This window comes from Lycium barbarum, chromosome 12, assembly GCF_019175385.1.
Source record: "Lycium barbarum isolate Lr01 chromosome 12, ASM1917538v2, whole genome shotgun sequence".
In the NCBI taxonomy this organism is placed as follows: Eukaryota; Viridiplantae; Streptophyta; class Magnoliopsida; order Solanales; family Solanaceae; genus Lycium; species Lycium barbarum.
The window spans coordinates 97,905,282-97,977,370 of NC_083348.1; the positions used below are offsets into that span (position 1 = coordinate 97,905,282).

The 72,089-nt window shown below is 35.2% G+C and overlaps 6 protein-coding genes and 1 pseudogene across 8 annotated transcripts in view; 3 read left to right on the plus strand and 4 right to left on the minus strand.

Annotated features, from left to right (window-relative positions):
- The first annotated feature begins 4,504 nt into the window (after nucleotides 1-4,504).
- On the plus strand, nucleotides 4,505-9,652 carry LOC132621912 (uncharacterized). Its single transcript, XM_060336388.1, has 3 exons — nucleotides 4,505-5,003; nucleotides 6,517-6,623; nucleotides 8,564-9,652. The coding sequence occupies exons 1-3, from the start codon at nucleotides 4,647-4,649 to the stop codon at nucleotides 9,285-9,287; spliced, it is 1,188 nt and encodes a 395-aa protein (XP_060192371.1). The 5' UTR covers nucleotides 4,505-4,646; the 3' UTR covers nucleotides 9,288-9,652.
- On the minus strand, nucleotides 9,626-17,336 carry LOC132624712 (probable 2-oxoglutarate-dependent dioxygenase At3g50210; annotated as a pseudogene).
- A 10,533-nt stretch (nucleotides 17,337-27,869) lies between these two features.
- On the minus strand, nucleotides 27,870-31,650 carry LOC132622719 (probable 2-oxoglutarate-dependent dioxygenase At3g50210). Its single transcript, XM_060337373.1, has 12 exons — nucleotides 31,444-31,650; nucleotides 31,163-31,278; nucleotides 30,792-30,910; nucleotides 30,639-30,702; nucleotides 29,433-29,500; nucleotides 29,262-29,320; nucleotides 28,985-29,150; nucleotides 28,806-28,825; nucleotides 28,677-28,723; nucleotides 28,373-28,453; nucleotides 28,204-28,293; nucleotides 27,870-28,115 (listed from the first exon to the last, which is right to left on the minus strand). Exons 1-12 carry the CDS (start codon nucleotides 31,475-31,477, stop codon nucleotides 27,987-27,989), a joined length of 993 nt encoding a protein of 330 aa, XP_060193356.1. The 5' UTR covers nucleotides 31,478-31,650; the 3' UTR covers nucleotides 27,870-27,986.
- Nucleotides 31,651-34,899: 3,249 nt separating this feature from the next.
- On the minus strand, nucleotides 34,900-36,107 carry LOC132623863 (protein IRX15-LIKE-like). The gene has a single exon (XM_060338671.1). The coding sequence runs from the start codon at nucleotides 35,991-35,993 to the stop codon at nucleotides 35,067-35,069; it is 927 nt and encodes a 308-aa protein (XP_060194654.1). The 5' UTR covers nucleotides 35,994-36,107; the 3' UTR covers nucleotides 34,900-35,066.
- An 11,313-nt stretch (nucleotides 36,108-47,420) lies between these two features.
- Nucleotides 47,421-51,847, plus strand: LOC132622094 (probable inactive receptor kinase At5g67200). Its single transcript, XM_060336623.1, has 2 exons — nucleotides 47,421-49,017; nucleotides 50,888-51,847. The coding sequence occupies exons 1-2, from the start codon at nucleotides 47,613-47,615 to the stop codon at nucleotides 51,454-51,456; spliced, it is 1,974 nt and encodes a 657-aa protein (XP_060192606.1). The 5' UTR covers nucleotides 47,421-47,612; the 3' UTR covers nucleotides 51,457-51,847.
- Nucleotides 51,848-56,459: 4,612 nt separating this feature from the next.
- On the minus strand, nucleotides 56,460-60,609 carry LOC132621726 (SUMO-conjugating enzyme SCE1-like). The gene is made up of 5 exons (XM_060336096.1): nucleotides 60,316-60,609; nucleotides 60,124-60,207; nucleotides 57,930-58,082; nucleotides 57,725-57,838; nucleotides 56,460-56,749 (listed from the first exon to the last, which is right to left on the minus strand). The coding sequence occupies exons 1-5, from the start codon at nucleotides 60,382-60,384 to the stop codon at nucleotides 56,687-56,689; spliced, it is 483 nt and encodes a 160-aa protein (XP_060192079.1). The 5' UTR covers nucleotides 60,385-60,609; the 3' UTR covers nucleotides 56,460-56,686.
- A 2,358-nt stretch (nucleotides 60,610-62,967) lies between these two features.
- Nucleotides 62,968-72,089, plus strand: part of LOC132621828 (uncharacterized) — a 13,781-nt gene continuing 4,659 nt past the window's right edge. The window contains exons 1-2 of one of the 3 annotated variants that reach the window (XM_060336275.1): nucleotides 62,971-63,460; nucleotides 64,973-65,035. In XM_060336275.1, coding sequence (XP_060192258.1) covers nucleotides 63,122-63,460; nucleotides 64,973-65,035 — 402 coding nt within the window. In that variant the 5' untranslated portion in view covers nucleotides 62,971-63,121. Of the gene's footprint in view, nucleotides 63,461-64,972; nucleotides 65,036-72,089 lie in introns of all 3 variants that reach the window. The other 2 variants (XM_060336276.1, XM_060336277.1) reach the window with 2 other exon arrangements.

Sequence of the window (72,089 nt, forward strand, 5' to 3'; positions counted from 1 at the left end):
GGGTAGCGTATAATTATTGGTGCAGAATCGTATAACAGTGTGTGGTGGCCTAAATTCAGCGTGGAAAAGTGGAGATTAAGCAATATTAAAGGGAGAAAGGTATGAATCTCTTCCTATTTATGTTAATACCAGTTTATTTACGAAGAAGACGCGATTAAATAATTGTATACTGAGTTAATTAGTTATAAAAGTTGGAAAACAGCGTGTGGGCTGTTTTATGAGATATTTTGGAGTTGGAAACATTATAATTTATGTTGGTATTGTTGTTGTTGTTGTTGGTTGCTGAATTAAGAATTCGGGCTAGGCATATAAACAGGGGAGGTGCTGCCCGATTTTCGGTAGAATATAAAATAGCTTAAATTGAAACTTGGGATAAATGTGTGGTAAAAGGCTAACATTAGTGTGAATCCTTTCAAATGTAGATTTACGAGCTTGGACGAATAAGCGTAGCCAGTAGGAGATTGAACAGGTATGTGAGGCTAGTCCTTTCTTTCCAATGGCATGAATCCCATAGTGTAAGTTCTTTTACTCTTCATGAGTTCATGTATTACAACAAGCTAAAAGCCTATATTCATACATGTCAATATAAGATAAGAGACATGATATGATGATGCCATATTGATAACGATGTCATTTATTGCTTACACTCACCTTATGTACTAATTCCTTCGAGGTGAGGTGGAATGTCAATAATTGCTCCATAATGAAATCGGGGGATCACGACCTTACGTCACCCCGATAGAGTATAGATGATCTTGAGCCTTATGCATGTATTATGTTAAGATAAGCATATTATGATAAGCACATGATTATAAGTTATTTCATATGATATGATATGTATATGTATATGTATATGGGGAAGGGGAAAGGTAAGGCGCTATAGACGCACAACCACCTGATCAGTTGGAGTATGATATATGATATCGTCCCGGACGCGGGATGCCCGGACGCGGGATATGTGGTTAAATGGATCGGAGCCGACGCCTCGGCAATATGATATGTCTATTTTCTACATATATGCAAAAGAGAAGTTTTCAAAGAAAGTAAAAGTATAATATATATATATATATATATATGGATCGGGCTGCACGTTCTGCAGCAAAGTATATGGATCGGGCTGCACGTTCCGCAGAAATATGATAGACGTATGGATCGGGCTGCACGTTCCGCAGCACTAAGCATGCATGGTACCCGCCAAAAAGGCACTCATATGTACAGGTTGCTTTTCTACCTCATGATATGCTCTATATTTCCTTTATGTTATTATTCATGCTATGTATCCCTCATATGTTACTATTCATGCCTTACATACTCAGTACATTACTCGTACTGACCCCTCTTTCTTCGGGGGCTGCGTTTCATGCCGCGCAAGTACACCCAGATGAGTAGAAGCTATTATAGAAGATGTTCCAGCGGAGTTGGCAAGCTCCATTTGCTTTGGAGTGTCGCCGGGTCAGAGTACTATGCTATGATGTCTTGTTCGAAGTTAGAGACTTTGCAGACAGAGTCGTGGGTATAGAGTGTCAACTTTGTAAGCGGCTTCATCAGCCGATGTGTTATTATGTTTTATGTTACGAGTTTTATATGTTGATAAATTTTATATGAATCGGGTACGAAGAAAAGAAAGATTTTGAAAGCTTACTATCTATTTCGTTATATTCGATTTAAGAGTTCCAAAGAGATTAAGTACATAACAAGAGTCAGCGGGTTCGCTCGGCTCCGGATATGGGGTCGGGTGCCCATCACACCCTAGTAAGGTCCGGGTGTGACAGATATTATGATCAGAAAATAAACTTATGCTCTCGAAAAAGTTGTTTGCATTGAGGATAAAAAATTAAAGACCACCACAGAATAGGGATAAAAGTGCAAATGAACACAGTTTCAACTCTAATTCTCATAATAATTGCACGGTTTTCCCTTCAAATGGACTGGTCTTTAATTTTTGCCCTTCAAAATCGAACTTATGCCTATAGGGACATAAGTCCTTTAAGGGCGGTGGCATAACTTGTGAATATTATGATGCGTAACTTATGCCCGTATAGGCATAAATTCAATTATGAAGGGCAAAAATTAAAGATAAGTGGCCATTTGAAGGGCAAAATTAACATTTTTTTGCACGGATATCCATTCAAAGGCGCTAGTCTTTAATTTTTGTCTTTAGCTTAAACGTATAGTCAAAATTACCCCGAGGTTCGGGGTTCAAACCTGTCACGACCCAACCGGAGGGCCATGACGGGCACTCGGAGCTAGCCTACCGAGTACATCTGAAAATACGTCTCATAGTCTTATTTGAGTGGGCCATAAAGCTAACTCATAAATATTATATCTGAAAGGGGGCACATGCCCAAAGGATAAATAGAGAAATGTACATCATCAATTGTACTTGTATATACGAGCTGAAATGGCTGACCAAAAGATATATCAACAGTATAGACCGAGAAGGTCATAAACATCTAGCTATACATATCTGTCTACGAGCCTCTACATAAAATACATAACGTAGTAAGGACGGGACAGGACCCCGCAAAAGAATCATACCACTCTGAACCGCAACTCCGGAACAATGGAGTGCTCCTGAACCAACGCTGAAGGGGCAGCCTAAGGATTTGTGTTGTCTCTTTGTCTACCTACGGGCATGAACACAACGTCCACAACAAAAGGATGTCAGTACGAACAAAGTACTGAGTATGTAAAGCGTAAGAGTAACACAAGAGAGACATAAGAAAATTATAATGTAAGTGAAAGCAACCTGTATGTCTGAACTGTCCGTAAGAGTAAAATCACGTATATGATTTCTATACATCTGAACTGCTCTGAGGGCTGATAATATGCATAGATACTGTGCATGCATGCATGAGGTCATACATATACATATATGCGTATATAACGCCTGTCAAGCCTCTGTGGACATCCCATCATATCGTATCGGCCGGCATCATCATCGTCACTATTATCATCATCATATTATCATATGACCAGCTGATCAGGTGGTACTGAGTATACAACGTTGTCACCTTCCCCATACCCCCATACATATATACATAATACATAATATACGCGTATATAGCGCCTGAGGGGTCTCGGGTCTGTATGCATATGTATATATATAAATGCAATGCATAAACATGATAGGAGTATATGTGACTCTAGAGACCTCACTGGATCTAAGAAATACTTTCTGAAGATAACATTATGGAACGTGAAGAAAAAGGATCATCCTTAATTCTAAGAGTATAGTATTATGAATTTATGCTACATATACGTTTAGCTTACAAGGATCATGCCAAAAAAAAAAAAGGAATATCCTTACATACCTCGTCATCTCCTTAATTATCAACGCCTATCTTCCCGAGTTTGCAATTCTACATTCAAGAGGATTCACACTAAGGTCAAGTCCTTGAAACTCTCATAAGGTCAACTAAACTAATACTTGAGCTAATGAAAATCGGACAACATTTTCTTTATATCCTCTACTTCCACCAATTCTCTAAACAACACCCAAATATCAACAACTCCATAATGAAGAGATTATATACCATTTACACTTAAATCAATCCAAACCTTCCTTCCAAATTCTATTCATAATCAACAACTACAACACAATACCTTATAACCTTCCCTACTACAATTTCCTTCACCTTTATGACTTACTAACCTCCAAATCAACTCAATATAAAAAATAAAAGGAAAAGCATACCTTATTCTTGAAGACTTCAACTCACACAAACTTATTTTTAAACCAAAACCACCACAACTTTAACTAAAAACAAGGACCATCATCATTCATGAGCTAGCTTAGGGTTTCAAAGATTGATTTTCACTTGAATTTGCTTAGGAGGTTTATGAATGGGTAGAGATGGTAGAGAGAGCTTGATGAATCTAGAGAATTTTGTTTTTTTTGGGTGTAAATAATGACCCAAGGTCGTGGTCCCTCTTAATTTATAACAGAAAGAAACTTTCCACCGCCTGTAATTCGACGGCAAGGTCGACGGTCCGTCGACCATTCGAAGGTCCGTCGACTTGCAACCGTCGAGTTGCCCAGTTGTCAGACTCAATTTCTTTTGGTTCATTCAGCCTCCAATCTTCCCGATACTTGTTGAACATAACTTAAACTCCCATATACGTGGAATAATCATGTAGAATCTCTTATGACCTTGACAACAACTTCACTTCCTACCTCCACATCGGCTATCTTACGACGAAACTCAACATATAAAATACGGGGTGTAACAAAAGGCCACTCAATTAAAAAAAAAAATTCACAAGGCAAGGCTTCTAGAAGATTCTGCCTTAGGACAAAAATTACAGACAAGCAATTTGAGGGACAAAAATTAAAGACCAACCTGAATAAGAACAATCGTGCAAATTTTCCCAAAACAAAAGACCAGCACAAAATAGGGCCAAAAGTGCAAATGACCCCAATTTCATGTCTAAAACTCGTCCATCGTCAATTGGGCCTATGACCCGAGAAAATTAGACCCAGGCCTTAACCCAATCAAGGTTGTCTAGTCTACTCTTTATTCCTTCAGCGCGCCCTCTTCTAACCGTATCTCAACGGCGACGGATTGCGTTACCGTTCCCGTTGCCTGTTCATAGTATTCGCCGTTTCTATATCGCACCAAGTCAGCCAACTATTTTCCACTTTAATGGCGACCAAAACCATAAACGCCAACAACAAAGTCATTGACGACGACGACAGTCTCTGCTCCGAGACCACTACAACTTGCACTATTCCTTTGGATCTAGAAGAGACAGAGTCATTGGTTTTGAATCGTCCAAATGGGTACTTGAAAGGAGAGTCACGGATAGAGAGAGCGTGGTCTCATTGGATGAAGATAGGCGAGCCCAAACTTATAGTAGCACCAATGGTTGACAATTCGGAACTGCCTTTCCGTCTTCTGTGTAGAAAATATGGTGCAGAAGCTGCTTATACTCCTATGCTTCACTCCCGTTTATTCTCCGAAGATGAAAAGTATCGCGCTATGGAATTTACAACTTGCAAGGTATCTACTTTTGCTTCTAATATGCAAAGTCAGATACATTTATCAGTATCATGTTAACATTTACTCCGTCCATGTTTTACTTGCCACACCATTGACAAGCAATAAATAAAATGATAATTTTTCTATATCACCTCTAATTATTACTCTAATGTTGGGGAAATGAATTGGAAACAATAATAATAAGGGTAAAATAGGTATAACATGATAAATTTATCTCTTTGTTTTTCAAACTGAACTAGTTAAATGCACGGACAGAATACGTAATTTTACTTCAAATCCATCTTTTATTTGAGCCCGTTGAAAATATTTTTTTGATAAGTGAGAAATTCGGGAAGGCAAGTTGTTTAAACGGAAAATCGTTACAGTTGAATTTGTGTACGTCGTCAAGGACACGTGGATCAATATGACTGAATAATGAGATAATATGTAAAATTAAGCAAGATAATTATAAAGAAAGCTAAAAAAATTTAAAGCAATAGCATGAGCCTTGGAGAAGCTTTTGAGATATAGTCTCGGGGCAAACAAACAATCAGATCTTCGCTTAGTTGAACAAAAGCAATTAGGAACTAAGAGCAAAATAAGAGCAAGATACTTCTTGTATATATTTTCAGATGATCCTTACAATGAGATGAGCACATTTATTTATACTAGAGCTATGGGGTGCATGATTCACAAATCATGCCCTCTTCATTACCAATATTAATGCCAAAGGTAATAAAAGGTACTCTCTCCGGATAAAAAAAAGTGTCCACTTAGCCTTTTTTTTCTTGGGTAAAAAAAGTGTCTACTTATTAAATCAGTAAACAGTTAATCTTATCTTTCCAGATTTGCCCATATTAAGTGTTATGTGACCAATCCCAATGCTTATTTAATTAGGGGTAGTTTAGTCAATGTACATATTTTTTTCTTGGAGTGAGGAGTTTCTTAAGGGGTATGTAAATGGCTAAATAGACTCTTTTTTTTATCCGGAGGGAGTAATAAAGAGATTTAGTGCTATGACAATGAAGGGTAATAATGCACATTTAAGACCGGAGGAAGACTTGGGGTTTCTTGTAACGGTTGCACATTGAATGAAGTTTGACCTGTGAGTTAGCATGCTTCTCCGGACCCTTTGTAGTTTCTGTATCCGGTAGCAGCTGCCAAGTTACTCCTCTTAAGCGTCGTTATGCTTTTCCGGAGCCTCTCGCTTGCTGATTCAAATCTGACATGTCGCCATTGCCACGTGTCATCCTTTGATACGTCCACTTGGTGTCGACGAATTTTACCATATACATTAGTGTCACATGATTCAAAAATGATAATGCACCTGTTGAACATATTGGTTTTGATTTGATTTATCCAGTTCTTTGGTTGGTAATGTAAATGTTTAACAAGAGAAGTGTTCGCTATGTTCTACCTAAATCATGGTAAAGAATTACATTTGAATTGGTGAAATTTCTATGCAATTTATCAAGTTTGGCTCATGTTCTTCCACAATATAGTATTTCAGCTGATTCTGCTTTACTTTATATAGGAGGACCGTCCACTTTTTGTCCAATTCTGTGCAAACAATCCAGATACTTTGCTGGAAGCAGCTCGAAAAGTCGAGCCTTATTGTGACTATGTGGACATCAACTTTGGGTACCCTTCTTTTTCCATTGTTTCGTAATCAAGATGCATACATTTTTCTCATATACTATGTTCATCGAGCTTGTCTAAACTTGCGTCATGTTATTGGTTCCAGTGATAATTTCGTGTCCTCAACCCTGTAGCTTTACCCTACCAGCTTGATCATATAAAGTAACACAGTAATATTGCCATACCTCTCATTCTGTGGAAATATAGATTGCGCCACATTTGAACATTGAATAAGTTTTCATAGCATGTTAAATTCAATGTAGTTTTTTTCTCTGGATTTGGGATAATTGTTACTATTATACAACTCAGTGTAACTGGAACATCATTCCAATTGCGAAATCTATTTCTTCATTGTATACTTTATTTTGTTCATGAATTTCGTTGGGGGAAAGGATAGTCGTTTGTCTAAAAACATATTGAGTAGTCAATGATGATTGAAGTTGCACTAACATGAATGTAGTCACACACCTTCTGATTCCACTCTTGGGGGAAATAAGGTAACAAAAGGAGCAATTAGGTTCCATTCGTTCGTAGAGTTATTTAGAGCCTGTTTGGATGGGCTTAAAAAAAGCAAGCTTATAAACTGAAAACAACTTATAAGCCAAAAAAAATAAGTTGGGGTAGGGTTCCATTCGTTCGTAGAGTTATTTAGAGCCTGTTTGGATGGGCTTAAAAAAAGCAGCTTATAAGCTGAAAACAGCTTACAAGCCAAACAGGTCCAATTATTTTTTTGGGCTTATTTTAAGCACAAAATGGCTTTAAGCTGGCCAGCCAAATACTCAAAAAAGCTGAAAACAGCTTATAAGCTGTTTTCAGCAACTTATAAGCCAATCCAAACGGGCTTACTCGATCATGGACATTTCTAGAGCACCTTATCTTCACCTTTGAATGAAATATGATATTACTAGATGGGTCTGATTTGGGGGTTATGGTTTGAAAAAATCCATTTTGACCCATTTAAATATTGGTAGTTAGGCTAATTACGCTCTGATTTATGCTATTATCTGTTATTTCCTGTACTTTGATTATCCTATTTATCCGTGTCGCTTTCGCTATTTGCATTTCCATGTTGCTTTGAATCTCTTAGCCTTATCTGACCTCTTTTTATGCTTTTTATTGAGCCGAGGGTCTTTCGGGAACAGTCGTCCTACCTTGGTAGGAGTAAGGTCTGCGTACACTCTACCCTCCCCAGACCCCACATTGTGGGATTTCACTGGGTTGTTGTTGTTGTTGTAGTAGTTAGGCTAATTACTGTGTTCTCTAAACCTGCCCATACCCAAATCTAACTGCCAATTGCCATGTCCCATAGAAGGCGGTGGAAGCAAAAGAATATAAGGAATTAAAATAGTTAGGCATTCCCCCAGATTTGTCAAAGAATAAGAAGCAAGACAAGCTTCACCTAATTATGGAAGTCAGTTGGTAAATTCCAATTCTTACATTGATGGATTTTGGTAAGTTTTCCAGTTGTGTGGTTCGAATGGGATTAGAAAGTGAACTAAGAAATTAGGAAAGCTTTAGTACCTTGAATTATAAGACGAAAGCATTTAAACATCATTTTGCTGACTCTGAAGACTTACTTAATATACTAGCATAAATCTGATTTGCAACTTGTATAAACCAAATGAAGTCTAACTTAGAGTCTGAAAACAATGAACAAGCTCCAATACACGAGTAATAGACCGTACTGGCTTTCCACTTGCCTTTTGAATTCATGTGCTTTCTTACATTGTGTAGAAGGAGATCCTTTAGTAAGGGGTAGGAATAAAGCAGCTTTGCATCCAGATCAAGATTTGTGGTTTTTTTCTTCCTGCATTTCCTTCTAAACTGTTCTATGCACGAGACTGCAGATTTTGTTGCTATAGTTACTGTATTATCTATGCAGATCATTTCTCCATTCATTTTTTCTATAAGTTCAGTCTGCTAAGGAACTACTTGCTGTGCAGGTGTCCACAGCGGATTGCAAAACGGGGGAATTATGGAGCTTTCCTCATGGATAATCTCTCTCTTGTCAAGTCTCTGGTAGAAAAGTTAGCGAACAATCTTAGTGTTCCAGTATCATGCAAAATCCGAATTTTCCCTAATTTGCAAGATACACTCAGTTATGCGAAGATGTTGGAGGATGCAGGTTGTTCTCTTCTAGCAGTGCATGGACGAACAAGGGATGAAAAAGATGGGAAGAAATTCAGAGCCAATTGGGAGGCCATCAAGGCTGTCAGAAATGTCGTTAGAATTCCTGTCCTGGCAAATGGTAATATAAGGCACATTGATGATGTACACAGCTGTTTGGAAGAAACTGGTACCGATGGGGTACTTTCAGCCGATCCTCTTCTCGAGAATCCAGCCCTCTTTGCTGGATATCGAACTGCTGAATGGGGATTGGGCAGTGAAGGATTCAAGGAAGACGATAAGCTAGATCAGGCTGAGTTACTGATAGAATATTTGAGGTTTTGTGAGAGATACCCAGTGCCTTGGAGAATCATCCGTTCTCATGTGCACAAGTTGCTGGGAGAGTGGTTTAGGATCCAGCCAAGTGTGCGAGAGGATTTTAACAAACAATACAAACTTACCTTTGAATTTCTTTATGATTTAGTGAATCGATTAAGAGAACTTGGGGTGAGAATACCGCTTTATGTGAAGGATACTCAGGAGGCAATATCTTCAAATTGACTTGTTCAAGTTTTGTTATTAATCTGAAAGATGGAGCTTTGCTGTGGTAAACCCTCCAGCTTTTGCTGGTCATTCTTTTCACTCCAGCTTGTGCTTGAAAAGGATTCTGCACTCACTAATGTTGGTAAAGAGTATGTGCAGGGTTAAACGTATCTCAGCCTTTTACCTCATTTTTTGTATGATTATGTACCGACATTTTTCTTGTATCATTGAGATAAATTGCACAGGGGTATTAGCACATCTCGAATTGTATTCAGACTAATTATTTGTAAGGTGACTAATTGTGATGCAATTGGACTTGATGCTCCAGATAGCACCTACAACAGAAACTTGATGCGTTTAGTAAAATTCTGTATTCTGTCAAATTATTGTTCACTCTTTCAGATATACAACCTTCATCTTGTTTCTTCTTTCCCTCTGGATCTTTTTTTTTCCCCTCTTTTTTTTTTTGAGAGGCAAGCTGCCACAAATACACGACAGAGTCCGTTCTAATCTAGTCACTAGAAAAACAGTTGAAGATACTAACAATAAAGGAGATAAATTCAGACTTGTCTCAATCTCTACATCACAAAATTGGTCGTGACTTTGCTGACCAAATGCTTTCCGTAAACAGCTCCTTCAAAATACTTAGTGGCACCAGTCTTCTGTAAACACACATCCAGCGGCTCTATTGCACCATCAAAGTTGGGCTATGCGAAAAATAAAGGAAACACACATAATCAGAAACTTATGTTACGCCGTATCAATCCATCATTCTTTTACTTTAATTGTCACAAAATAAAAAAAAATAAAAAAAAGAAAAGACTTTAACCTCATAAAAGTAGGCAACACAAACACGATATTTGGGAGAGTTATTGATGACCCGGTGCAACGTTGATTCATAAATTCCGTTTGATAAGATCTATCAATAGCCAGCAGACAAGAACAGCTTAAGTAGAGGGGGTAAAAATGATGCAAAAGTGCCAGGGATTGGTGGTGCTGATATCCACTCGCCCGATTTTCTCTCTCACCTTAAAAAAACCCAAAATGATTAGTAGTCAAACAAAATCAGAAACTTATCTCATGAAAGATTCAGCATGCGTTAAGTACTACAATTGTACCTGAAGGGCAACAATGTCATCATCCTGGTGGAGTAATGTCAATAGTCCTGTAAGACAACAAAACAAGTTTTTACATGATCACCAATCAATGAGGATAAGGTGGTATCCATGTACAGATAACAAGTTTTACCATAGTCTGTATGCACTCCACTGAGAATTATTTGATTCCAAGAAAATAGATGGACAACGCAGAAAGCAAAAAATATCACTCATCAGAAAAGAGATAGACCAATAACAGTTAGAAAAAAAAAAAAGGAACTTGATGAACAACACCACGACTTACCATCCAATATTAACTTTTTTTTTAACTAACTTACCATCCAACAACATTTTCAGCTTTATCATGTCCATCCGAGATGGATGCATCAGGGTAACCAATTGTCCGCAAGACCCAAAATGGATCTCCAGCTATTTACCCCTCCATTTCAATCGCTGATCCACCCAACGCTAGAGCAATTCCCCTCATTATCTTACGTGATAGATCTGCCAAAAGTATTGTACAAAAATTCACCAGTGGAGAAATATTTTGCAAGTATAGACACTGGAATATATCAAAAGATTATCTTATTTAAAGAGCAAGACACCTGTGCAAAGGTCAACATAGTGCTCCATCAACTGTTTGAAGGGTTACTTGGCCTGCATATGAAAAACAATGTACGGAGGCCAAATGAAACAAAGAAGCACCAAATGCCGAATCCGTGACTTAAGTAGTATAAAAAAAGAAAAGTTGAACCAAAGTAGTACAAAAAAAAAAAAAAATACATAAATAGTATTCACGCACGAATTTCGTGCGTGAAAGGACCAAACTGCAAAAAATAACAGTTTGGCCTTAGTGCGTGAATGAGCAAACAAAAAGTCATCCTCTTTTCACCTTTTCAGCCAATGACATTTGTTGTCATTAGCGCCCACTTGCCTTCTCCTCTTCTTCTTAAGTTCTCATTGCACTGCATCGCATGGAGTCCGGAATCAAAATGCCCCCAAAAAAATTACTTTGAACCAAAATCTATATATAATATAAAGCTAGGCAAAGACAAGTTGATGTAGCACCTCTCTATGACCACCATTCCTATTTATCTGTTTTCTCCTTTTTTTGAGTTTTTCCTCTTATTTTTCTATTAAAAAATTGTTTGTTTCCTTCTTTTAAAAATGTAAAGATGTAATGGTTGTAATAATTGTGACAATTAAACCGGCCCTAAATAATTTTCATAAATCTTAACTAAAGAAACAGTTACAATAGTAATAAGGTTAGCATTTAAGGTTACAATTGATGGAAACAATTCATCATTCACATAATTTTGCCATACGTTGTGAATTTCAACAGGCAAAACCGTAGATATCTATAGATGTTTGGTCTTTCAATTTCACAGTAAACATTGTTAACAGCAACCAGGAAAAAAAGGAGGATAAAAACATGGGTTGGAACTTGAAAGTGAACGGCTTTGACTCGAGTTTGCCAGTGAGTATACATATTATTTTTACATCTTTTGTAATTAGTGTACAGTGGTATCCAGAATGGATGTGTTGTATTCGGCGTAAATATGAATAGCATGCTTGGTATTTTTTTTTTATTCGAATATTTACAGCATCATAAACAGTGTTAACTTTATAGAAGGGCAGTAATACTTATTTCATATTTGAATTATGCTTGATAATATCTTCATATTGACGCTATATTCGTTATTGTTTCTTATTTACTACTCCAACTTTCTAATCCTTAACAATGCGGAGAAGAATTACTCGAATCTCAAATATTACAAACTCCAATTTTTTCTATTCTTAAATATCTTTATTTTGTACTTAAAAGATTATAAATTTGTAACTTTTGGGGATTTTGATCTCTTATATTTTTTATTTTTGGTCTATGCTCTCAGCGAGAGATTTGAGGCTATAACTGCGTGATTTAATTTGTTTCTCTTTTCCTTTTTTACTTCTTAATTTATCCTATAAATTTATGGCTTTAACTTATCAATAATAGAAATTATGTTTTTGATTTCAGATCTATGCTCTCAGTGAAATGTTCGGGGCTATAACTACATCTACATGATTAATTTGCTCTTATTTCCCTCTAATTTTTCTTTTTCTTTTTACTTCTTAATTTCTATTTTCATCCTGTGAATTTATGGCTTTAACTTATCAACAATACAAATTATGTTATTTTCATTTAATATTTATATGCGGTAAAAGTTATATTTTTTAGTAGTGACAAATGCCTAAAGCTAAATGTATGATTAACTTAGGAGAAGAGGTTCCGACACTAATGAATAGATAATTTATGTAAGATTAATCTTGAAGGCAAATATTTAAACAACATTCCTAAAAATTGTCTGCAAACAACGTTCCTAAAACTAATAAATAAGCCGCAAACAAATGTTTATACATCCTTTCTATTGACATAAAATGTTACTACTGTGAAAAGAGATGCAATATAAAAATTACTACTACAACATGAAAATAATAGTGATTGGTGCTAATTTAAGGGGAAAAAAATCTTTTTTGATTGATATAATTCATAGGAACCAAGTCATTGAGTAATGAAAATAAAATTTTGTATTAATAATATAAATTGAGATCTATTTTGAATCTTTAATTTATTTATAGTTTTGAATGATTATATAAATGATATGTTTTATAAGTTTAATTAGGTTTTTCAGGACCGTGAGAAGCACGGACAAATTTACTAGTATCCCAATAAAAAAAAAGTTACAAAACTACCTTTAGCGCAGTAAAATACTGCGTTATAGAAACAGTATCAAAAAACAAAAAAAATTGGCCAAACTTTATTTTTTGCAACACTTAGTGTTTTTTTCCATACTTTGACCAACGATTAGTCGTGTGTCAAGACTCTGAAACGTCAATATTTTATATAGAACCTGATATTTTTTTCTGCGTACAATAATGTAGGCCCAATACATCAAGGATACGTAGACGTTCGGATCGTCATTTTAGGGGTTGAAAAGGTGCCTGAAGTAAGTTTTGTTTGAAAAAACTTAGTGTTTTTTCCATACTTTGACCAACGATTAGTCGTGGGTCAAGACTCTGAAACGTCAATATTTTATATAGAACCTGATATTTTTTCTGCGTACAATAATGTAGGCCCAATACATCAAGGATACGTAGACGTTCGGATCGTCATTTTAAGGGTTGAAAAGGTGCCCGAAGTAAGTTTTGTTTGAAAAAACTTAGTGTTTTTTCCATACTTTGACCAACGATTAGTCGTGGGTCAAGACTCCGAAACGTCAATATTTTATATAGAACCTGATATTTTTTCTGCGTACGATAATGTAGGCCCAATACATCAAGGATACGTAGACGTTCGGATCGTCATTTTAGGGGTTGAAAAGGTGCCCGAAGTAAGTTTTGTTTGAAAAAACTTAGTGTTTTTTCCATACTTTGACCAATGATTAGTCGTGGGTCAAGACTCCGAAACGTCAATATTTTATATAGAACCTGATAGTTTTTTCTGCGTACAATAATGTAGGCCCAATACATCAAGGATACGTAGACGTTCGGATCGTCATTTTAGGGGTTGAAAAGGTGTCTCAAGTAAGTTTTGTTTGAAAAAACTTAGTGTTTTTTCCATACTTTGACCAATGATTAGTCGTGGGTCAAGACTCCGAAACGTTAATATTTTATATAGAACCTGATATTTTTTTCTGCGTACAATAATGTAGGCCCAATACATCAAGAATACGTAGACGTTCGGATCGTCATTTTAGGGGTTGAAAAGGTGCCCGAAGTAAGTTTTGTTTGAAAAAACTTAGTGTTTTTCCATACTTTGACCAACGATTAGTCGTGGGTCAAGACTCCGAAACGTCAATATTTTATATAGAACCTGATATTTTTTTCTGCGTACAATAATCTAGGCCCAATACATCAAGGATACGTAGACGTTCGGATAGTCATTTTAGGGGTTGAAAAGGTACCAGAAGTAAGTTTTGTGTGAAAACTTTAGGGTGTTTTATTTTTTAAGATTTTGATTTAAGCGTGTTATTTTTTAATCAAGACATAACTTTATTTTGAATATAAATATAATTCTAAAAAATATAGGGAGAAAAACTAGTTGTAAAGTCATCAAACTTTAGATGGTCATAACTTAGGGAGAATTTTTTTTTGCTTCTATAACGCAGTAAAATACTGCGCTAAAGCAGTTAACGGCTCCAATTGTTTTTGCTTTTTGGTACTGTTTCTATAACGCAGTATTTTATTGCGCTAAAGGTAGTTTTGTAACTTTTTTTTTATTGGGATATTTTGGTTCAAAGTAATTTTTTTGGGGGCATTTTGATTCCGGACTCCATGCGATGCAGTGCAATGAGAACTTAAGAAGAAGAGGAGAAGGCAAGTGGGCCGCTAATGACAACAAATGTCATTGGCTGAAAAGGTGAAAAGAGGATGACTTTTTGTTTGCTCATTCACGCACTAATTTAGTGCGTGAAAGGCCAAACTGTCATTTTTTGCAATTCGTGCGTGAATCCTATTTATGTGTTTTTTTTTTCTGTACTACTTTGGTTCAACTTTTTTTTTTTTTATACTACTTAAGTCGCGGATTCCCAAATGCATAACAACTTATAACTTGTTTAAAGAAACACCAAATGCATAACAAGTTATAACTTGTTTACCTACCATATGTTGGAACCTTGCAGAACTTCTCCAAGATCTCCATACATCCCATGTTTTACTTCTCTATAGAACTGCAATCCACAAATGAGATTGAGACAAAATACATCAAACATGATTTACTAACAGAAAAGGCACCAATTACTAATAATTACTATTAAGCAAATCATCCCTATAAAAGCTTTGTCAAGATACCTGTGCAAATAGAAATAGAAGTTCACATTATATAACATTGCAAACAGCAGAAATGTTGGCCATAGTTGGAGAATGGTCTTTAACAGCAAAAGCAAAATTTTCTCATTTTTCAGTAGAGCGCAATCAATTTGTGAATGAATTTATGATAAAGTTCAAAGCTGAACCAGAAACAATCTTTCTAACGCACACGCTCGCGCGCACGTACTCATCTCGTATTTAGACACTCAAATTGTGACAACAGGCTTATGGGGTGAGAATTAAAATCTTAGGTAGTGGTGAAGAAACCCAAGAAAGCTCGAAAACCCTTATACAACAAGTGGGACACTTATTTTCTCTAATATATAGACCATAAGTAATTAATATAACCTACATCAATAGCTTCTTGCATATCAGGTATGCCTTTAGTTATATTCTCTCGAATTCTTTGATATCCTCTGCATTCAAGATATATAAGCAATCATTAGTTAAGATAAAATATCGAAGTAATACCAAATTAAGAGTACTAGGAAACAACAGGAATAAACCTGTATCCAGTTGATGCAGAAAGTTTGATCTTGAGTTTCTCCTCCTATGGTTGATGAAAATATTCACATGTAATGCTTCTAATCTCTTCCATAAAGGATACAGGGATACCATGCCCCTTTTGGGAAAAAAAAAATGAAAAACAGAAAACAGAAAGAGGTCAAATGTACAAACCTTTACTAACAATCTAGTTTGTCTAATGCAGAGAATAACGGTATAAATCGCAAAATGTGCAAAAATAACTTAAAATGCACAAGAAAAGAGTAGTTCTCTCACCGTGACATCATATTAATTTCTCAGATATTGCAAACTTGAACAGCATGAAGTAAAGCCCATAGAAGTAATGTGGATGTAGAAATAGATGATAAGCTTATCTTCGCTAAAAAGAAAAACTGGAATTTGATTTAAGACATCTAGAGAACTTCACTGGTCTTTGTGTAGGCATAAAAGCGATCACATTTGTGTATTTGTCACATTTAATACAAGAAAAACTAAAAGAAAAATTATATATGCTGCAATCAAGAGTCAAGACCACCAATAACATCAATACAGAGAAAAAAATTGGAGGAGAAGAATAATTACCACATAAAAGAATCCAGCTTCTCTACTAGCCTGATCTAATTGTCTAACAACTTGAGCTACACCTTCATCTTGAGCCACATTTGGATGATTCCATTTCTCCAACAAAGGACTTACATCTATCATATGAAACACTAAAATAAATTTTCACAGAACCAATGGGAAAATTAAGAAAAGTATCAATAACCGTGTCCAAGAAGCGAAGATAACTTGACAGTATGCAACAAAAATAGACCTTAATACTAAAGGCCAAGACAGTGGAGGGAAATGCATTGGTGTTAAAAACAAAAGCAAAATCATGAGAACTTCAAAACAGGGCTTCAATTTGGTTTGAAAATGCAGACCTATTAGAGGGATAGACTTGAAATCTGTAGCCATGGTGTCTCGAGCTCTCTTTTTCTGGCTCCAGATACTGACTGTTTGTAACACTCAAGCAGCAATATAACAGAGAAAAGAAACAGAAGAAGTAAGGAAATTATATTTCACACAATAGTAGTACATAGTACAGCATATATGGACAAAAGAATGTACATGAATTCTAAAATACACCGGGGGCGGAGCTAGAGGCGCAAGGGGATTCGTTAGTAGGAAATTATACCATATATGCAAGGTCAAAATTATTTTTTATGTTTATATAGTAAATGTTAATCACCTCGACTTATTCATTAATTTACTTTTTTTATATTTTGAATCCCTTTGTTAAAATTTTTGGCTTCGCCACTATCGAGTAGCAATCCACATTGCTAATAACACCTCAGCATGTTCCTCATCATTACTAACTTTCTGCTCCTGATATGGTCCAATTGTTAGGTGGTCACAGGGGAAGCTTGTACAGTTGTATTGCTTAGCTCATTTTAGCGCTCTACCAGAAATCAGTTGTAGCTAAAATCCACAAAGTAGGTGTAGATTTGCGTATACTCTACACTTTCCAGACCCACTTGTAGTATTACATTGGGTATTTTGTTATAAGGGAAAAGGGGCAACTATACATATATTCCTCATTAAAACAGTGGTGCTATATACCTTTGTATTTACCCATATTTACCCTTTTGTTAAGTGTTAACAGACTTTTATTTTCGAAGTAAACATTATTTTCCTTGTTTTTTAATTTAAATATTATCACATGACTTAAAAAAATCAAAAAATTATTCATCATCTTCATGTTAACCCAATCAATCTCCAAAAAATCACCAAATTATTACAAATTTCAGATATGAACTCCTCAATCGCTTTTGATAATTGTTCTTGGATTACATTGGGCGAAATTTCGGGTGCTGAGTTTGAGTGGAAGGAACATTTGTAACTTTAGAGCAGGTTCGTTGCTTGGAGCTGTCTGCCTATATAGATAGTCAAAAAGGTGATTATTTTTTGCCTCAACCCTGTTTTTGAGTTTTAGTAGGATAGAGGCTATGAATTGGGATTGTTACTTTGTTTTGATTATGATACAAATGAGGGTCGATCAAAGTGCTGCATTGTACTCAATTAAAATTTTGGCTAGTTTTTTTGCTGAATCTGTGTATCCATTAAGTAATCTTTAGGTCAATTTTCATTCCCTATCCGAAAAGAAAAGTTACATTATTTTACTGAGAATTGCGGCCATGAAAGTTCAGCTAATGCAGTGCATAGACTGAGAAGTTCAAAGAGCCATTGAAGCTCAAGTTCAAAATTTCGGATTTCGCAAGCTGGCTATATGAATGCGTGTTATTTCAAAAGATCATGGAATGTCTCGAGAAGTTCATATCTGAAATTTAGAACAATTTGGTGAATGATTTGGGTGATTTTGTTGGAGATTTAAAATTGGGTTAATATGAAGATGATGAACATTTTTTTTAAAGTCATGTGGTAATTTTTAAATTTAAAAACAAGGAAAATAATTTTTTTAATCCGAAAAAATCAAAGTCTGTTAACCAAAGGTAAATATGCACCATTTGTGTAACGCCGAGGATATATATGCACCACTTTTTTAACGAAAGGTATATTTGTCCCTTTTCCCTTGTTGTAATGCCGACCACTAAGGGGTCGTTTGGTATCTAGTTAGGAGTAAGTTATTCATGTATTAAAATTCTGCATAAGTAATACTGTGTTCGGTAGCTAGTTATGAAGTGAGTTATTCATGTATAAAATTAGTACGGTGTTTGATTTGCAATTTAAAAACCCACATAACTAATACATGTATAAATTATGAAAGAATCTATATATCTATATAATTGCAGGACATAGGCCAGGCGACGTGGCGCTCTCACGTATCAAAATTGTTATTTATCTTTTTTCTTGTTTTTTTGCCTTTTCCCACATTTTTCTATTAATTATTATCAATTGTTTCCTCTAAAAAAGTGAAGGCCGAAAGGTTGCATCTCTTCAGTAAATGCTATAAATGCCTACGAACAGCAATGGGTTGTGGTTAAAAGCAAAAGCTGTTTTCATTAAAAATTTCCTTTACAGTTCACATTAATCCACTTCTCTTATTAAGATCAACTTTATGTTAGGAAACAACATGTAACCAACAACTCAAAAGGTACATCGACAATAGTTTATAAAAATATTTTTTATTGTTCTTTAATTTTGGAGAAAGACATTTCAATCAGTGTTACTTTATTCACTATGATTTTGCCCGTCATTGTCGAATTTATTTACATTCATTATTTCATCCATCATTTACTAAAATACCATGCAACTTTTAAAAAACACCTTCACTGATTTTGGTACTAAGATTTGTGCATTTTTGTTGATTTGTTATTGTCACGACCCAAACCGATGAGTCGTGACGAGTGCCTGATCCCTAGTGACCAAACACCCCTATACTCGTACCTAGATAATAAGGGCCCACAAATCACTCACTTTGAACTATATTGAACTATATTGACTCATAAAAGGGTGACATCATGAACTCGGTACAAACTGTACATATATATATATATATATATATACTGAAAGAACAGTGCCAGCTGACTAGGCAGCTACATATACTGCACACAAAAGAATAGGAGCCGACAAGGCTACATCATCTGACATAAACATACACCTGTCTACAAACCTCTAATGGAATAGAAAACTGTAGAAAGGACGGGACAAAGCCCCGTCATACCCATATGCATATACATCTCAAAAGAATGACATACCAAAATAGACAGCAGCTTCGGATCAAATGGAGCGCACTGACCACTGCTAGATATAGAGGTACTACGGAGCTGGACCACCTGTCTGTTTACCTGAACCTGCGGGCATGAACGCAGCCCCCCGAGCAATAGGAGAGTCAGTACGGATAATGTACTGAGTATGTAAGGCATGAGTAACATAAGTATATGTCACGACCCAACCCCGTAGGCCGTGACTAGTGCCCGAGTTGGGCACCCTAACGAACTTATCCAATTCGAATCACATACAGATAGCATATATTGGCACAATTGTCACACGCTGCCTTAAATTATATCAAACTATCTCAGACACATTTCAGCACAACCAGATGCATATACATATATCAAAAGCCGACAAGGCTATCAAATGGCACAACGGCCCCAAAATATATACAAAATGCACGCCGACAAGGCTGCCATAACGAGTAGGATCATACAAACACATCTGAGCAGAAGTAGGCACACACACCCACAAATACGTCTACAGACCTCTAAACAGACCAACCGAAACATATGGCGGGACAGGGCCCCGCCGTACCCTTGAACAAATGTATACATATGTGACGAACGAACATAGGTACCAAAATGTAGGCTCTAGAATGAGAAGAGCACTCCAAACAGCAAAAGGGGTGTCCTAAACTGGTGGATCACCAAACTGTGCGTCTGTACCTGCGGGCATGAAACGCAGCCCCCCGAAGAAAGGGAGTCAGTACGAAATATGTACTGAGTATGCAAAGCAGAAAAAACAGAAACAAATCTGAGGCATAAACGAAATAGTAGTACAGAACATAAGTATAAATTCAACATATCAAAATGTTTATTTTAAAACATAAGTCATGCGTAGGGTACAGAAGAATATGGTCGCCCACCCGTCGATGGCGCCATAACACAGCATAACACCAGAAAGTTTCAAATCTCCGTATCTCCGTCACATATCATAGCACAGCATAACACCATACACAGCATAACACCAAATATAAGTGGAACCCGACCCTCTTGGCGAGTAGCTCGGTGAACCATAAACACAGCATAACTCCAGAGTATATCAAAGTGCGCACGACAACAGAACCGGCCCGGGAACCGGCGAAAGATATAACAGAACGTACGAGTAGAGTCGTGAGTAGTCATATGCATAAAATCATTATCATGAATTCAAACATAAGTAAAATGATCATACTTGAAAATCGAAATAATAGTCATAACGAATTCTTTCAAAAGTTCCCGAATTACATAAAGGAAAGTCGCGGGACCCACGGACGGTTATTGACCCGAGTCGGGCCCGCCTATGGAAAACATACTCATTATACATCATACGAACTCCTACAAAAATATTGGAGCAATCCGAGCCTTTATGCAAAAGATATGGCATTCAAAAATTACGAAATTCCTTAAAGTGAAACCTTTCTATGCAAAGTTCGGAAAGCGATTATTTCAAAGACATAATGGTTCATATTTCATCAAATCATACATAAGAGTGCCAAGGAATATATAAGGATCATAACATGCTCGGATTTCGAATCTTAGAATTTTCCTCAAGGCTTATAATCTAGCCTATCGAAAACTAAGGCATGCCAAAAGAAAGAAGGATTGGGCTTTACATACCTTTAGCGTTTAGTCGTATTATAACTTGTACTTGCTGCCCAATAGTACTTATCCTATATCAAGATATCAAGAGCTACAATTAGTCTATGAGGGAATTCAATATGTATTTTAGCGTTAACAATCCCTTTCAAACATTTAGACGACGTTTCGTTCGCTTTCAAACCAACTACATACAACCAATCCAACATAAATAATCATATGTTCAATACTAATCCGGACATCCCACATAACATTCCAAATAGCCCACATTCACAACATTCCATAACGATTCACATACGGCTACTACATTCTCAAGTTACTCCTAATAATCCGTAGCCTTAACGTTTTCGTGTAACAACTTTACAACAATCCAAACAACGTAAATACAATATATATATATATATATATATATATTCTTAACTATCATTAGTCTTTCCAATTTAAAGAAGACAACATGTCCAAAACAGTCCCTAATCAACAACACGCCCAAAACAGTCCCTAACCAAGAACATAAAGGTGCCCGGAATTCTTGCAAACGTTTACCAACATACCAAGCAAACCACATATGATTCTTACACATTATTTCATGTCTTCGTTTCATATAATTTCAGTAAAATACGACCAGCAGTCACACGATAAATATATCACCAAATTCGTACGCAAATAGCTACATTGTCGACACTATAACCTTACAACGACAACAACACATTTAACAACATTACCTTTACGATTCTTGGAACTGTTTTAGCCTCATTTTCATTCTTACAACAGCCCACAAACCATTTCAATTTCAACTTGAATCATTAAACTTCACTTTCACTATATGTTCATAACAACATTCAACACTCAACATACACAAATTCACTTTTAACACTAAAACAGTCCACGGTTTTGGACTGCTTGTATACTTCAACATAATTCATTTCTTTAACACCTAAATTCACATTTTCAACATGCATACAATACACCACAATGTCCATAACAACAACAATCAAAATGTGACACAAAACAGTCCCTAAATCCCCCTAAAACAGTCCCCTCACACGGCTTCAACACAACTACAACAACTTCATGATTTTCATCCATTTATCCATACTACAACACATTCAATCTATTTCCAATACATGTACAAGAAGATTAAACATGATTCCATTAAAGCCTACAACACACGGCTCATTTAAATTTTAAGAAAAACAGTCCAATACCAACTTGCAACATCATAAACCAACTTCTACAATCTTTGTTCATTTCCATATGTTGACACACATTCAATTCATCAACAATACATGCAAAATGAAACCAACCATGGCTTCACCAAGCTCACGGCTCACCCCCTACTTCAACCACAACAACAATCCAACAACAACATGTATGAACTATACATTCAAATCATCATGCAACACAAGAACAATAAGCATTCTTACCTTACAACTTGTTCTTCAACCTTAGCCGAATCTTCAACACTATTGAAATGCTACCCCTCCTTGTTTCCTTCCAACAACTACTACACTTTCTTATGCACTTGGTAAGGAGTTGAATTGATGAAGAAACTGATTTTTTTTGGAGCAAAACTTGGAGCTCATTCTCGGCCAGCCATGGCCGAGAGCTTCTTTCTCTCTCTCTATATGTTCTTAACTTGTAAATGTTGAAAATGATGTCGTGAGTTGATTGTGAATCAGTTTTTTTTTTTACATTATGTATTCACTCCATGTTTTGGCCATGTGTACCACACTAACTTGGGTCAAGAATCTTTGACCATTCCATTATTCTACACGGCCAAACATGGCTTTAAATAATGGACTGATTTTTTTTTGTTCCCAGTCCCACTTAATAATCCAATTATGATTAGTTTAATCTCAATTTTCCATTAATATTTCAATGCCAAACGAAATTTGTAGTTAAATTGTGACTTGAAACGAAACCGGAAGTTAAAGTCTCTACTTCGTATCTTGAGATAGTCTTGTCTTTAACTTGTCGCGTTTATTTTAAAACGTCCCAATGTACGGAAATATGGGTTATAACAGTATAAGCATAAGAATCATGAACGGAATCTAGAACTCAAAGAAAAACCGACTGTCTGCATAGATTTGTATGAACAAGTATCTGTGTCACTGACAATGCCTCTGTGGGCGCATAATCTGCATGCTTTCAATGATAATCATGCTCATGTATATTAATATAGGTCATAGTGCTGAGGAACGTTCAGCCTGATCCATATCCCATATAATAATGCTGAGAAACGTACGACCCGATCCATATATCATATAATAATGCCGAGGAACATACGGCCCAATCCATATATCATATAATATGCCAAGGAACGTATGGCCCAATCCATATATCATCACCAAGGTGCACCAGCTGATCAGGTGGTAATGCGTATATAACGCCTATCCATTTTCCCATACCCTATGTACATATACGCGTATATAACGCCTTCTGGTCATGGGTCAATATGCATATGTATATGAATGCAATGCATAACTGAGATGTATACATAGAACTCTCGGAGTGACATAAGGTCATATTACCTCCGATGGACAAGCTTTGAGCTAACATCATCAACATAAGTAATCTCAAGACCCATGAACAGAAGGAACAATCATACGGGGTGTAGGGACATCAAAGACTGAAATACTCTTAGTGCTTCTAAGAGTAGAGTAATATGGAAGCTCATTTAATCGCTTGTTGGCTCATAACATAGGATCATGCAAAATGAAGAAGGAATAGCCTTAACGTCTCCTTAATCGTTTAACGTTCTCCTTCCACGTTCATAAGATCTACATTTAAAAAGGATCATACTAAGGTTAAGACTTAAAGACACTCTTAAGTTCAAACTAGAATAATTCATGAGCTAGCGAAAATTGGGCAGCATTTCCCCTGTTTTATCGACTTCCATTATATCATAAAATAGCTCCCAATCAACAATGACATTATCATCAATTTCGTAATTAAGAGACTTCATTACATGCCCAAAACTCCTTTTCATAACCAACACACAACAACAATTTTAATACAACTCTATATACACTCGTATACCACACTTCCTCATCATCATTACTACCATTCATAGCAAGATTATACCCAAAGTACTCCAACAATTACAACTCAAGTCAATTTATTACCCATAACATCATCAACCCACCTTTGAACTTCCTCTTTTGCTTTCTTTCCCTCAATCAAGTTATTCAACAACTAGACATTCTTAATAACATGGAAACAATTATAAAAACTCACCTTAATCACATAAGAGCAAGCTTTGACTCAAATCATCCACTTGAGTGAAACCCTAACTTCATCACCAAAGAAAATCTTGAGTTCTACAAACCCTAGTAAGCCTTCCAACACTTGAATCTCTTGATTCTTGCTATTTGATCTATGATCTCTCTTGGGTTTGTGTGGAATATTCTTGAGAGAAGATTCTATAGCTTTTAAGACTTGGGGAAATGTTGGAAATGAAAAAATAGAACAAGGGTCGTCTATTTATACAAAAAAGAAAAAGCTGGCCCGACCAACTATACGACCATTTATACGATCTGTATAACACGGACAGTATAATCCCACCATGGAATTACCCTTCTCTGGAATGGTTATACGGACCATTTATACGGTCCGTATAAGTGGTCGTGCAACCCAACATTTTCCGAAACTTTCTCGCGTCGATTCGTTCAACCTCCAATCCTTAAGGAACCTTATTGACACTTATATAACACTTCATTAACCATATAAGAAGCCCTATAGCTCCTCCTCAAGTCATTACTAAATAATTATTAGCTCAATTGTTATGAAACCTTCTCAACATAACTTGCGTTTCACTTTCTTTGACGAACTTTGTTCCACCGATTCGTATGACTTCAAAATCTCATGGTACGCACTTGAAGTTATCAAATACTCTCCTTTATCTCGTAAGGACTTCATGTTCATCTTAAGCTCACGTTGGTCTACTCACAATGCAACAAATCCGAAATCTCCGAGATGTAACTGTTATGTTTTGAATGTTTAGATATATCAACAAACTTTTGTTTGTAATTTGATTATTGTTAAAAACAAAAGATCACTTTTTTCCTATTTCGATTAAAGTTATGATTTGATTTGACTTTTTTTAGTTATTGAAAATTTAAGTTTCGCAAAATACAATTATGTTAATGTTATAAACTTGTATAATTACATTATTTCCTGAGGAAAAAACTTAAAGGTATTCTAATTTTTACAAAACTTATTGTTTGGTTATTTTAAGATTAGAGTATTTGAAAAATATATTTCATAAATTAAATTTATGAAATTCTTAAAGATGCCTTTTTTTTTTATAGTCTATATATTAATTACGAATAATTTGAACAACCTCCTTCCATGTTTTACTTCATAGCACCAACCAAATGTAATTCATAATATTATGCTTATCATTCTTATTTTGATTTCTCTGAAATAATTTATTTATTTATTTCTAACGTTAAAAATTTACAATATAACAACTTTACTCTAGCTATTACCACTCCTATAATCAACTAAAAGAATAATTTTTTGTTTGGAAATCAACATGTATACTAGCTAGTCCGTCAAACAATAAAGTGCAAGGACAAGGGTGGGTCAGATTGTGCACAGGGATGGGCAAGAATTGACTATTAATATAGAAGAAGAACCCCTATTTGACCTTAGAAGGTTAACTAAATGCATCGAGAATATTTTGGTTTTACTTCTTATATTATTCTTTTACAAAGTCAAAATAAAGTAGAAACTTGAGTTTAAATATAGACTTTTAGTATGAAAAATGTTTTCTTGATGTGTTCATTTTACTAATTATCCGTTCATGCATTAATAAAATCATTATCTTCTAAAGAGATAGGATAAAGAGAGTTTAACTATTTTGTTTGCATAATCTTATTAAATTGATAACAACGTTTCTGAAAAGCATTTAAACGGAAAGGAAGAGCGAGAAGACTTATAACTTTTCTCTCTATGGAATAAGAGCTTGCTTCCCTTCCCAATAGAAATTTTTTATTTGAATTTGTTGTTTTATTTTATTTTTTGCATATCGATCTTATTTATAATTTTAACTTTTCATCTTATTAATATTTGTCTAAGATTATACATTTATTTTTTGTATTATAAAAATTTTCATATCTTTTCTACATCAATTAAGTTACACATGAAATGTTTAACCCGCGCTTCTAGTCTATATATAATTTTATGCAGGGCAAAAGATGGAATAGCTAATAAGTGAATAACCCATACATGAATAACCAAATCTTGCATAACTAATACCTACATAAAATAATACATAGATTCCCTCATAACTAATCCATGTATTAGCAGATTAATCCTTCGGACATTCATGGTTTACACTTGGATTCTTTTTATTTTATCTATATAACTAGTACTAAGTCTTACAACTAAAAATCACTATTTTTTCAGTGATTCTCCTACTGAAAATATTTAGTGGCTATTCTCATTAAACGTCGGTGGGAAAAACCTAACTAACAGTTTTTTCACACGGAAAAATTAGGAAATTTTTCAACTTTTCAATGAGAACCTGTTTTCCACCATGCGTTTTCCTAATGAGCTGGTTCGGTGGGAATGAGGTGGAAAATCATGTTTTATAACACAAATTTCCCACTGAATATCGGTGGAAAAAACCTCTTTGCAGTAGTGTCTCTTGACTCATGTTAAAGAGCTCCAAGCACATTACCTTCTTGGTGTTTAATTAGTTGCCTCTTATCTGGGACAATTACCAGTGTAAAGTTGTTATAGATGTTGGATTCTTGCACTTTGTCGTATAATCATTTTATTCTTACAGATGCCATAGCTAAGCTTGAATTCATGGAATATATGCTATGTGGTTCTGACCAATATGGTTTAATCTTTCAATTGCTGTGTGATACTGTATGTATTTAAACTTGGTTATTGATAAAAGAACGCGAAGAAGCAGTTTCAATTCTTGTTTGGTTTTCCCACTACTGCCTGTTTGAAATGTTCGATTAACAAATGCGTTTCAAGGGGTAAAGTGCCGACAAAAAAACTCTGCTAGTTTTAAAACTTGAAAGCAGGACTCTAATAGTGCCATCTCTTTCAATTTTTAACTTGTCAAATAGTGCTGCATGGTATTTAGGCGTTTGTTATCCATGGTACCGAGGACATGAGACATGACCTTAGATAGAAGGGTTTGGAGGTCGCAGATTAGAGTAGAGGGTTAGATGATAGTTGAGCGTTCTCTTGCTTTACCGCTGGATAGATTAGGTGATCGAATCTGTGCCTACATTCTTATCAGTAGTATTAGCACTATTCTCGTAGTTTCTTGTTCTTCATTTTCTGTTACCACTTGTGTTTCATGTGCTTTGATTATCGCATTATTTAGTCATTGTTACTGTTCTTTTCTTTTTTCGAAAGCTATGTATTGTTTTTCATATCGCATTATTTCGTTCTTGTTACTGCTTTCATTTCTGTATTTCAGTAAAGCTGAGAGTCTATCGGAAACATAACCTCTCTATCTCTATGAGGTAGGGCTATGTATTGTTTCCGATTGTTTCTGAATGTCTTGGACTTCTGATTTCACTAGTTACCATCATTCTCGGTGAGTTTCCATCACACAGCTGGTAAGTCCTAGATGCATCCAAAATTACCTAACGTTAGTGGCACGATGGCTCTTGCGTAGTTAAATATCTTTACAAGGAAAAAAATATCCTCCTGTATCCTGCTCTCTCTTTGCTATGCAGACGAAAAATATCCAATAATTGGCTAATGTTATTGTTCTTTAGACTGGCAGATTTTACTGAAGTCCGATAGTAGTCTAGCCAACAACGGTTACGTTTTATAAATACTTTTACGTGTAGGTGATTTAGTTACTACTGGTGGCAACATAATTGTAAAGGTCGAATGCTCCATATAGCATCTGCTCCATACTGTACATTCTTATTTCTTCAGTAAACCAGTTGAAGAAACCAACAAAAGAGGAGATAATTCGAGACTTAGCTCAATCTCTACATAACAAAATTGGTGGTGACTTTGCTGACCAAATGCTTCCCATAAACAGCTCCTTCAAAATTCTTGGTGCCACCGGTCTTCTGTAAACACATATCCAGAGGCTCTATTGCAGCATCGAAGTTGGGCTATACGAAAAATAAAACACACATGATCAGAAATGAATGTTACCCCGTACCATCATTTTTTTTACTTTAATTGTGAGGAAGTCTTAACCTCATAAAAGTAGGCCACGCAAACACGATATTTGGGAGACTTATTGATGACCCGGTGCAACGTTGATTCATAAATTCCGTTTGATAAGATCTACCAATAGCCAGCAGACAAGAACAGCTTACGTACAAGCGTAAAAATGATGAAAAGAGTTGCAGTGCAAATTGAATACCTTCAACATATCTCCTATGTTGCACACAAATGTGCCAGGGATAGGTGGTGCTGATATCCACTCGCCCGATTTGTTTCTCACCTTAAAACAACTCAATATGATTAGTATGAAACAAATCGAGTTATATATTTCATTAGCAATTAAGCCCTGTAAATCAGGATGAACTTCAAATCATAAAATAACGATGTAAGACGAGGCTTTACAAGTAATATAGAGAGTAAGCACTAAGGTCTGGGAAGCCAAATCTTCCTCAGCAGCTTTCAAAGAAAAAAAAAAAAAAATTGCACAAGGAACATAATTGTACCTGAAGGGCAACAATATCTTCATCCTGGTTGACTAATGTCAATAGCCCTGTAAGACAAGAAAACAAGTTTATCATGATTAGTAATGAATGTGGATAGGGTGCTATCTTTGAAAAGATCGGAAACTTTACCATAATCTGTATGGGCACCACTGAGATTTATTTGATTCCGAGAAAAGAGATGGACAACACAGAAAGAAAAAAACATCACTCATTGGAAAAGAGATACACCAATAACAGGAAGAAAAAAATCTGGAAAAAAAAAGAAAAAGAAAAAAGAAAAAACAATAACGACTAACACCGCGACTTACCATCCAACATCATTCTCAGCCTTATCGTGTCCATTTGAAATGGAGGCAGCAGGGTAGCCAATTATTCGCAAGACCCAAAATGGATCGCCACCTATCTCACCTTCCATTAAATCTGCAGATCCACCCAACGCTAGAGCAATTCCCCTCATTATCTTTCGTGATAGATCTGCCAGCAATATAACATAAAACTTCACCAACTTTTTTTCAGTTCCACTATAGAAGCTTTTTATCAGTTGCAAAAATGTCAAAGGAATATGTAATCTAAAGAGCAAGGCACCTGTGCAGCGGTCAATATACTCCTCCATTAACGGCTTGAAATTAGGAGGATTACTTGGCCTGCATAAGAAATAATGTACTTGGGCTAAACAAATTGAAGAAACAACAAATCCAAAGTAGTCATTTAGCAGTCAGCAGCATAAATCAAGGGGAAGTAATAACAAGGATCTACCATATGTTGGATCCTTGCATAATGTCACCAAGATCTCCATACATCCCATGTTTCACTTCTCTATAGCACTGCCAACCATAAATGAAATCGAGGCGAACATGCATCAAAGATGATTTAGTAACAGCAGTAGCACAATTACTAAGAATCGTTAAACAAAGTATTCCTACAAAAGCTGTGTCAAAACACATGTGAAAATAGAAACTGACATTGAGAGGAGTTCACATCTATAACATCGCAAACAGCAGAAATGCTGTCCATAGTTGATGAACGGTCTTTAACAGCAAAAAAGAAAAATTTCTCGTTTTCAAGAAGACTTTAATCAACTCTTCACAGTTGAACCAGAAACCCAAATAATTGAAACAAGACCTCACCTAAAAGGGAACGAGCCCCAATGTCAAGAGATGGAGAATATATATATATATATATATATATAGAAACTCCGTACATTGTTAAAAAGCTCTGTTCCTCTTTAACACACACACATACTCTCATATTTAGACACTCAAATGTTCTTTGTTTCCACCACAGACTACTTTGATCAGACAAATACCACAGGCTACTTCGATGTTGCCTTTCTTGTCCACCTTTGCATCAAAAGATTGTGTAATTACACGTCTAGAATATTATTGGGCTAAAACAGCCCAAATATACTCTTAACATGGTACGATATTATCCGCTTTGTGCCAAGCCCGCACAGTTTTCCCTAAAAGGCCTCACATCATTAAGAGTTTTCAAACCTTATCAGTAGCTTACTTTTCTTTCCAGCTACCAATATGAAACTTTGTTCACACATGCTCTACAAATATCTTATAGCCACAGTAATGCAATCCGTTCCAGTTTTATAGAACATCATAAACTGGAGCAAACACTCCCAAACCTCCAAATTGTCAGTTAATAATGGCGAACAGCTATGTACTGCATAATGTGTGAGAAATTCTAAGCGTCTACTCCGAAATGGTAGAGTAAAAGAAACGTCCAAAGAAACAGAACTAATAGAGATAATACACAATTGGGTCATAATAAGAAAAGAATATAGCTATAAGCACGAGGTTACGCGTGAAAATAGACTTAACTTTGATCCAATGCAAATCAAAATCCAGCTCAAAAACTTTAGATAATGGTGAAGAAACCTAAGTAAGCTTGAAAAATCCTTATACAAACAAGTGGTCTCCAACATATATACCATAAGTAATTAACGTAACATACATCAATAGCTTCATGTATATCAGGTATGCCTTTGGTTATATTCTCTCCAACTCTTTGATATCCTCTGCTTTCAAGATACATCAGCAATCATTAGTTAAGATAACATATAGAGATAGTAACAATTTAAGATACTGGGTAACAACAGGAATAAACCTGTATCCTGTTGCTGCAGAAAGTTTGATCTTGATTTTTTCCTCATAGGGTTGATGAAAATATTCGCGTGTTATGCTTTTAACCTCTTTCATAAGGTAAACAGGGATACCATGGCCCTTCTGCAAGATTGCGAAACAGAGAATAGAGAAGGTAAAATGGTTACTAATCCAACAACAATCAGAGAGTAACGATTTGTATTACGAATGATCCATATATAATTTAAACTCAGGAGAAATTTAGCTTCTTGCACAGTGATAGCACACTATTTTCCCAAAAATTGCAAATTCGATTAGATATAAAAGCATTAGGCTCCAATCAAGACCACCAATAATATGGATAGGTACAAATATTAGAAGGAGAAGATTAATTACCACATAAAAGAATCCAGCTTCTCTACAAGCCTGATCTAATTGTTTAACAACTTGAGCTACACCTTCATCTTGAGCTATATTTGGATGATCCCATTTCTCCAAAAGAGGACTTATATCTGTCTCATATAAAAAAACTATATTTAATTTTCACAAAACCAATGGAACAGTTTTAATCAGCGATGTCCAAAACGAGAATACATGAAATTATATTAGTATCCAACAAAAATAAACATGATAAGGAATTGAAGATAAGGCTGCAAAATTGGGTTGAAAATTCAGACCTATTAGAGGGATAGACTTGAAATCCGTAGCCATGTGCTTCAAGCTTTTGCAACTGTTGTTCTGCTTAGCTTGTTAGAACGATGTTGTCGATGCAGTTAGAATCTATCAGCTAAGCCAGGTCATCAATATTGGCTGATTCCTGTAGATAAGATTCCTCGCATGGCCAAATCTAATTAACTAACCGAGTAATTATTTGACAAAAAATGGTTACTTATGCTGGGAGTATGTTTAAAATAGTTTCATAAATATACTTTATAGCAGTTTTAGTCCTTTAAGTTTATAAAGTGAGTATTTTCCTTTTTATCTCCATCAAATATTTAACAAGGTTTTGTGGTTGGGTTTAACAAGAATTGTGAAAAAATCATCGATATCTCATGGTTAGGTTTCTGGTATATTTTATATCATTTCTTATGTATAGTTTTTTTTGAGGTGCAATCTTTGCTATTCTGGTCTACTTCTTGTGTATGATACAATTTTTATTGTTGTGGGTAAATCCGTCAACCGGTTCGGTTTTACCGGTTCAAACCGGTAACCGGAACCGGTTGAACCGGTTCCGGTTAACCGTTTATTATATACCGGTCCGGTTTCAATTTTTTTGGAACCGGAACCGGTTAAACCGGTAAAACCAGAGCCGGACCGATCAAACCGGTCGATTTTTTATTTTTATTTTTAATTGTAGCCGTTGGCAGCCCAATGGACCGTTGGGCAACCATTTGCAAAAATGACCGTTGCCAAACGGTCCCCAACTCATTTTTTGCCCCCCGGTAGTAGTGGTATTGTTAGGCGGGGGCTTAATGAGGAAACATTTGTGGAAGAAACACCTAATTTAGGTATTGATATTGGTGGAAATAATCCACTTTTAGGTCATGAGGCAATGCAACAACATTATACCGACATTTTTAATGAAATTAATGATGATGATGATGATGAAACACAACCCCCGAAAATCCCATAGGAGATACATGTCCTGCACAATCACATACACAAGACAAACCGCCTGAAACTCGTAAGCCAACCGCTAAAATTTGGAAATTATGACTAAGGATAGGGAAAGCCAAACAGCTAAATGTACCCTATGTGGACAAGTATTTACTTTTAAGCAAGAAACTAGTAATGATGGTGGAACGGGTACACTAAATGGTCATATGAGAAAGAAACATATGGATGTTTGGGGAGAGCAAACGGGTTCAAATGTGGGGGGATTCAAATGACGATAGACCCACAAACCGGTAAAAATTTTAAGTATGACAAGAAAAAAGAGCATGTAGAAATAGCTAAAATGGTAGCTTATGATTGTTTACCATTTTCCTTTCCTTCGGGTTTGGGGTTTGTTACTTACATTCATTGTTGTTATAATCCGTTATTTGAGGGTATTCCTAGAAGTACTTGTAGAGCGGATGTTATAGATTTGTATAAAAAATATAGATTTTATTTGCGCCATGTATTTAATTATTTAAATTGTAATGTTTCTCTTACCGCTGATTTGGGTCTTAGTCTTAACAAGTTAGATTTTTTGGCTATTACATGTCATTGGGTTGATGACAATTGGGTTATGCAAAAAAGAATTATAGCTTTTTTATATGATGAAGGAAAAGGTCGTCACGATGGAAAAAATTTAGCGGATTCAATGTCTACTATTATGAGATTTTTTAACATTTATAGAAAAGCACTTTGTATTGCTTTCGATAATGCTTCTAATAGTACAAAGACGATTGGTCTTTTAAAAAGAGAACTAAACCCTCCGCTAAGAAATATTTTTCATGTAAGATGTAGTTGTCACATTTTAAACTTAATTGTTAAAGATTGTCTTGTGCGTTTTGTCGATTCTATTCAAAAAGTTAGAGATGCGGTTGCGTTTCTTTTTTGTAATGCTAATAGGGGAAGAATTAGAGATTTTAAGAATGCTTGTGTGGAAAATAACCTTAGACTTAGGAAAATTCAAGTAGAAATTGAGACTAGGTGGAACTACACTTACATTATGCTACAACAAGCATATGAGTATAGGATTCTCATACAACAAGTTCACAACAAATATAATATTAATAGTGATGATTGGTTAAATTTTACGGATTGGGAAGATATTAAGAAATGTGTTGAACTCTTAGAAATTTTTTATAATGCAACTCTTGTTTTTTCTAAACAATTCTATCCCACGGTAACCGGAATTTTAGTCTACTTAGCGGAAATAACTAGAGTTTTACAAGAGTATAAAGATAAACTCGGTTATCAAGCGGCTATTTTTGATATGACAACAAAATTTAAGAAGTATTTTTTTCTCATCCCAACTTTATTTATATTGGGTTCTCTTTTAAATCCTTGTTTAAAAGTGTCTTATACTAAAGCATTGGTTGGTCAAATTTATACATTTTTAGAAATTGAAGAGGGAGTTCAACCATCTTTAGCTGAAGCCGAACTCGCTATTGATGACGAGTTTAGAAAAAATTAAGCTATAAATAACTTAAGTTATAATATATAAGTATATATAGTATACATATAACTTAAACATATATATATATATATATATAAGTTATATAACCTAAGTATATTGATATATATAAGTATATTCTTAGTATATTTTAGATATATGTAGTATAACTTAAGCATATAACTTAATATATATATATATATATATATATATATATATATATGTATATGCTGTCTGTATTGCTATTAGTCAGTTACTATATAAACCTTACTTATAAATAAATATAACACATGTAAATATACCTACAATATACTAATAAATACTATAATATATATATATATATATATATATATATATATATATATATACAAAAAACAAAAGACAAAAAAAAAGAGGTTTTGCCACTTTTGAACCGGACTGGTCCGGTTTCGGTTATTTAACCGGTTAACCGGAACCGTTGGCCGGTTCCGGTTTTTAACCGGAAACCGGCCGGTTTGTTAACCGGTTACCGATCCGGTCCGGTTCAAACCGGTTAACAGGCTTAGTTGTGGGATCTAAAATCCACTTGGCAAAATATGAAAGAAGACTCACACAAGTTTTGTCGCCACGTAATACTTGCGCGTCGAGCATAATAAAAATTTTGTCATTACTACGGAGTATTTTTTTAACCATTTGAAACATGGACTTATATGTCGGTACTAGTTTTTCCCGTCTCTGTGTTATTTTGTTAGTACGTGTCACTTGTCATGTATTGCATCCTATACATTATTGACTATCCAGTACCTTTTTGATTAGTAAGCTTAATCGAACAAAGTTAATCCAGAAACTAAATGAAGTAAAAAAAAAAAGTACAGTACACAACACAAGGAGTGAGAAGACAGTCACTAACTTACATACATACTTGTAATGGAGATAATATTTGTGACATTTATGTGTATAGTTTGCTCGCGGTGCACTACTGTTTATATGCTGAAACTGATCTTTACGGGGTGAAAATTTTCCAAATTTGTTGTTGTGAACGTACAAAAGCTATTGAAAATACAGTTTCCTTTCTTCGTTCAATTAAGTATACATTTGACAATACCAAAAGAGAAGTTATTTTTACACCAGCCTTCCCTAGCTTAACAAGTCCAAAAAATCGCGACATCTTTAAATAAATGAAACAGAAAATGAAGCCCATAGATCACAACAAAACAACTAAGAAGAGGAGTTTGCTGTTGTCGAGTTATGGTTGCGACAGAATTGAAAGCTGTTTGCATCCATTCTTTCCAACACAAAATGCCCCAACATATCCTTCGACTTCACCAAATTCTCTTTGCATAAGAACTCATCGCTTGTAATTTTATCCACTTGTTGATTAAAATCATGCACAAAAATATGCGTCTTTGGATTTCCTCCTTTCTTGCTCCGCGCCAAAACACTAGCAGTAAAAATAGCTGCCATTCGGCCTGGTGCCTCAGGCCAATACCCTCTTGGCCCATCAACCAAAATAACATCCCAATCCACTTCATAAAATTGATTTGGCAAGTCGTTGAGCCCAAGTTTGCACTCCGAAAACAATAAATTCTGTACTGGCTTGCACTCATTTCGCACTTGTTCTTTAACTCCTGCAATCAATTCCTTCATTTCACTCAACTTAGTTGTGTACTGCACGTCATAAGCTTCAATTTCTGGATATTTTTCCTCAATATAAGCAGCATAATATCGATTTTCGTCGATGAAAACCGTTCTGCCATTGTGATTCAAGGCTTTCCAGAGAAGGGTCTCGTGAGTAAGTCCAAAAACAAGTAAATTGCAAGGTTGAGAGCATTTTTGGAGAACATCAGCAATATGTTTGATATCTGTGTAAGACATGTGTTCTGTATTGTTGGAATTTGATGCATAATGGACAAGGGCCCTAGCCACAGCCTTTGACAATGGTGGGGTAGTTGAACTAGTAATTGTGGACGTAACAGCAACAGAACTGGTGATTTTATTTTCTCTTGTATAAATCAAAGTAAGAAGAAAAGCAAGTGTCAAGAATGAAACAAAAGCCAAAGCCCAAAAACGATTTGAACTCCCCTGTTTTTGGATATAAGGGTGAAGGAGTATTAACTTTGTGTTACTTCCAAGAGTATTCTTCATCTTTGTTTTTTTTTTTTGTAGTAAAGAGGGATTTGGAAATCTTGGAAAATTGGGATGAGTTTCTGAGAGAAATGGAAGGTGAGTTTTAAAGTAAGATAGCTATGAATTGGTAGATGGTAGAGATTAATACTATTAATCATGACATTACAATCCCACCAATATTTGATTAAGTAAAGCAAGGTCTCATTGGCGAGAAGAAGTTGACTTATTGACCATCTGGCTGTGTGATTGGCTAACTCAAGTTTTGTTTCAACCACCACATTTTTCTTCTTTTTTATTTCCTACGTAAAATGGTATCATATTGAAAATGGAGTAGTTGACGGGAAGGTATATTTGGTGTGGTGCTAGCGACTCAGTAACTAATTTACCAGCAGGAAGTCGCTTTTCCTTGCTCATTCCATCTTCATTTCTCACGTAACCTCTACTTATATTAAACTCACATTTTACTGTTGGAGCAGGCGAACCAGCTACCAGCAGATTCCAATAATTAAATGCATTAAAATACCTTCACATGTACCTTACAAAATTAGAGTTAGTTGATGACATATACTAGCTTCTTAAGTGTATCTAATTTGTTGCAACGTCCGCTCTTTAATTATTGACCACGTTTATTAACTTATAGGACATATCCCGTGTGATAGAATATACGAGTCCACCAAACAGTGTAGAAAATCAGATTCTCTATTTGTTCCCTTACGTAAAGACAGAAGGTAATTAACACAAGATATTTACATGAAAACTCCTTACTCAAGGGATTAAAGACCACGGACCTACACCAGTAGGATTTCCAACTTCACTAAACTGAGCAACTTCAAATTACAACCTATTGCAACCTAGGAATTAAACTCTTAATCCTTCACAACTTACAACAACTCTATTGCAAAGAGCAAAACTCGACTAACTCTAGCCAGGAACACAAGCAAAGCTTGACTAACTCTAGCCAAGTACACAAACTCAAATTAGTTCTAAATCTGTCCTACTATTAGTCTATTACAACACTTTTTGAAAGCCGTATAGGAATACAAGTTAAGAACACAAGATAAAGACCCAACAAACCTAAGAACTCAATATATATTCAGTGGTACGGAACATGTCCTTCAGTTTGTTGGAGCTTTCTTCTTAAGAGCACCTTGAGAGGTGGCTGCTTGCACTTTGAGATATATGAACTTTTCTGATTTTGCAAAGTGTTGGGGTTTCTCTTGCATCATGTTGTTTATACATGAGAGATAAGTGTTGAGATAAAAGAGACATTACATTGTTCTCTAGCATGCTACAGCTGTAAAAGTTGAACACATCTGGCTCCTCGAATAAGATTAACCACACCGCAAGGTGTCATGAGTGAGAGCACATCAGCCCATCTGATCCCTCCAATGAGACTTGTTATTTTCACACATTATAACACATTGTACAGCTCAAATTAAGTTTGTCAAATCATCAAAACATAAGTTATCATAACTCATCACCGTGCAATTAATCGAAAAAAACACTGGATCAAACGAATACTAGTGGTAATTTTATGTAATGTGTTTGGAATTAAGTCTGTCCTTGTTCCATATTCTAACACAAGCATTCATATATTTTACTAGATTTAATGTATAGGGTTCAGACGAATCAGGTGTCTGTATGCTACATTCGCCTTTGTATATACACTAGCAAATTATGTCCGGGTGATGCACGGGACCCAACATGATTAATTTGGTCACTCAATTTAGTTAGTCTTTATGGTTTGTATATTTTGCAAAGGATACTGCGATTTTTCGTAGTGAGTCTCCATATTTTTTTTCTTTTCCTCTTATTTGTTGTTGATGCATTCGCCCCTCTTGGACACTTATATATATTAGAAATTTTTAGTAAAGTGGCCAAGTAATATGGGACGGAGGGAGTACTTCATTTATTAATTCTTAAAGAACATGAAACGTCAAAAGTGAACTAGTAAAAGTGCACGGAGAAAATAAATGTGTCGGAGAATTAAAATTGAAGTGCATGCATATATACATTAGAAGAGAATAAATATTCACTACTATAACATATGCCCACGTGAGATAAAAAAGTAGTTGGTTAAAGTGTACAACCAAGTAATATGGGACGAAGGGAGTACTTCATTTATTAATTCGTAAAAAACGTGAAAAGTCAAGTATAGTAATGTGGCCAAATAATATGAGACGAAGGGAGTACTTCATTTATTAATTCTTAAAGAATGTGAAAAGTCAAGTAATGTGGCCAAGTAATATGGGACGGAGGGAGTACTTCATTTATTAATTCTTAAAGAACATGAAAAGTCAAAAGTGCACGGAGGAAATAAATATGTGTCGGAGAATTAAAATTAAAGTGCATACATGTATACATGAGAAGAGAATAAATATTAAGCAAGAACGTGAAAAGTCAAAAGTGAACAAGTAAAAGTGCACGGAGGAAATAAATGTGTTGGAGAATTAAAATTGAAGTGCATACGTCTATACATGGAACAAGTAAAAGTGCACGGAGGAAAAAATATGTGTCGGAGAATTGAAATTGAAGTGCATACGTGTATACATGAGAAGAGAATAAATATTTAGTACTATGACATATGTCCACGTGAGATTTATTAATTCTTAAAGAACGTGAAAAGTAAAAAGTGAACAAGTAAAAGTGCACGGAGGAAATAAATTTGTGTAGGAGAATTAAAATTGAACTGCATGCGTCTGTACATGAGAAAAAAAAAATATTTAGCAAGAACGTGAAAAGTCAAAAGTGAACAAGTAAAAGTGCACGGAGGAAATAAATGTGTCGGAGAATTAAATTAAAGTGCACACGTTAATACATGAGAAGGGAATAAATATTAAGTACTATGACATATGTAAATATTCAGCAAGAACGTGAAAAGTCAAAAGTGAACAAGTAAAAGTGCACGGAGGAAATAAATGTGTCGGAAAATTAAAATTAAAGTGCACACGTCTATACATGAGAAGGGAATAACTATTAAGTACTATGACATATGTCCACGTGAGATTTATTAATTCTTAAATAATGTGAAAAGTCAAAAGTGAACAAGTAAAAGTGCACGGAGGAAATAAATTTGTGTAGGAGAATTAAAATTGAACTGCATACGCCTATATATCAGAAGAGAATAAATATTCAGCAAGAACGTGAAAAGTCAAAAGTGAACAAGTAAAAGTGCACGGAGGAAATAAATGTGTCCAAGAATTAAAATTGAACTGCATACGTCTATATATGAGAAGAGAATAAATATTAAGCAGTATGACATATGTTCACGTGGGATAAAAAAATAGTTGGTTAAAGTGTACAAGTTATATAGTTTTTGGTACAAGCATTCATTGCGTGTATAATTTGTAAAGCTTTGGTTACAAGTAGTTATTGCGGTGTTGGTCCCTCTTAGCCACTTATATATAATAGAAATATACTTGTTCGTCTTAGGTTAAAATATTAAAATAAGCCGATAATACTTCTTAAAACATCATGGAGTTATCCAAATAGTTACGAGCGAAATCAAAAGGGAGTAGACGTATAAATTATGACCGGACGATTTAATTTTTTTTTTTCCCTTATTAAATCTTGAGGAAAGAAGTCAGATGGTATTTACTTCACAGGAGCGAAACTCGCTCAGTTGGTGAATCATCTCTATCTTTAACAAGTATGTCGGAAGTTCGGGTCATAATAGGGGTTGGGGAGGTATCTGTGCTTTGGACTGTTGCACAATTTCAATTCTGAATGCAAGGTGCCAACCATAATGTTAGGTCAGTTAGAACAATCAACTAACGTAGAAAAAGGCAAACTCTCTAAATTTAGTACATGACATTTGCTACGGACTCACTTTATTGAAATTTTGGTGTCAAGAGTCTTAAGCTTCAATATAAAAGTCAATGAAGTCTACATCCTTCACCAATCCATGTTGCCCCCACAATGACACAGTGCAAAAGGGTTCAATTTCCATACAATGCAACTTATGTAGAACCTCCTGTATTGAATTTGGGGCAGTTTGGGAAATAATTCAAAAGACAATTAAAGTGACGTGATGAATCCTTAAACATAGTACTACTACTATAAATTTGCTCCCAAATTGTCTCTGTCGTCTATGAATTTCGAACGTTAGTAATAACTTCCATATAGCAAGAGCCAGTTTCAAGAATAGTAGGAAAGAAATGTTGGGGCCTTGTTCAAAAACAATTATGATTGTGGGCCTTTTGATGTCATTAATATTAAATCTCACACTGATGAGACATAGTGCTACAGACTTGGGCCAGCATCATGAAAATTCAGCCTCAGCCCTTGTCATGTATGAGTAATTGTCTCTAGATCCTGGACCAACCCTGCGTCAAGTCATTGTAACTGATTTAGAATTCAGAATTTAAGTTAGTAGATAAAGGATCAGTAAATCCTTGCTCTTTTATAACGATACGTGTAAAACTAATAATCTATCCATTTCAATTTAAGTGTTTTACTTTGTCTGTCCCAAAAATAGTATTTTTTTCATATTTATTAAGTTGACAATTTAAATATCTTACATGACAAGTTTATAACAATAAGATTCAAATGACATTTAGTACATTAGATTCATCTTTAATTTAGGACTACAAAATTAAATAATCTCTCGTTATTTCATAAACTTCGTGTCTACTCAAATTAAAACACGTGAATTGAGACGGAAGAATATAAATATATACTTCTAATATTTTGAACTACATATTTAGTTCAAATCAGACTCGTGTGTATCGGCACACCACCTCCAGAGCTTTAGATTCACCATCAGTGACCCTGTGGCTCATTAATTAGAGATTCCAAGAAAATCCTACTGTGTGTTACAAAAAAGCGTGCAATCTTCTAGCTGTGAAAGTCATTTTGTACTTTTGTTTTGTTGAGCAAATGATGAATACTCGGCCCTCTTCCACAAGATTTCTTTCAACTCAAGTGTGTCATTATTGATAAGAGCAAGTATTCAGAGGAATTATTGGCAATTAGAACTTAGAAGCTGCTCAACAAAAAGAAAAGCATTCTCTTTAGCGAGTCTGGAACTAAAATAATCCCAAAAAAAAGGGTATGAACCAAAATACCCCCAAAAAAAAAAAGGTACAAAAGTACCTTTAACACATGAAAATCATGCGTTAAAGGACTTTACCCTTTTTTTGGGGTTATTTTGGTTCCGGACTCGCTAAAGAGAATGCTTTTCTTTTTGTTGAGCAGCTTCTAAGTTCTAATTGCCAATAATTCCTCTGAATACTTGCTCTTATCAATAATGACATACTTGAGTTGAAAGAAATCTTGTGGAAGAGGGCCGAGTATTCATCATTTGCTCACCAAAACAAAAGTACAAAATGACTTTCATAGCTAGACGATTGCACGATTTTTTGTAACACGCGTAGGATTTTCTTGGAATCTCCCGTTAAGTCCTTTAACGCATGAAAAGATTGTCTTATTTTTTTATTTTTTTATTTCTTTCTTTCTTTTCTTTTCTTTCTTTCTTTCTTCCTATCTTTCACATTTTTTATATACTTTAGTTATAGATTAATCATGCTTCGAGACTCCAAAACTTAAATATTTTATATAGAACCCTATTTATTTTTGTCCGATGAATAAGGTAGGCTCAACACATCAAGGATACACAAAACTTCGGATTGTCGTTTTAGTGGTTGAAAAGTGCTCGAAGTCCATTTTTGTTTGAAGACTTGTTGTCATTGGCTTTAAGTTATTTATGTTTTAGGGTTTTGTGTTATTTTTTATTAATGCGTAACTTTATTTTGACAATTTCACAAATAAATAAATTAACAATAAATAAAAAATTAACAAATTAATAATCCATAATCAATTAACAAATATTAATTCACAATCAATTATTTTTGTGTATTTTTTTTTTTTTTGCGTTATACCCTTCAACACCAAACTAATTGGAGTCCACAACTTAAATAACTTCAAAAGTGGATTTGGGTACCAAAATAATTCATTAACGAATAACGAACAATAAGCTAAATCCCGAATAACGAATAATAAACTAAATCCCGAATAACGAACGATAAACTAAATCCTGAATAACAAACGATAAGCTAAATCCTTAGTTTTGGATTGAACATCATTAACAGAATTTCCGAAAAGGATTAGTTAGTTAACATAATTTTTTTACGAAGGATTAGTTAGTTAATATAAAATTTTGTTCGTTATTACTTTAACTACATGAGTTAAGTAAATTATAATCAACAATACAATATCATGAATTATTCAAAATAACTAATTAAATCCTCCATAACTTATCCTAGTTAAGTAAGTTCTAATTAGAGAAAAAAATTCGTTAATTTCAAAAATAATGAATAATTTAGTATTTACAAATATGACACCTCCATGGATCTCCGTTAATTATTTGTTACTTATGGCATTGTTAATATTTGTTAATTATGTCGTTGTTAATATATTTATTTTTGAAATTGCTTTTCCCATGTTAATTACTTGTTTATCCCATGTTAATCGTTAAATAAATTAGTTCATTTTTTTACTAATAATATCTTCTCAACACTCCCGCTGAGGTTTGATCCCTGGTGGATGAGATTAAAAAAAGTCAAAAGTCAAAGGCTTTACCACCATGTCAAGTTGGTTAAAGTAATAATGTTTACACTTTTTATTATTTTATATGTTCACTAATGCTATCTAACTTGTTTTCTTAAATTGAATTTGGAACCTTGAAATTGACATTGAAAGCATCATTATCACGGGATTATGGAATTGAAATATATTTTTCGCCATTAGATTTAAAAAAGAAATAAATGAAAATTGCGCATGAATTTGGGAGAAAATTGAAATTGAATGGAATAACTGACGTTTTTCGAAAATTCGGGGCGGGCGAACAGCCTTGTGGCAATTCAGACGCATAGATCTCGAAAAAATACCCAAAATAAAAATAAATCGCATCAAATGGACATCCGAGCGCAAATTTATGACTATTTAAAATTTGACCAACTTACAAATAAATTAGTGCGCAAAAGGTTTTTTAATGGGTTATTTTGGTACCCAAATCCAGTTTTTGGGTTATTTAAGTTGCAGACTCCAATTAGTTGGGGGTTGAAGGGTATAACGCAAAAAAAAAAAAAATTACACTTAAATAATTGATCATGAATTGATATTTTGTTAATTGATTATAAAAATTAAGTTATAATCACTAAAAATAAAGTTACGCATTAATATAAAAATAACGTGTAACCCTAAAACATAAATAACTTAAAGCTAATGACAACAAGTCTTCAAACAAAAATGGACTTCGAGCACTTTTCAACCACTAAAACGACAATCCGAAGTTTTGTGTATCCTTGATGTGTTGAGCCTACCTTATTAATCGCACAAAAATAAATAGGGTTTTATATAAAATATTCAAGTTTTGGAGTCTCAAAGCATGATTGATCTATGGCTAAAGTATGTAAAAAAGTGTGAAAGAAAGAAAGAAAGAAAGAAAATAAAGAAATTAAAAATAAAAAAAAAACAATCCAATAACGCATGAAAATCATGCGTTAAAGGACTTGACAGGTCCCTCTCCGTTAAGTCCTTTTAACGCATGCGTTAAAGGTACTTTTGTACATCTTTTTTTTCCTGGGGTATTTTGGTTCATACCCCTTTTTTTTGGGGTTATTTTGGTTCCGGACCCCTCTTTAGCTTGGGCAATTCTGTTTTTTTTGGGGTGGTATTTAAATTTTGCCCTTCGGCTAAAACCCATAGGTTTCGGGTTCGAACTCCCGCTCAGTCAAAAAATTTTAAAAAATTTGCAAAGCAGAGTTTAAATTTCGCTATGCCCCCTCCGGCAGACTTTTAGTCATGTTTAACTAAAAGTCTGCCGGAGGGGGCAGACTTTGCCTTGAAGCATATATACGTATTTTTTTTTTAACTTTTCAAGGTAAACTTTCAGTAATGCCTTAACTAAAAGTGTATCCCATAAAACATAACTATAAGTACGCCCCATAAGGCGTAAGTTTTCCTTAAGGCATAACTAAAAGTTTGCCTTATAAGGCAAAGTTTGCCCATAAGGCGGAACTTTTCCTTAACGCATAACTTAAACTTTGCCTTATAAGGCAAAGTCTATGCCTTAAGAAAAGTTCTTGTCTTATGGGGCATAATTTTGTTATGTCTTAACTAAAATTCTGCCCATAAGGCATAACTAAACTATGTCTTCGAAAATTTTTCGCCTTATGGGGTAGACTTTTAGTTATGCCGGATCCGGCATAACTTTAGCTTTTCCTTAAAGATTGTATGCTGGATCCGGCATACACTCCCTCAGTCCTGCCTGACGAAATTATTTTTTTATTTTATGCCTGAGCGGGGGTTCGAACTCAGAACTTCATGTATTCGCCCACCTTTCCAAGTAAAGGGCAAAACTTAAAGATCACAAATATGAGAGGCAAAATTTAAAAACCACAAATTTGAAAGACAAAATTTAAAGACCACCCAAAAGAAGGGCAATCCGCGCAAAAAAAAGCTTTAGCTTTGGTTGCTAGGCCCACCGTAAAGGAGAAAGGAGAACTCTAGAGCTAAAGAACTTTTTTCGTGCCTCAATACATTTTGTGAGGGATTAAAATCGTCCTTTTATGAAATACTCAATAAAAGACGCTACTTTTGGGAAAAGAAGGATTAAGGGTGGCAAACTTTGGTTGACGCCTTTAGTTTATAAACTTTAAATAAAAGTAGGAAAGATGCCATTTTCCTTCCTACCACTCTGGCAAAGAAGCTCAAGACAAAAAGAAAACAAAAGGAACAGCTTAACGATATAAGACCAGTACAAGGCCCATGTATTTATTTTTCTTTTTTACCATTTGAAAAGTACCAGTTAATTTAATGTAATAAAATTATCAACAAGACACAGAAAAAGGAAAACACACTTTTTTTTTATAGTGATTCATTTAAATCTTGAGTTTAAGACTTAGACAATGTTCATTTAAAAGATTCCTGCCCGACTAACATTTTTACTAATATCATTTCTTTATCTATTACTGTCATTGCACAACCAACACCATCAAATATTGAACGTCAATTATCAATTTCCACTGGCAGCTACCATCACTAATCACTTCCATCGTCAATTACTTCACGAATCATTACGATCGCCAATCACTACTGCACAACCATCAACTACTGTCGCCCCTAACTTTTAGGATACACTTTATAAAACAAACAACAATTAAACAACATATAAACTAAATTTATCTAATATTTGTAGATATGTTAATATTTAGTTATTAATTTATTAATTTTTAGATAATATATATCATGCACGGTTAGCTGATGCTAAAACAAACAATCTTAGTTATGCCATAGTTAAATTTAAAACAATTTTTTAATAGTTAAATATATTATCAAAATTTAAGCATTTTAATCTTAAAAAAAAAAAAAACAAGTTTGTACAAGCAAGCAAGCTCAAGTGGGCAGGGACAGTAATCGCTTACCTCAGAAGATCACGCCATGATTGTCTTAAATGGATGTGCTCTTAGCCTGTTAGTCAAAAAGACATAGCACTACCAGGTCCATTAATTTTCACTCTTCCAACACATATCCTTAATATTCTAATTTGTAATGATAGCTTTCTCATTTTGAAACGTTTCAAAGTATTTGACAAATAGTCATTAAAATTACTATTTATAAAATTTGTAAAGATGATTCATAACTAAAAACTCATTTAGCTATTTAAATTTATGTTTTTAAATGAATGTATCTTGTCAAATTAGATGTTTAACAGTTATTTTAGTACTAAATTTAAATGATTAAACAATATTCTAAATGAGTTGTCTGATGAAATAGTGTTGCATAAAATAAATGGAAAAGGGTAAAAAATGCCCCTCTATTTTGGGAAAAGGGCTAAAAATATCATCTCTTATAAATTTGGGTCAAAAATACCCCTCCCGTCATTAAAATTTTCAAAATACCCCCATCTTAAGGAAAATCCTCAAAACCTCCAAAATAACCCGATTTCATTTTTAAACCCGCTTCATTTAAACCTGAATCAACTACATAAAAAAATTATATGCGATAAACTTGTTTCTGAGTCATACATCTAGAGCCACTAGGCACAGGAGCGGGTTATCCATATGGGTTTTTATTTAGTTGAATCGGGTTTAAATGGTGTTGGTTTAAAAATGAAATCGGATTATTTTGGAAATTTCTGTTAAGACAGGAGAATATTTGAAAATTTTAATGATGAAAGAGATATTTTTGACCCAAATTTGTAATGAAAGATATTTTTAGTCCTTTTTCCAAAATAAAGGGGTATTTTTGACCCTTTTCCCTAAAATAAAATTGACAAGGGAATGCAAAATATGTCTACCAGTGAAGGTGAAGCAAAGTTATAGGCTACTCTAGCTATCATTTGTACTCGATCAGGCTTTGTGACACACCAAGCTAATTAGAACTTTACAGTTTTATTACTCGTCTTTGCTTGTCAATTCTTGTATTTCGTTTATTACGCTTTAAGCTCAATTTTAACATCGTCAGTATCAATTCCCTCAGGCCTCAACTGCTGAATTTTAACATCCGCAAGTGATTAATTAAGTAATCTGGAAATAATATAAGTATTATAATAAAATTGGTTAACTAAATTAACGATATAAAAAATGTTTTACCCTACACGTGTTAGTAATTAGTAGTACATCATATATTAATTCTGTTAAACAGTTAGCTTACAGTTCATCATTGATGCAAAAGCAAAAGACCTCTAAATACAACAGGAAAGGGGACCTATTTGGGGATGCAGCAGTGTTGAGACAAATTCAAAATAAGAAAACATTCACGGGGCCCTTGAGAGTAAACAAAACGACTAAAATTAGCAGGAGTTTCAGAGCGTCGACGAATGAATAAGCCCCTACAATTTCCAATAGGTTTTCTTCTAAATAATCCTCCACCTTTCACGTGACACTGCCCCATGTTTTCAGCCAGCTGCTACGCAACAACTATTCTCGTTCAAATGACAAAAATGATCCCTTATTCTTCATCGCAGGTTCACAAGTAACCCTCCCTTAAAAATTACTTGGAAAAGATTTGGTCCTTTAAATTCTATAAAGAAAAAAGCCTAAAAAACTATCGGAAATAGTCCATCAATGCCACTTGTTCATAATTAAGCACAATAATGTCATCGCCGTGACACATTTGATTCATTCGTGCAACTAATAACTAACGGAACCTTATTACTATCAGATTTTATCACGTAACGTTCTCTAAAGTCTAAACCATTCATTACTTATCAACCCCTAGATTTTTGATCTATTTCAAGTGTCTAGTACAATTTTTTAAGGTGCAATTTCTGCTATTTTTTCTTTAATTTTTGTGTTTGATGTAGCTTGTTGATGGAAATTTCTGGTGTTTGGTTTTTATAGTTCTGATTAAATTTAGCAATCAGAATTTAAATAATCAAAACTGTTCAGGTGATACTTGAGGACTATTTTGAACACATCACCTAAGATAAGGGACCATTTTTGTCATGTTCTCTCTTTTTCATCCTACACCCTCTTTTTCCCACTTCACTCTTCTCCATAGCTCACACTGTCTCCCAAAATTCAGTCCATTTTTCAGACCTCGTTTCCCACATTAAACCAAACAACATGAAAACAAACACTAACTTGGCCTTTTGTCACTAAACCAAAGAACTTGACTTTGTTAGTTCTTGCAATGTCCCCATTGATGCTTCTTCTCTGCTTTCTTCTTCTACTATCTTACACTTTCCACTTCAGTTCTTCTTCCACAACCCCATCTGCTCCATTAAACTCTTTACTTCCATCCGACGCCGTTTCTTTACTCTCCTTCAAATCCAAAGCTGACCTTGACAACAAACTTCTCTACACACTTAACGAACGCTTTGACTACTGTCAGTGGCAAGGAGTTAAATGTGTACAAGGTCGTGTTGTGCGTTTTGTTCTTCAAGGTTTTAGTCTACGAGGTACTTTTCCGACAAACAGTTTAACTAATCTTGACCAACTCCGAATCCTTAATCTTCGCAACAACTCACTTTCCGGTACTATCCCTGACCTGTCCGGTTTACCCAACCTTAAAACTTTGTTTCTTGATCATAATTTTTTCTCTGGAACTTTCCCTATTTCTCTTCTTTCTCTTCACCGTCTTGTTATTCTTGATCTTTCTCGTAACAATCTAACGGGTTCACTTCCTGTTGAGCTTACTGTTCTTGACCGGTTGAGCTATCTCAAGCTTGATTCTAACTTGTTCAACGGTTCGATTCCGGCTTTGAACCAAACACAACTCAAAATTTTCAATGTTTCCAATAATAACCTTACTGGCCCAGTACCTGTTACTCCAACTTTGAAGAAATTTAACGAACGTTCGTTTTTATTTAACCCTAGTCTTTGTGGTGAGGTTGTTAATAAGCCGTGTCGGGCAGCTCCATTCTTTGACTCGCCTTCTGGTGTTGCTTCTCCACCTACACCGTTATACCAAGATGCACAGTCACAGGGTATTCTTCTTGCCCCTCCAACTCAACATAAGCACAAAAAAGTTGGTGTTATTTTGGGTAGTATGGTTGGAACATTGATTGTAATTGCAGGTGTTCTAAGTCTTTTTGCTTTTGTGAAAAAGAGAAGAGAAGAAACTGAACCAAAACCAACAAAATGCGCCATTGAAACCATTACTAACAGTGCAGTGAACACAACAGCTTCTGGGGCTGCAGATAATAGTATCCAAGAGGTTAAATTAGAAAAAGAAGTGAAATTACCTCAAGGTCCCCAGCGGTTGAAGAGTGGAAACCTGATATTTTGTTCAGGGGAAACAGAGTTGTATACTTTAGAGCAATTAATGAGAGGGTCAGCAGAGTTACTTGGAAGGGGCACAATTGGAACAACATATAAAGCTCTAATGGCTAGTCAGTTAGTTGTTACAGTGAAGCGATTGGATGCTTGTAAAACTTCAATTACGTGTAGTGAAGCTTTTGAGCAACACATGGAGTCAGTTGGGATGTTGCGGCACCCCAATTTGGTTGCAGTTAGAGCATACTTTCAGGCTAAACAAGAAAGACTTGTTATCTATGATTATCAGCCTAATGGCAGTCTCTTCAATCTAATTCACGGTAAAGTTCCTAACTTTCTGATTTTCTGCTAGATATTCTTTCATTTTTTTTTCCTGTCGGCCGAAATTAATTATGAGGGCTAGCCAAAATATACAAAACAAACGCTAAACACTGGTTATGTATATGATATACACTTCTTTTGGGCCGAGGGTCTATCCGAAACAGACTCTCTACCCTGATAAAGTTACGGGTAAGGTCTCCTTATATCCTACCATCTTCGGACCCCACTTGTGGGATCTATGTTGTTGTTGTTATTGTTATGTACTTCTTCCGACCATATTTATGTGAAGAAAAGAAAACTTTTGAAGTTTGTGATCCAAAACAAGCCTTAAATTTGTGTGGCGTGAAATATCTCATAAAGTTAAATTGTTTCTCATTACAAAAAGTGACATTCTAGTGGGTAAAAAATTATTTGAGGGTAAAATAATTTTGAAGGGCTGAGATGATGCCACGTGGCAGCCGTTAGACATAAGGGTATAATTGATCCCATAGTATAACTGTAAGGGTATAATTGGCCCTAAAGTATAACGAAGGGTATGGATGAACTATTTTTCAAAGTTTAGGGGTAATTTTGGCCCTTTTCCGTTTTTAAAATTGGATCCTCAAAAGGCATTGGACTGTAATTATCTCATTCTCTAAATTACTCATCTGAAATGGATCAATTTCATGTGAAAGTTTTGTTATTTAATTTTGGTGATCTTGTTAATTGGTCAATGTGGAATCGATTTGGTGGACCTGTGAAGGAGGAAATAGTGGAAAAGTGAGTTGTCTTTGGCTAATTAGTGGCTACATCAATAACTAGCTTTTTTTTAATCTAGACAGAAATTTGCTGTAGTCTAGTCATTTAGATCATTCAGTGGTCGCAGTAGCAGGCGACTCTTTTAGCTTTTAGTGTGGATGCCTAATATGGGCTCCCACTGAGCCTCACTACCGACAATTGCAATGTTTGAGTTTACAGGCAGCCAAATAGTAGTGTGATTTAGAGCCTGTTTGGATGGACTTATGCCTATAAGCTGCAAACAGCTTATAAGCTAAAAAAAATAAGTTGGGGTAGTCTAACTTATTTTTTTTGGCTTATAAGCTGTTTTCACCTTATAAGCTGCTTTAGATAAGCTAAGTCAAATGGGCCCAATTATTTTTTTGAGCTTATTTTAAGCATAAAATAACTTTAAGCTGGCCAGCCAAACACTCAAAAAAGCTGAAAACAGCTTATAGGCAACTTATAAGCCAATCCAAACGGGCTGTTAGTTTTCAGGGCTGTCACTGACTGATCCGTATGGGTTGATAGCACTATTTCCCCCAACTAACTTTCATTTTTTATCATGCATTTAAGCAAATGGTCCTTGGCTCTTTTCATCTGTCTTTTGGCATTTATGTTAATTGGTCAATGTGGAGGCAAGTTGGTGGACCTGTGAAGGAGAAAGCAGTGGGAGAATGAGTTGTCTACTTACAGTAATCTTTTGGTGTGTTTTTTTACCTGTCCAAATGTTCTCTGTTTGCTAAATATTCAACTTACTTTAAGTGAGCGTTAGGGTCTAACGACAGAAGGATTTAGCGAAAGAAAAACTTCAATGATATTGATTCTATAGCACCCTTGTCCCTTCAACAATGCAGTGCTACATGTAATGAAGGGGTTCAACTGAATCCGCTTCATTAGAACATTATATTTTGCAAGTAGGGTAAACAATATTTTGTTGTGTATAAATAAATCGTTGAATTCTCGACATAAGAGTAACTTTTAGTGTAGTGACAGAAGTGGTATGAAATTACTTTAAGGTTATATGTTTGAATTGTTGTTTTCGCCTAAAACCTGATATTCAGTTGTTGGTTTACTTACATATTGTGCTCAATTTTTTATTATTCGTGGCAGGTTCAAGATCAACAAGGGCAAGGCCCCTTCACTGGACTTCGTGTCTCAAAATAGCAGAAGATGTGGCTCAGGGCCTGGCTTACATCCATCAAGCGTCAAAGCTCACTCATGGCAACTTGAAATCTTCCAATGTCCTTCTAGGATCTGATTTTGAGGCCTGTCTAACAGATTACTCCCTCATCGTCCTTGCGGACATTTCTTCGGATGATGATCCTGATTCAGCACGCTATAAAGCACCAGAAGTTCGGAAATCTGCACGAAGAGTCACTCCAGGGTCCGACGTATATGCCTATGGCATTCTATTATTAGAGCTTTTAACGGGTAAACCTCCATCTCAGCATCCGCATCTCTCTCCCCCTGATGTGCCGGATTGGGTTAGAGCTATGAGGGAGGATGATAACGAGGAGGATAGATGGCTTGCAATGCTAGTTGACCTTGCTAGTATATGTAGCTTGACATCACCAGAACAGAGACCGACGATGAGGCAAATCTTGAAAATGATACAAGATATAAAGGATAATGAAATGGTGGAGAATAACAAACGTGATGCACATACTGGATACTCATAGCTTCTGAAACCAATGTGGATAATGAAATCATTTGTCCGTGTCTCCCACTTTGGCAAGGTGCCATTAGTTGACAACAGATACTGCCACTGAGTTTTGCCCAGATGGACCAAATGACCTGTCAGCTGTAATGGTGCTGGTACCTCACTACTCAGTAAACGACCTAAAACTGACAGGTTAAGGTCTTTCTACTAGAACATGGTCAACTTAGTCACTGATCATTATGACACACATTTTGTACTCCTCCCCGAAACCCCCCTCTATTTTAGTCACATAACATATGGATGCAAAGGGAGAATTGTTTACAGCTGCTACGCCTATGTATTTAGGTGGTTTTAGTTGGTTCTTTTTCTAAGTAAATGTGAAATGCACTCGCTTTACCTTAATGGCAGAAGGATGTTGTATAATCTTGAATGGTAAAGCTACTCAAATTCTCAACTTCTAGGGGAAACCCTTCTCTGCATGGTTTAGTTAGTATCAACTTAGCAGAAGATGAGGACAGTAAAGTGTGTGCCAGGAGAAATCATGTACTATCAAAGTTCTGCGAGTTATTTTTTGTCATCTTTTTGTTTGTTTATAGGGTACGGACTTTTTTATGTTGGCCGAATAGGGTAATGACTTTCAAGTCCCTAGGCAATAAGAATCGACTCATAGTCTCAAACAAACAAATACGAGTAATTTAAAAACCTTTCCAAAATTGAATCAGGATAGCTCGCAGGTTAATAATTGAACTGTTTATCATAGGTTCACATCCAGCCAGGTACGCTAAGGGTGTACATGGATCGGGCTGGTTCGGATTTTTTAAACGTCAAATCAATAAAATTCTTGTTTTTCAACTCTGGGTTTTCTCGGGTTATTCAATTTTCTCGGGTTTTTTTAGGAGTAGTCTTGATACAAAAGATATAACTTTTACTTCAAATTTTTTATAGTCCTAGTAAGATACAACTATACAATTAAGGTGTTTCTTAAGAAAATAACACAAAATGTGAGAAGAGTGATGATATTGTATTAAAATATTCAACAAAAGCTAATAAAATCGGTTAAAATAAATATTGCTAATTAACAAGCCATAAATAAAATGACCATAATCTAAAAATACTAAGTCATGCTAAAATAAGTACGGCTAATAAGTATTAATTACATGACAAAGAAAAATAATTAAGTTATGTATTTTCACTCTCTAAATCAATTATGCAAAACTAAAGAATGTATATCTAACATTATAGTCATTTCTAGTAATAAATTGAATTTCTTTTGTTAGCATTAGTGTTGAGTTGGTTTTGGTTTGGACTTTATTTGATTTACTAATATCCATAGAATATAAAACTTATTGACATTCAAAATTCTAAGTGCAAGCTTGAATTAATACTCCCTCTGTTTCAATTTATGTGAATTCATTTGACTGGACACAGAGTTTAAAAAAATATAGAAGACTTTTAAACTTGTGGTGTTAAATGAGTCACATATATTTTGTGTGGCTATAAATCATTGCATAAAGATAAAGTGTTTCTAAATATAGAAAGAAGTCATTCTTTTTTGCACGGACTAATAAGGAAATAGGTTCACATTAATTGAAACGAAGGGAGTATATAATAGATAAAAAACTACGAAAAAATTTAAGCAATATTTATAAGTTACATTACAAATAGATATTTTTATGTATAAAATATTTTAAAAATTGAATGCATGTAATGTCGGGTTGATTTGATTCGGTTTGACTTTTTTTAGTTAAAACCAAACCAAACCAATTATGCTCGGATTTTTTTTTTCAACACCAAACCAAGTCAAACCAAATCACTAATCGGATTTTTTTCTCGATTTGATTCGATTTATCTGTTTGGTGCGATTTGTCGGTTTACTTTGTACAGCCCTAACTGGTACACTAAAGAAACTGCTCCTTCACATAAAGCATTTCTTCTATTTTATATGACTGATTATTGAGAAATCGAACGGTTATTTCTTGGACTAATTTCTCAAATGTTTTTCTAAAGCTATCAATTATCATTCATCAGCCGTACTTCTATTGTTTCTTGATCTCTATAAGTAATTTAAGAAAGATCTAAGAATCAATCCGGAAATTACACAAAAGTTAAATGAACTAACCCTACCAAATCTTATCATAGGAGTGAAATAGAAGAAACATATTAATAGTGTAACTTGGTGAAAATTAATTTACTGAGTTAGATATCACATCAAACTTAAATTTAAATTGTTAAATGGATTTGAAATCTTGAAATTTTTGAATGTTGATTAGAATAATGTTAGTAGTAGAATTTTAAAAACAATTTTGGGTGTCACGGAATCTAAAAGTGTGTATATATTTATGTACTAGTTATCAGAGGCCCGGGCTCATACTCAAAATATAAAAGTAGTCATATTTCAATTAGAAAAGTATAATTTATTACATATTTTCTTACAGCATAATTAAAAATTCAGTGGCACATTAAATATGTATTGTTGATAAGTCTTTCATTTTTGTTAATGTTCTTTAGTCAACTAATTAGATAATTTTTAAACAAAAAAATAATTGAGGAAGGAAATTTAGTGGGTTACTATAAATTTACTAATGATGTTTATAACCACGCGAAGCGCGGGCTATATCACTAGCTCAAAATATAAAAGTAGTCATATTTCAATTAGAAAAGTATAATTTATTACATATTTTCTTACGGCATAATTAACAATTCAGTGGCACATTAAATATGTATTGTTGATAAGTCTTTCAATTTTTATTAATGTTCTTTAGTCAACTAATTAGATAATTCTTAAACAAAAAAATAATTGAGGAAGGAAATTTAGCAGAAAAATAATTGCCAAAGGGACACAAGTGACTCAACATTATGTAAAGTAACACAATTTAAATTATGTAAAATAATACAACTCGGTGAAAATCATAAACTGAAAAATATTTACATTTTTATGAATTTGTGAGCATATAAATTTTGTATTTATAGATAGATTTTTTTTTTTTGTATTATTAAGTTTTAATTTCACTCATACTAGTTCATGCTAGCTAAACGTGGTGATTTAAGCTTAGTTTTAGACGAAATTAAGGGGAAAAATTAAATTCATTAAATGAATGTCAAGAATCAATTTAGTTATTCATGTATATTTTATGCTTAAAACTATTTCTTCTAAGTTAATATTACAATTTATAGTACTTTTTGTATTTTTGATATCTAAATTTAATTTAAAATATCAATTTCATCTAATTCAATTTAGCTTCATAGTTTAGTCAAATACTCTGGCGAAAATAGAAAGTCTCACATAAATTAAAACCAGGGCAAGAGTAATTAGTAAGATCTAATAAATGCTACAGTTGAAAACATTAATATGGCTCCATAATTGCCTAAATTGTACTACATAATATGTACTCTATGATAACAAATAATGTAAAGGGTAATTTAATAATTCTTTCTGTCCATATAATATGATGTTTTTAGCTTTTGCTAAAAAGTAAAAAGCGTTTTACTAAATCACCTTAGTTAAATAGTGCCAACTTAATATGATTTTTTGGTTATGTAAAAATTTACTTATCTCATAAGAGGAAATTTAGTAAAAAAAAAAAAAACTATTAATACCGTCTCAATTTATATAAAAAATTATTTGATTTAAATATAAAAGCTATAATATGAACCGAAGGAAGTAAAAAGCAAGCAAAAATTCACAAAAGTTATTACAATTCAATATAGGGAAAAGGACACTGTGTGTCCACTCAGCCAAACTAATCCCACATTTAACCATTGTTTGGCTTAATTCCACTAGGTGTCCGTTCGCCCCAAAATAATGTCAAAAAATGGCCGGTCGGCCCAAAATAATGTCAAGGCTGGCCGGCCCAACAGTAGGCGCTTAAAAAAAAGACTTTTTGTGGCGACTAAGTCGCCACTATAGGGCTGCTACAGCATATATACATATGTTGGAATTATATATACACTTTATATACAAGAATTATACATTTTATATATGCTGGAATTAATCATACATTTATTTTACATAAATTATACGTTAATTATACATTTATTATACACATATTATGCAATAATGATATGATATTTTTTTTTACATATACAATATTGATACATATTATATACCACAATGATACGGTTTCTATTATACATTTTTTATACGTATGGTACACTTTCTATACAAGACTGATACAATTTATATACACATGCTGGAATTATATATACACTTTATATACAAAAAATGATACATGTTATATACAAAAATGATACAATTTTCTATTTTATACAAGGCAGTTGCACTGTGCTGATACACATTATATACACAAATGATACATATTATATACAAAAATGATACATACCTTAGTGATTCATATTTTATACAGTTTCTATAATAAATAGGTACTGATACATATTTTATACACAAATGACACATATTATATATAAAAATCGCCTTAAACATTTTTGTGTTTGGATTTTTATTTGAAAATTGTCTTATTTAAGTTTTGACTAATGGATGAGATTAGTTTAGTGGGTATAATTTGGGTTTAGAAGAATTGTGGCCAGCGGGTGGAATTAGTTTCACCCCACTGGTCAATTATGTCCTTTTCCCTTCAATATACACCAATTACGTAAGCCCACATAAAAATTTACTTAAGATAAATAATGAGTCCAAAAAATGAGATCAGGCAAAAGTCGAAATAAAGTCACATGTAGCAATACCATAGGATTAAAAAATTTGTGAGGAACCTCATTCCCTCTTATATATAATGATAATATATTTGTAACGAGTAACGGAAATCAAAGGTAATACTTGGCGTAGACAAAGTCAAAACTTCCCAAAGGAATCAAAACGTACCCCAGTTTTGCCAGTGAAAAATGTTCCCTTTGGTAATTGTTAGTATTTGACATTGTCAGACGAACAACAACAAAAGAAGATAACAAAAAGAGCAGAGCTAATGCTGGATTCAAAACACAGTATATTCCCTGGAGCAAACAATTTTGGTTAATTTGAGACAGAAATTCAGCTTTTGCAAAAGAAAATAACTTTCAACACATTTCCACCATTTAGATAACAATTTGCAGTTGTGCTTGTTCTACACATATACTCTCTGAAAACAATGAAAGGCAATATCAGATATAAAATCCTGTAGTTATAAATATTTACTTCTCCACTTAAACAAATACCAAACAGCATCACTAGCTGGCAGATTCCTTGACAGCAAACTTCGACGTACAATCCAGCAACCACAATATTAGACAAACATTCCTCAAACAAGAGGTGGATACTGCTTAGACTGCAGTCGCACCCTCTTTCGGTACTCCAGAGCATCCTGCAGGAATCAGCACATGAGCGTGGGTCAAACAGGGAGTATCAAACTCCTATTCTGAACTTATACATCTTTCAACAGTTTCAAGCATGACCAATAAAAGACACAAAAATATGGACCTGTAAATTATTAATAACATCCTATCACCACATTGTCTGTCCCACTAATGAGATAACTACGAATCTTTCGGTCATTTCCAAAACGTATTAGAATCTAAAATAATTCGAGAAAGAGAAAGCAGAAAATATTCTTGAGCTCCCAAATGATGACGTCCATGAAAGCTAATACCTATCACTAATGCCTTTAACCTACACCAAAAGCCACCAGTACCTTTCTAATCTCCATGTGCAGGAACATTATTGTGACATAAAAGCTAAAGCACACTCTAATAGTGCAAGAGATATGACAGTTAGCACTTCCTTCATTCAATCTCTTATGGTTATTAAGGTAAAGGTCAAAATTCATCCTATCCTAGTAAAAGGGGGCTGAAGTAAAAGTTATAATTCAAACTATTAAAGAAAACGGGATGCGTAGTCAGCTTGAAGAATTTCTCGATAAAATTTCATCCCATTTTATGCAACACTAAGTTAATTGAAATACAAAACTCAAGAATTTTGTATTATATCAGAGAAAGCTGAAAATAATGTTAAGAAACCTGTTAACAGCTGGATTGGCAGAAAAATATTTCATCAAAAACTAATTTTGACTAGTTAAGTACATTTAACTTCTTGCGATTTGAGAAAATTGTATAAAATAATAGAATGGTTCCCAATATTTCGAGACATTCCAAGATAAAAAGATTGTTATATTAATTGAGACAGCAAAAGTAAATGAAAGTATGTTCAGTTGTACATCTTAACATATTATAATGAAAAAAATTCTCTTACAGAAAAGTAAACACAATTTAAGGATAACATCAAGAGTAGGATAGTGAATTTGGAAGAGTGGAGAATCAACATTTTTTTGAATCAAAATTACCTGAATAAACATATGATACCCTTCAGTTTGGGCAGGATCAGCTGGATTTGGCTGATCTAACAAGTCCTGGATACCAACCAGTATCTGTTTCACAGTGATGGCTGGTCTCCATCCCTAAACAAGAAAAATAAAATAATAGCCATCATACATTGAGCACAGTCAGTAAGCATAAGAATAGGACAAAGAAACAGCAAACCCCACATACACTATCTTCATTCAGGATCGACAAGCAGACTGTTCCAGACGGATAGACATTTGGATGGAAAAAGCCTGGTGGGAATTTACACTTTGGCGGTTTACTCGGATAATCTTCACTGAAGTGAATTGTAAGTGGATAAAAACCACCGTCCCAATCAGTCTGCAAGCATTAAAATGTCATTTAAGGACAAAGAATAACAAAAAGATAAACACAATTTCCCCTAAATGAGACAAGCATAGTACTTTCACTGAATTAGGATAATGCTACATGATTAGAAAGCTTTATATGCTCTGACGATGGCTTTGATCTGAGAGAGGCAGGGGAAGAAACCAGAAGCATAAGAGAAATCAACTCTGCACCTTGCACTGTACATAAACCAATTGATCCATCCTAACGTACATGTAAACATACATGTACTCTGCATGTTTACACTTAGGGGTCGTTTGATAGGGTGTATTAGGTAGATAATGCGGGTATAAAATCTTAGCACAATGTTTGGTTCCAAATTTAAGTCTAGTACAACTAATACCAGTATTACTTATACACCCTATTCAGTACTATTCTTATACATAGTAAACCATGGCATTACCAATATTATTCTTATACTTATACACCCTATTTGGAACTATTTAGAAATTATGCAATGTGTTATTTGTAATACAACAGACCAATCTTATCACCCCAAAAAAAACAGTAGATAAGAAATAATGCCGGCATAACTTATCTTCGAACCAAACGACCCATTAAAGTTTGACGCTTATGCATCCACTACGTATACACTATATACTCACTCCTATATCCAGAAAATCTTTTACCACTTAGGAGTAAAGAATACAAAGCATACCACTTCAAATATTATGCCTATACTAATAAAACATAAGGCTTGCTATACTAATAAAACCTAAGGCTTGCTACTGCACTGTTCTACTTCATATGACTATACGAAAGTGTAAAAATTGAGTTATCCAACTATTTCTTAGGGGAAAAGAGGGGCCAGGACGATTTCCCTTACCCTCAGAGATATGAGAGAAGAAAAAGAAATCCTGTAAATGGTTTTTTTTTGTTGAAGGAAATCCTGTAAATGGTTTTCCGTCTTCTATTTCTTTTTCTTCCCTTTCTTGAGGTTTTACAGAGCTTTTCTCCATCTGAAGGTGGTAGCAGTGATTTTTAAAGAGCCTCCCACTTGTGTTCAAAAGACGATTAATGAGAACAGGTACAGCTTTCTATTGAGATATGCCTTCTGCTATCTTAACCATTTTAAGGAATGACAAATCATCACCACATACTGATAAAGTCATAGATATGAAATTGATGCCAAGATTTTCAAATAAGGGATGGAAAAACATACAGCAAAGCCTAGTTAAAAGGAACACCAACAACTCAAAAGACCTCATCTACATCCCTCAAGGTCCTTTTCACAATTTTGAAAAGGAGGCAACATCAACAAGACATTATGCATAGCATAACACTTTAAGAAAGCATAAGAAGATAGCCAGAATTCTAATGCTGTTAATGGAGTAGGTTGTACTTTCTTTCTCCATGTTGTGGAGAGATGTGGAAGACGATTCATACCCGCCGGAAAAAATGCAAATAGTCATTCAACATTAACTCTTTAAAGTGTGACTTCTGCCGGTATTAAATGAGCGTAATGCTAAACTACACCAGGAGAACAGCTCAATTTCGAGTCCATAAGTCAAACAACGCATCAACACAAACAGACACATAAAATGAGTGATCAATCGCTGAAGGCCTCCCATAGTTTTTCCTCATTCTCTCAAATATTATTAAGGGTGTGCTTGGTTGGTGCTCTCCAATTTTTCCATATTTGGTTAGTCAAAAAAATTCTCTAGGAAAACAAGTCCCCTAAAAATGAGGAAAATGACTCCATAAGTGAATTTCAAATTCATTGTCTCCTCCCCACCCACCCCACGCCCCCAACCCTAGACCATCCGACCACCAACCCCCCACCCCCCCCCCCCCCAAAAAAAAAAAAATCCCACCACATAGTATTTCGCGAAGATTACATATAAATATTTTTGGGATAATATTTTGTTGCTTACTTAGCAAATACTAGAAAATAGTAAGAAACCCACAGAACATTTTCTAGGAAACATTTTCTTCCATAGCAAACACACCTTAATGCACCCGTCTTTTCAATTAGTAATAAGGAAAACTGGAAAAGGGAAGAATGAAAACGTACCCCAGTTTTACCAGGGATGGTACAGTGCCAAATCATCAGGTTAACTGACCCATCTGGAAGTGTCTCCGGCTTAGCAACAAAACCCTGTCAACCAAAATCATTACAACAACAAACCACAAAAACTATAAATCAACTCAACAAAGTTAAAAACAAGAAAACTGAAAAACAACAAAAAGGGTCATGGAATCAAACATGGGGATGATTCTTTCTCCAAGCTTTGCGTTCCTCTGCAAGACGACCACGAGCAATACCTCCCGACATTGTTGTCTTTGTTGCTAAGATTATTAAACACTAAATGAGCAGTGAGCAAATTCCTCTCGGCTACTCCTTTTATAAAAAGAATAAGGGGTGAAAGGACGTTAAGTCTTGCTGGTGGGGGCGTAATAAAGCTGTAAAGTGGCAGAATGAACGGTGCTGATCATATGAGGAAATTGTGACCGAATTACCTAATAGGATTAAAGATAATCAAACTGTTGTCTTTTTGTTAGGTCCGGCCCTTTTTTATTAAAATGGATTGTGATGGAAGTCAAAGGATCTAATTTTATTTGGAAAGATAAGGGCGATTTTATATTTTATTTCTAGTTTCTAGCGTCAAAACCACGCCACTATGTTCGTTCACGTGGAAAACGTCAATGGTGCGTCGCCATTGCTTTTGGGCCTATTATGGCTGCTGGGGACTTTAGCCACCAAGACTACAAAAGTGATTATTTGCTTAATTCAGCTTGCTTATCATAAATTTCTTAGTTGGGCTCGCTAAATCTTGGCCCAACCCACTACATTTGACTTGGTTATCAAAGTACGAGTATCTTCATCTCATAATTATAATCTTTAGTCTATTAGTTATGTGAAATACGCCTAATCTTCACCTTCGTCATGCATATTTAATTCACGAAATACTTGGTGTATAAGAACTTGATGCATATTTGGTACACATGATAAAAAGGTGACGAGGCATCAGAATGACGGATTGTCTAATCCTATTCTTCCAATGTAAGATAGAGAGACATTAGATTGTTTCGCACCTCATCATACCTTTGTATGCAAAAATGTCGTCATCATGACAAATTGTTTGGCTATACTTTTTATTTTCAATATATAACATTATTTAATTCCATTGAAGGTGATCGATATCACCTAAGGATGAAAGATTAATCTAAAATGTCCTATTCGATAATATTTTACTTTACCTTATTTAGTCCGTAATATGCTCCTTGAATAGTTATGCTCTACCTGCTGTCTGTCCTGTCCTTTGTTGCATACATGATGCATCTTAAAAAATGAATAACATTCGTCATCACTATTAGTTTTAAGAAATAAATTAACTTCTCATGAAGAGAACATTTTCGAACAATTTAAAAGAACAAAATTTTAAGATAGAGAAAACACAAGTTATTTCGCTAGCATTTGGACATAAATTTGACTGAAATTTGAGAATTTTTTTTGAAGATGAGATGAAAAATGATTTTTGAATGTTAAAACTGTGTTTGATAGTTTACTCGAAAAGAAGTTGAAGTTTTGTGTTAAAAACTAAAACAAAAACTAGTTTTAACAACTTTTTAAAACTTGAAAAATTTATCTTCAAACACCGGTCAGGTTTTATAATCAAACAATGTTTTCAAAATACTCTGGAAAGGGCATTTACACAAATAACTACATTTTAGGAGCTGAATAGTAGCTACCTTTTACTTATTTACGGTTCGTAGCTATATTTAGGCAATTCGCGTGTATTTGAATACATTGTTCAGTTGTAATACATGCAACTTTAATTTCTCTGAATACATGTGTATTCAAAATAATTGTATTTTAGTGCATTTAAATACATGACAGAGCTGTGTATTTTAGTGTTTTTATATATTGATATATCCTTATGTTTTGGCTGTATTTGAATGTATTCGAGCTCCGATCAGCAAGGTCACCACCAGCGTCGCAAAGTTGAATGTTTTCGACTGTATTTGAATGTATTTACACCCAGAAATCCTTTTAATTAATGAAGAATAATCATTTTGAATGTATTTGACTGTATTTACACTCAAATAAATGAAGAATACATTCAAATCCTTTTAAAAATACACTGTATTTACTAAAAAAAAAAAACTCTGTATTCATACAGATCTGCAACAATTCCACCGGTGATCATGCAAATGTGACCTTATTGAATGATATATCTATTAAAAAAATGAAGAATACACTCAAAGGATATATCGTATTTCATACATTGTATATAAATACACTGAAAAATTCGTGATTTGGTATATAAAGGATACATTGTATTAAATCCGGTAATGGATTGATTGCAACTTCATGATTTCAAATCTAAATCTGACGGTGGGGTGGTGACGGTGATTAAGGGTGATTCGCGGTGAATGGGGTAGTGGTTTGGTAGTGGGCGGTGATTTGCGGAGGGTGGTGATGTGTGGAGATGAGAGAAGGGAAGAGAGAGAGAGAGAGAGAGGTGGCTATTTGGTTGGGCTCCGGTAGAGTTCCGACAGAGAAGATGACCGGTGGCAACTTCTGTGCTGCTATTGCTCGCTTTTTCTCCTTCTATTTTTGTTGTCTTCGTCCGTCTCTCTCTTCTGCGATGGTGAAGAACCAGAAGGAAGAGGAAGATAGTGTGGTTAAAAGTGGCGATGGAGTTGGACAGCGGTTGGCCAAGGAGAGAGGGGTTGAGGGAAAAGATTGATACAGTGAAATTATTCTATGTATTTGATATAACTATGATGGGTAAATTGAAATTTTTTATAGCTATAAAAAGTAATTAAATTAAAAGATAATTATTATCCATAAATAACTCTTTGAGTTAGAATGGTAAATTTTTTTAAAAACTAATGGCCAAATGGGAGGTTAGACCACTGACCACTGGATGAAAAATTGCTAACATTAGAAGATTAGAGCTAAAAGCAGAAATAGTATAAACTCAAGGGATCAGTAGAGCAGCAGGGAGCACAAAATATAGGGCAAAATCCGAGGCACGGATTAATCCCCGTAGTGTTAATTCTCCATGGACGAAATAGGCCAATACTATCATCAGTACCCCTATTATCAAACTCCACCACCACCAGTAGTCCCTCCTCCTCCACCTGGCACCACACTTCACGCGCCGCCGCCGCCCGTGGTGGTCCAGCCACTTCCTATTCCACAGTACCATCAGCAGCCACCTGTCCCGGTGTATGCACCCCCACCCCCTGTTTATACTCAGCATTCGGACAACGATGTTCGAACGCTCTTCATTGCAGGGCTACCAGAGGATGTAAAGCCTCGTGAAATTTACAACCTTTTTCGAGAATTCGCAGGCTATGAATCTTCTCATCTCCGTAGCCAAACTTCTAGTAATTTACAGGTATCTACATTCTACTGGTGCAAGCAGTGCGAATACAATACTTTTTAAATGCTATACACATTTAATTGGGATCAATTAGAGCGAATTGGATATGGAGGATTTATACTCTATAATCAATCACAACTATTTAGTGGAAGGGACATAGCTGCCCCCAACTATTTGGGATAGACACTTCCACCTTGTTTGGATGGTTGTTATCTATTGTATTGTTAGTTGAAATACAATGTTTGTTTTCATATTCTCATTTTATGTAAAGACCGATTTCGTGTAACCGCGTCATTACCTCTTTTTTATTTTTTATGACGCCTCTTTTTTTTTTTTTTTTCCTTTCTCATTTCGTCTTTGCTTATTTATCTAATAATCCTATTCTACTTTTTCATAATAGCTTTATCCTATACCCTACTTTTCTCATAAGTTTATCCTTCAACTTTATGTGTGGCATTATGTAACGACAAGAAATGATGCAATTTATCCAAATGTTGTATTCATTAGAACAATACAGTGCAATACAACACAACACAATGCAATATGATATTTAATGAAACGATATGTAACAAACATCCAAACAAAGTATTCATGTGGCAGAGTTCTCATTGTTGCAGTGACCTGTTGATAATTAAGGATCATAGCAGGTTGAGGGATTTTTTGGGTAATCTTATTCAGCTTTGTTTTTCAGGGATTAAGCTAATTTGGTTTACGTACGTAGAACTGTTTGATAGTGAATTTGTTGGAATCAACAAGTTGATTTTTATTTTTTTTGTAGAGTATGATTATGTAGTATTGGTGAGATTCCAAGCGCAATACTGTTGACTTATGAGAAAAAGAGATAAACAAATCAATGGAAGAGCTTTCGATCCCAGGGGACCTTCTGGTGGAAATTCTGCTTTTTGAGATGTTATTCTGATTATTGTGTGGCTCAGCTGTTTGCACTTCACAAATGAAAACAAATGTTGAACGTAACAAGGATAGACTTTCAAAATTTGATATTTTTGTTAGAATTAACAAGAATATAGCAGGTTGTGGATTTCCATTCACATAGTTTTAGGAACATAGATGAGCCTTCAGTGATTGCAAAATCAAGGTGTGTTCACATAGCCCATAGAAACCTAGAATTCTTGAAAGTACAGCTAAAGTTCCAAATTTGGTATACTTGTAGGGGTATTGAAGAATATCGGGTATGACATTCAGTTTGTATAGGTGGAGGTTAAGATTAGATTAGGTGTTTATATGAACCTTAGAGCAGCAAAGATGTTAGCTTTCTCATAGGATAAAATCCCTTCTCCTAATAGGTTATCTGCTTACTTTACAATTAGAAGTGATATTGCTATATATTGGCTATGGCTTTGCAAACTTTAATGTTTGTACATCTTCTGATCATAAAAGGTTATTTGGGATCTACAGTTTAACTTCTTTCAGTTGTTTTCCACTATTGTCTTGGCTCTTCTCATGTTATGTTAGTCTGACACAACTGTTCTGCTAAGGACGTCTGACACATTGTTTGGTTCCTGTCAGCCATTTGCATTTGCCGTCTTTGCAGATCAGCATTCAGCACTTATGGCGATGTATGAACTGAATGTAAGGCCATTTTCAGATATTTTTAATTCAGTGAGTTATTGAACAAATGATTTGCTTCCTTCCTAGTCCAATGTCCATGTTCTGGATACTTGTGTAACCACGTAGGGCCACTAGTTACTTTTTCTCTTTTAGGAAAAACGAACAAAGATCCTTTTAAATTTGGGTTTATACTAATGCGAGTAAGCCTTCCACATTTTGGAGTACTAGACATATGTTTGGACATCATACCAAAGAAGGGTGAGCATTCTAAGTAGGCGTTTGGACATGTGATTTGAAATAATGGTTTGAAACCATGAGATGAAATCAGCGTTTGGATATGCATTCCATCTCATGGTTTCAAAGCATGGTTTGAAATCCCAAATCATCCAAAAAGGCATGATTTGGGGTTTCAAACCATGGTTTCAAAATTTTTAAATATAAAACTTGACCCATAAGTTTATATTTTGTAAAAAAAAGATCCATAAGTTGGTAGATATTTTTAACAATTACTCCCACCAACCTTTATTTATGTCTACCATGTGGGAGGATTATATTAAAGAGTAGTTACATTACTATTCATGTTAAATTTTCTTTTTTATTGAACTAAAGTTTGATCAATTGATGTTGTATTTTTTAGAAAGGCCTTCTAGTAGTGTATTAATTTTGTTATGAACTATGGCTTGCTCATTTGGTAAGATTGTATAAGAATTGAGAATATTTTGATAGTTTTCACAACTTGTGGGGTTTTTATGTCTATCAGAAAAAATACAACTTAAGAAATCCAAATTGCATTAAGAAATCCAAGCATCCAAACTTAGAGATTGGGAGCCTTCTGATGGAGCAATTTCACAATTAGAGGCAGACGATGAAGCAGACATGTACAGTATGCCCGCCACACCATGCAAAACCGAATCCATCCTTCATTCAGATTCTCCTCGTGAGGAGTCAGATTCGGGTATCACTGCTCACTCTTTCAATAGTTTCTTACCACTTCCTTGGCATTGGGGTGGTGAGCAGTTGCCAATTGTTGATACACCTGTGGTGGTGGAAACTTCTAAATGGTCGAAATTGACAATGATGAAAGCTTGCAAGGCTTTAGGGGTGAATGTAATAGGTTTCAAGCATGAAATTTTTGACATTATTCTTAGAATGGATTTAAGGAGAAAACTACAAATGCAAGAGCAAAAGTTGAAAAATGGGGATTCTAGGAAAGGGAAGAACAAAGCAGATGCTGAACTAAAAAAATTGGCTTGGGGACTTCAAGAGAGCAGTGGAAAGAAGGAAAGGGGCAGGTCTCACAAGGTTCTTTCTAGATGAAAGTCAAAACAATCATCTGGAATGTGCAGGGGCTTAACAATAAAAATAAGAGAAGCACCTTGAAATCTCTTATCCATAAATGGGGGGCAGACATCATCTGTTTACAGGAAACCAAAATAGATGAATGGAACACTACTTTAATTAGACAAATTTGGGGAAATAGGTGGATAGCTTGGGCTGAACTTAAGGCAATTGGTACCAAAGGGGGAATCCTGATAATGTGGGACAAAAGATTATGGAATTGTGTTGACTTTGAAGCTGGTATCTTTTCCCTTTCTTGCAGATTTGAGAGTCTTACTGAAGATTTTAAATGGGTTCTTTCAGGGGTTTATGGGCCTCACACAAACGCAGAAAGAGATGAACTTTGGATTGAACTAGCAGCTATTAGGGCTTTGTGGTCTGATTTGTGGGTAATTGGAGGTGATTTCAATGTATGTAGGTTTGAGGAGGAAAGAATAAATTGCACCAGAAGATCAAGAGCTATGTTGGGCTTCTCTGACACCATTCAAGACTTAGAATTGATTGATCCTCCTCTCCAAGGAGCTCAATTCACCTGATCAAGAGGGGAGGAACCTATCCAAGCCTCAAGAATTGATAGGTTTTTAATCTCACCCGAATGGAGTGAAATGTTCAATGCTATTAAACAGTTTCCATTGCCTAGAGTGTTCTCTGACCACAAGCCTATTGTCTTGGAAACTGGGGACTGGGATGCTTCACCCTCTTACTTCAAATTCGAGAACATGTGGCTTCAATCAGATGGATTCTTAGACATGGTAAGAGATTGGTGGAATTCGTACATTGTTTTGGGCACTCCTGACTATGTCCTGATCCAGAAACTTAGACATCTAAAGAGGAACATCACTAAATGGAACAAAGAGGTTTTTGGTAAGATTGATTCTCAAAGACACAAAGCACTCGTGGAATTGGGAAGGCTAGACCAGATTGCTGAACAAAGACCTCATACTACAGAGGAGAATTTGAAGTCAGTTAATCTGAAAAATGAGATTCAACAGATTGCCATTGTTGAAGAGATCTCATGGAGGCAAAAGTCCAGATGTTTATGGCTGAGAGAAGGAGATAAGAATACTAAGTTCTTCCAAAGAATGGCCAACTCACATAGAAGGGGTAACTGCATTGACAGATTGAAGATAGGGGATGTTTTAATTGAAGATAAGGGGCCGATAAAGGCAGGTATTCTTGATTATTATCAGAAGCTGTACCAGGAGAATGAATCATGGAGACCCTCAGCTGTCTTCGAAGGACTCTCCACTATCAGTGCTGAAGAAAAAGAGGTGCTTGAATTACCCTTCAATGAACAGGAAGTTTTAGAGGCCCTAAAGTCATGTGCTCCAGACAAAGCTCCAGGACCAGATGGCTTTACCATGGCATTTTTTCAGAGTTCATGGAGCTTCATGAAATGTGACATAATGGGAGCACTCAACTTTTTTCATCAGAACTGTCAAATGGTGAGGTCTTGTAATGCTTCTTTCATTGCCCTCATCCCAAAGAAGAAAGGAGCTTTGGAGCTAAGAGATTTCAGACCTATAAGTCTTATAGGTAGTGTATACAAGATACTGGCAAAGACCCTAGCTGAGAGGATTAAAAAGGTGGTGTGCTCTCTAATCTCTGGCCAACAGAGTGCATTTATGAAGAACAGGCAAATCACTGATGCTTCCATGATTGCAAATGAAGTATTAGACTGGAAATTCAAAAGTGGAGAATCTGGGATCCTATGTAAACTGGACATAGAAAAGGCTTTTGATCAACTAAATTGGGCTTACTTGATCAACATTTTGAAACAAATGGGGTTTGGAGATAGGTGGATCAGGTGGATCTTTTTTTGCATATCAACAGTGAAATTCTCAGTATTAGTAAACAGGAGCCCTGTTGGATTTTTCTCTTCTAAAAAAGGGCTAAGGCAGGGAGACCCACTCTCCCCTTTCCTCTTTATTTTGGCCATGGAGGGATTCTCTCAAATGCTAGCAAAGGCCAAAGAGCTACAGTGGATTCAAGGATTCCAGGTGGGTAGAGACCCTGCTACCACAATCAATGTTTCTCATCTACTTCATGCAGATGACACCTTGATTTTTTGTGGAGCAGACAGTCAACAAATTAACAATCTCAACATTACTCTTATGGTCTTTGAATCCATTTCTGGTCTACACATCAACATGCTCAAGAGCATTATTTATCCTGTTAATGAGGTTCCCAATCTAGAGGAACTAGCTGATATTCTAAGTTGCAACGTAGGCTCTTTCCCCACCACTTATCTGGGCCTACCATTAGGTGCTAACTTCAAATCCACTGTGATTTGGAATGGAGTAATTGAAAAGATGGAGAAGCGACTAGCTACATGGCAACTACAGTACCTATCTATGGGGGGCAGACTCACTCTAATCAATAGTGTATTGGATAGTATTCCCACATATTTTATGTCTTTATTTCCTTTGTGTCACGACCCAGTTAGGGGCCGCGACGGGTACCCGGAGCTAGTTACCGAGCACCGCTCACTCTACTACTTATCTTGCTCATTTAATACTCTTTTATCAATTTACATACCAGTTGTAGGAAAATCATAATTAAACAAACATAAATACTTTATATACAATTGCCTTTCGGCCATCAAAATAATATACATGCATATGAAAACGTCTTGTGAGACCATCTAACCCACACTGCGTATCTACGAGCCTCTACTAACATACTGTATATACATGGACGGAACAAGACTCCGTCGTGCCCAAAATATACATATATACCAAAAGGATAATCCTAAGCACCTCCGGACAATGGAGTGCTTTCAACCAGTTGACTGCTACTGAGGATCTGGGCCAAGCTCTCCTCTCTGTCTACCTGTGGGCATGAACACAGCGTCCGAAGAAAGGACGTCAGTATGAATGTTGTACTGAGTATGAGGAGCATAAACAATGAAAGAAAACATCAACAATATAGTGATAACATCAACATGAAATATCTGGATCTGTCTGATAATCATAAAGGAAATCATGCGTGCCATCTTACTCGTACTCATCCTCATAACATATATGCATCATATGCAAGCTGCCCGTCCATGTCGGAACGGTGTGATAATCAATAATATTAGCCCGCGTCCAGGCCTTCCGCGTCCGGGGTACCATCTCATGCCGCCCACTAGTGGTGTCTGCCCATGCCCGAAGGTCATGGTGTATCCGTATAGCTGCCCGCCTTGACGGTGACTGCCCGGCCAACTAGGCACGGTGTGAAATGCTCATGTCATGCTTATCATAAAATGCTCATAATAATAATATACTCATCATAAAATACTTATCTCATTGTAATACATGCATAAGGCTCAAGATCAACTTTACTCTATCGGGGTGACGTAAGGTCGTGATCCCCCGATTCCATTATGGAACAACTATTGATACTCTGCCTCACCTTGAAGGAACTAGTACATAAGGTGAGTGTAAGCGATAATTAACATCATCATTATACTAGCATCATCATATCGTATTCCTCATCTTATGTAGACATTAAGGAGTTAGACTCTTAGCCTTTCGGGCTATAAGAACTCATGAAGAGAATAGGAATTTCGTGCTACAAGATTCATGCCATCAGAAAGAAGGGACTAGCCTCACATACCTTGGTCGTTTAGCTAAGATGTCGCTCACTCGTTCTCCTTCAATATCGCGTCGTTACCTTCATAAAGAATTCATATCAACATTAGCATACTAACTACAAGAACGCGTCGCTAATTCTAGGAGAAGTCGGACAGCGCTTCTCTTGTTTATACTATTTTTTCCATGTTTTATATTAACTCCCAACATTCATAGCATTACTCACAATATCGAAATCAACAATCGTCGTTTACGTACATTTAGCAAAATCCACCATTTTCCTCCAATTTCCCTCATAATTAGCCTTATGACTCGTCCTTGCATTTTCATGCGTTTAATGCTTGTTTCATGATGTAAGCATCATTTACAACGTATTTGTATTCACAACACTTCAACATTCATAATTCAATCCCACTATCATTCATTTATGGCACTATTCACTCAATAATGGTCCATTTCTATGTTCTTCTACATTTCAAATGTCTAAGCTTTTCAATACTTCAAACAACATAGAATGATCATGAAACTTACCTTGGATAGTGGTTGAACAACCCTTGAGTTGAAATTCTTCACTTAAACAAAACCCTAGTTTCACCTTCTTGGGAATTACTTGACTTAGATGATCCCTTGATGTGTTCTTGCACTTGATTTCATAGGTTTTGTGTTGTTGATCTTTAGCTTTTTCCTTGATTCTCTTGGATTCTTATGGAGGAAGTATTTGGAGAGTTCTAGAGTGTTCTTGAGTTGTATGAATGAAGAATGAAATAAAATGAGGCCTAAGTTCCTTTTAATAACTCAAAAGCTGATGTTTAATGATTTCTCGTCGGGTGAACAGTGGTCGTAAATTGCAGTTTACGGACCGTATTGTGGTTTACGGTCCGTCTTCCATGATCGTGTTTAAGCAATTCAAGAACAGAAGGTTTGGCTGAGTGTCATGGCACTTTACGACTGAGGTTTACGGTCGTAAACCAGTTTACGGGCCGTCCTCCAAGTCGTTTTTAATCATTTTCACCATTTACAGGAAGTCTTGGCTGAGGGACATGGCAGTTTACGACCTGGTTTACGGTCCGTAAACCAGTTTACGGGCCGTAAACTGGGTCGTCTTTAACCATTTCAACACTTAACAGAATCTTGAGATTTTTGACGTAATGAAAGACGATTGCACTATACGGTCCGTAAATCACTTTACGGGCCGTATAGTGTCATATACGACCACTGGGTGAAATTTTTTTCTGCAACTTTATTATTTCCAAAAATGCAAAATTAGCCATTCTCGACTTAGTAAAACACCATACACTCAAGTCCTTCATTGTTCTACTCATCACACAAGTACGGAAAAATTTCCGAGGTGTAACACTTTGCCAGGTTCAGCCCTGAAGCAGATAGACAGGTTAAGGAGAAAATTCTTGTGGGAAGGTAACAGCCAAACTCATAAGTTCTCTCTGGTGAAATGGCAGAAAGTTATTCTACCCAAGGCTCAAGAGGGGTTGGGAATTAGAGACCTAAAGCTGCATAGCAAAAGTTTGTTTATGAAGTGGCTTTGGAGATATGGGCAGAATGAGGCAGGGTATTGGAGGGACATCATCAAAGCAAAGCATGGATCTCATGACCATTGGAGCCCAAAGAAGAGTACTGACCCTCATGGTGTAGGAGTTTGGAAACACATTAGCAGTTTTCAGGATGATTTTTTCCAGAAAGTCTTTTTCAAAGCTGGTAATGGAATCAAGATAAGATTCTGGTTAGACAAATGGATTAGGGACACTACTCTGAAGGAATCCTTTCCTAGGCTGTTCCAGATAGCTACCAACAAGGAAGCAACAGTTGCACAATACAGAGTTGACAATGCTTGGAGCCCAATCTTCAGAAGGAACGTGAATGATTGGGAAATTAATGAACTTCTTCTTCTACTACAGACACTTGAAGAATGCAACTTAGATACACAAATCTCAGATAGATTACTTTGGGGCAGCACCAAGCAAGGGGTCTACACTGTGAAAGAAAGTTACAAGTTTGGGTGTGCTCAGAATGGCATCCTTGAAGATTTTCCCTGGAAACATATTTGGAGGACAAGACAACCTCTTAGGGTCTCCTGTTTTACCTGGACAGCCCTTCATAAGGCTTGCCTTACTCAAGACAATCTCAGGAAAAGGGGCATCATTCTC

Coding starts and splice junctions, on each gene's coding strand:
- LOC132622094 (XM_060336623.1), top strand. CDS start 47,613: ATGTCCCCATTGATGCTTCTTCTCTGCTTTCTTCTTCTACTATCTTAC. Junction 49,018..50,887: donor TCTCTTCAATCTAATTCACG/GTAAAGTTCCTA, acceptor TATTCGTGGCAG/GTTCAAGATCAACAAGGGCA.
- LOC132621912 (XM_060336388.1), top strand. CDS start 4,647: ATGGCGACCAAAACCATAAACGCCAACAACAAAGTCATTGACGACGAC. Junction 5,004..6,516: donor TGGAATTTACAACTTGCAAG/GTATCTACTTTT, acceptor TACTTTATATAG/GAGGACCGTCCACTTTTTGT. Junction 6,624..8,563: donor TATGTGGACATCAACTTTGG/GTACCCTTCTTT, acceptor CTTGCTGTGCAG/GTGTCCACAGCGGATTGCAA.
- LOC132621726 (XM_060336096.1), bottom strand. CDS start 60,384: ATGTCGGGAGGTATTGCTCGTGGTCGTCTTGCAGAGGAACGCAAAGCT. Junction 57,839..57,929: donor CGATCCTGAATGAAGATAGT/GTATGTGGGGTT, acceptor TTTCTTGTTTAG/GGATGGAGACCAGCCATCAC. Junction 56,750..57,724: donor GGTATCATATGTTTATTCAG/GTAATTTTGATT, acceptor TGATTCCTGCAG/GATGCTCTGGAGTACCGAAA.
- LOC132622719 (XM_060337373.1), bottom strand. CDS start 31,477: ATGGCTACGGATTTCAAGTCTATCCCTCTAATAG. Junction 29,321..29,432: donor ATGCAAGGATCCAACATATG/GTAGATCCTTGT, acceptor TTTCTTATGCAG/GCCAAGTAATCCTCCTAATT. Junction 28,454..28,676: donor AAGATATTGTTGCCCTTCAG/GTACAATTATGT, acceptor AGTTGTTTTAAG/GTGAGAAACAAATCGGGCGA.
- LOC132623863 (XM_060338671.1), bottom strand. CDS start 35,993: ATGAAGAATACTCTTGGAAGTAACACAAAGTTAATACTCCTTCACCCT.